Source organism: Zingiber officinale, chromosome 8A (genome assembly GCF_018446385.1).
Source record: "Zingiber officinale cultivar Zhangliang chromosome 8A, Zo_v1.1, whole genome shotgun sequence".
NCBI lineage: Eukaryota > Viridiplantae > Streptophyta > Magnoliopsida > Zingiberales > Zingiberaceae > Zingiber > Zingiber officinale.
In genome coordinates this window covers 13544191-13616279 of record NC_056000.1, presented here as the reverse complement: position 1 = coordinate 13616279, position 72089 = coordinate 13544191, and the positions used below count along the sequence as shown (strand labels likewise).

General features: G+C 39.3%; 3 protein-coding genes and 1 pseudogene across 7 annotated transcripts; 3 read left to right on the top strand and 1 right to left on the bottom strand.

The window, feature by feature from the left end:
* Positions 1-58240: 58240 nt before the first annotated feature.
* On the top strand, positions 58241-62781 carry LOC122012584 (repressor of RNA polymerase III transcription MAF1 homolog). 5 transcript variants are annotated; one of them, XM_042569173.1, is made up of 12 exons: positions 58320-58392; positions 59260-59329; positions 59443-59554; positions 59637-59707; positions 59793-59842; positions 60120-60193; positions 60275-60337; positions 60678-60768; positions 61933-61995; positions 62064-62143; positions 62215-62286; positions 62421-62781. In XM_042569173.1, exons 3-12 carry the CDS (start codon positions 59523-59525, stop codon positions 62500-62502), a joined length of 678 nt encoding a protein of 225 aa, XP_042425107.1. In that variant the 5' UTR covers positions 58320-58392; positions 59260-59329; positions 59443-59522; the 3' UTR covers positions 62503-62781. The 5 variants fall into 5 exon arrangements, with proteins under 5 accessions (XP_042425110.1, XP_042425106.1, XP_042425108.1 ...); XM_042569176.1 differs by lacking the exon at positions 59260-59329 and having other exon boundaries at positions 58241-58392; positions 60681-60768; XM_042569172.1 differs by lacking the exon at positions 59260-59329 and having other exon boundaries at positions 58241-58392.
* Positions 62782-64384: 1603 nt separating this feature from the next.
* LOC122008336 (L-ascorbate oxidase homolog) lies at positions 64385-66281 on the top strand. The gene is made up of 3 exons (XM_042564052.1): positions 64385-64626; positions 64728-65840; positions 65919-66281. The coding sequence occupies exons 1-3, from the start codon at positions 64385-64387 to the stop codon at positions 66214-66216; spliced, it is 1653 nt and encodes a 550-aa protein (XP_042419986.1). The 3' UTR covers positions 66217-66281.
* Positions 66282-66973: 692 nt separating this feature from the next.
* On the top strand, positions 66974-67567 carry LOC122010532. The gene has a single exon (XM_042567061.1). It carries the CDS (start codon positions 66974-66976, stop codon positions 67565-67567), a length of 594 nt encoding a protein of 197 aa, XP_042422995.1.
* Positions 67568-67913: 346 nt separating this feature from the next.
* On the bottom strand, positions 67914-70856 carry LOC122008337 (annotated as a pseudogene).
* Between the last annotated feature and the right edge of the window lie 1233 nt (positions 70857-72089).

Below are 72089 nucleotides of genomic sequence, written 5' to 3'. Positions count from 1 at the left end.
AAAGTCATAAGTTACATTTCTCTTCATCTGATCATGTTTCTACTTTTCCACTTGAAATAATTCATTCTGATGTTTGGGGCCCTGCACCTATTTTGTCTAATCAAGGTTTCCAATATTATGTTACATTCATTGATCATTTTCGTAAATATACTTTGGCTCTATCCTATGAGAAGGAAATCTGATTTATTTGATATATTCTGTAATTTTCAAATTCAAGTTGAACGATCTTTTAATCGTAAAATACTCTCTTTTCATTCTGATTGGGGAGGCGAATATCAAGCTCTCCATCGTTATCTTGTCTCTTGTGGAATTGTTCATCGAGTTTCTTGTCCTCACACTCCAGAACAAAATGGATTTGCTGAGAGAAAACATAGACATATAGTTGAAACTACCTTAGCTCTTCTTCATCATGCATCGATTCCGCGTAAATTTTGGGATGAAGTTGTTAGCACTGCAGTATATCTCATAAATCGACTTCCTACTCTATTGCTCAATCATAAATATCCTTTTGAAAAACTTTATAATCAAACCCCTGATTACACTTTCCTTCAAATTTTTGGTTGCGCATGTTATCCATGGTTACGCCCCTATTCTAAACATAAACTTGACTCTCGTTCACTACAATGTGTTTTTTTTTTTGCTATAGCAATTTGTACCATGGTTATCGTTGCTTGTATATACCAACAGGACGAATTTATATTTCACGACATGTTACTTTTGATGAGTCTCTATTCCCTTTTTCGGTAGCTTCTTCAATCTCTCCTCCAGATACAAGTGGCACCCTCTTAATGTCACCTAATATTATCAGAAATGATGGCATCCTAGGTCCTGCTCCGGAGCTCTCTAATAACTCTCCTATACCATCAGAATCACCTCAGGTTGCTGCTCCAATCTTAGAAGTCTCGCCGATCGAAGATAATATGCTCTCTGGTTCTGGATCCTTGGATAATGCAAGTCCGTCATCTACATCACCATGTCAGCCTACTTCCTCGTTGTCATCAACAAGTGATTCAGATGATAATGCTCCTCGTCGCATGCTTCCCATTAGTGATATTTATGAGCGTTGCCCACCAAATGCAACTCAACATCCCTTCCACGAGCTCTAGTGGTCTCTTCAAAGTCTATTGAACCAACTTGTTTTACACAAGCAAACAAGGATCCAAACTAGCGTAGTGCAATGGGTACAGAATTTGATACACTTCTTCGCAATGGAACATGGACTCTAGTTCCGCGCACTCCCTCAATGAATGTTGTGGACTCTAAATGGGTATTCCGTCTTAAGCATCGAACTGATGGTTCTCTTGAAAGATACAAAGCTCGACTTGTAGCTAAAAGATTTAGTCAACAACCAGGTAATGACTTTAATGACACTTTTAGCCCAGTCATCAAAATTACATATGTCAGACTATTATTATCAATAGCTGTTAGTTATAATTGGCTTGTACGACAATTGGACATTTCAAATGCATTTCTCCATGGTCATCTTGAGGAAACTGTATTTATGGAGCAATCACCTAGGTTCATTCATCCACAATTTTCATCTCATGTTTGCCAACGCAATAAATCCTTATATGGTCTTTGACAAGCTCCTTGTGCATGGTTTCATTGACTATCTAATTGGTTACAAGCTCAAGGATTTTCTGGATCAAAAACTGACTCGTCTCTATTGTTGGTTAGTCCTAGGAAAACGTACCAGTTCCACTGTACAAAAAAATTTTGTACACGTGTCGAACCTTTCCTTAAATAACCTATTGTATTCTTTAGAAGTTAAATAAGGAATCGCAGACGGAACTTAACATCATTGATTCCAAATTTAACTTATTTGTTCTTAATGGTTTAGATTTGAATTGCAAGCGGAACTTAACACTATTGATTCAAATCTACCTAAGTTATTAATTCCATAAATATTAATTTCCAAAATTGGCTTCCAGGACTGCATGGCGAGACACATGACCTTCTTGGATATGGGAGCAACCACCACAGCCTAGGCAAAGCATTTTAAGGAAAGCTAATATTTATTTCCTTAAATAACTCTAGGTTAACCAAAAAGAACAATCGAATCACAAATTCGAAAAAGAAGAAAACACAAAATCGAAAAATAAATTCGATAAACTAGATCTAATTGCCTCTTGTATTTAGAATTCTTACAAAGAAAATAACTAGTATGATGCGGAAGAAAATTACTAGTTATACCTTCTCTTTGTAAGCTAATAACCTCGAGATCTTCTACCGTATTCCTCGCCTCGCCTTGGACGTCGTGTGGGTGACGATCCTCCAAGATGAACACCACCCAAAAGAGTCCTTCCTCTTCCTCTAGAATTCGGCCACCACCACCACCAAGGAGAAGAGAGCAAAGGGAAAGGGAGAAGGGAGAGGGTCGCCCACCAAGGGATCTCCAAGCAAGAGAATAAGAGTTGTGTCTCATGAAGCCCCCTCACCCCTTCTTTTATATTACTTGCCCAAGACAAATAAGGAAAACCTTTTACAAAAAATAAAATCATCCAAGAGTTTTTCCTTTTCTCTTTTTATTTTTCCTTTTCTTTCCTCTTGATTGAATCAATCATCAATCAATGGTTGTGATCAATCCTATATGGTTTAAGATTAAGTTTGGCCGACCCCTTGCTTGGGCACCAAGCAAGGTGGCCGGCCACCATATTTAGGAAAGGAATAATAATTTTTTATAAAATTTTACAAGAGAAAAAACTCTTATAAAATTTTACAAGCTCTCTTTCCTAAAGTAAGAGTTAAAAAAGGAAAGTTTCTAAAAATTAAAACTATGTTTTAAATTTAAAAACTCTCTTATAAAATTTCCTTTTTTAACATGATAGAAAATTTTAATTTTAAAACTTATCTCCCTTTTTTCTTAAACCATGAGGATGGTTAAAAAAGGAAAGTTTTAAAACTTTTAAAACTCTCTATTAAAACATGTGGCCTAATTCAAATAAGGAAAGTTTTAAAAATTAAAATCTCCCTTTTAAAACTTATAATTTTCTACAAAGAGAATATTTTAAAAATTCAAAACACCCCTCCTATTTGAATTAATCTTGGTCGGCCCCTACAAGCTTGATCACCAAGCAATAGGGTCGGCCCCTATAAGAGGATGTGGTCGACCATTGCTTGGTCACCAAGCAATGATCTGGCCCCCTTCTTGGACACCAAGAAGAGCCTTACATTTGGATGAACTTGAGGCTATAATGAGGCTAGGACAAAGACCTAGAGGAGAAATTGGTTTTGGTCTTCCGATAAGCTTGAGTATCTCGTGCTCGCCCCGAACACACAACTCAAGTTCATCGATAATAACTCATTCCACTAGAGAGTTATTATCGCACTACCGCACCAATCCCAAATTACATTATGGGCTCCTTCTTATCATGAGTGTGTTAGTCTCCCTGTGTTTAAGATTATGAATGCCCACTAATTAAGTAAGTTACTGACAACTCACTTAATTAATATCTAGCTCCAAAAGTAGTACCACTCAACTTCATTGTCATGTCGGACTAGGTCCACCTGCAGGGTTTAACATGGCAATCCTTATGAGCTTCTCTTGGGGACATTCTCAACCTAGATAACTAGGACACAAATTTCTTCTATAATCAATAACACACACTATAAGTAATATCATTTCCCAACTTATTGGGCATATTGATTTATCGAGCTAAACCTCACCCTTTGATAAGTCAAAGAAATAAATATTAAATATATGTGCTTGTTATTATATTAGGATTAAGAGCACACACTTCCATAATAACTAAGGTTTAGTTCTTTTACTAAGTCAGTACAAAAAGAACATACCTAAATGATCCTACTCAATACACTTAAAGTGTATCAGTGTAATTTATTAGTCAAGATGAACTAATACTTAATTACACTACGACTATTCTGATAGTTTGTTCCTTTCTATCTTAATCGCGAGCAACTATTTATAATTTATAGAGAACCGACAACATGATCTTCTGAGTGTGACACCACACTCCATGTTATCTACTATATAAATTAATTGAACAATTACATTTAACAAATAAATACAGATATTAACCAATGTGATTCTTTTATTTCAACAAATAAATGTTTACAAAAGCTAGACTTTTAGTATACACTCTAACATCTATTTCACAAATATAATGATGGAAATATGGTATTTTTTTCTTATTTATGTGGATGACATTCTGATAACCGGTAATGATCATAAGGGTATCACAACTTTATTAAGTCTTCTCAATCAAGAATTTCCTACTCGAGATTTGGGTATTGCTCGTTTTTTTCTTGGTATTGAGCTTATTCCACATGAGGATGACTATCTTCTCTCTCAGAGCAAATACATTACTGGACTTCTTCAAAGAGCCAAAATGGATGGAGCACGTCCGGTCTCTACACCAATTGTTATAAACAACTCTACAACTTCATCCTCTCCTGCTCTATCTGATCCACAGATTTATCGAAGTATTGTTAGGGCCTTATAATATGTCACTATCACACGCCTTGATATTACTTTTGCGGTAAATCGTGCTTGTCAATTCATGCATGCTCCAACTGAACAAAATTGGGATAATGTAAAAAGAATACTTCGCTATCTCAAAGGTACTATTCTACATGGTCTTCTTTTATATCGCCAATCGTTTCGAGATTTACATGCATATGGTGATGCGGATTGGGTAAGTTCTCCTGAAAATAGTGTTGGAGTGTATACTGAAAGCCTAAGCTTTGTAAACATTTATTATGAATAAAGAATCACATTTGGTCAAATTGTCTACATTTGTTTGTATTTGTTCATTTAATTTATATTGTAGATAACATAGTATGTGGTGTCACATGCAGAAGATGATGTTATCAGTACCTTATAAATTATAAACAGTAGCTCACGACCAAAATGGAAAGGAACAAACCATTAGAAGGTCGTAGTGTAATTAGGTATTAGTTTATCTTGACTATATAATTACACTAGTACACTCAGAGTGTATTGAGTAGGACCATTTGAGGTCGTTTCTTTTATACTGACTTTATAAAGGAACAAAGACCTCGGTTATTATGGAAGTGTGTGCTCTTAATCCTAATATAATAACAAGCACATATATTTGATATTTATTTCTTTAATTTATCAATGGGTGAGATTTAGTTCGATGAATCAATAAGCCCGATAAGTTGGGAAATGGTATCACTTATAGTGTGTGTTGTTGATTATAGAAGGAAACTGTGTCCTAGAGATACTAGGTTGATAATGTCCTCAAGAGGAGCTCATAAGGATTGTCATGTTAAACCCTGCAGGTGGACTTAGTCCGACATGATGATAAGGTTGAGTGGTACTACTCTTGGATTAAGATATTAATTAAATGAGTTGTCAGTAACTCACTTAATTAGTGGACATTCGATATCTTAAACACAGGGAGACTAACACACAGGAGCCCAAAAATGTAATTTGGGATTAGTTCAATAATAGTTCTCTAGTGGAATGAATTATTATTGATAAAATTAAGTTGTGTGTTCGGGGCAAACACGGGATGCTTAATTTTATCGGGAGACCAAAACCAATTCCTCCTCTCGGTCCCTATCATAGCCTCTTATTTATAGAGTACTATACTCACCTATACCCACCTTCTATACCCACCTAAAGGGGGTCGGCCAAGCTAGCTTGGAATCAAGCTAGGGCCGGCCTAAGCATGGTTTAAGGTGGCTGGCCCTAGCTTGAACCCAAGCTAGAGGGGCCAGCCATATTAAATTAAAAAGGATTTTAATTTTAATTTTTATTATGTGGAAGATATAATTTATTAAAGATAATTAAAATTAAAATATCTCTCTTGTAAAAGATCTACAAAAGATTAAAGAAAGATATTAGATCTCTTTCCTTATTTATAGATTGGTGAGATATTTTATTTTCTCTTTAAAAATTATTCACATGTTATAAAATTAAAATTATAGAAATTTCCTTTTATCAACCATGAAGAGATTTTTGAAGAGAAATTTTATTTTTAAAAAATTTCTGGAAACAAATTAGGAAGTTTTAATTTGTTGATTAAAACTTGTCTAAATTGTTTCCCCTTGATGTGGCCGGCCAATATAGATTAAATTGGAAAGTTTTATTTTATTTTTCTCAATTAAATCATGTCAAGGAAATTAAGGAAATTTTATTGTAATTAAATTTCCTAATTTGTCTAGGCCAAGGAATATAAAAGAAGGGGTTGGGGTGACTTCTTGAGACACAACCTCTATTATTTCTCTCCCTCTTTTGTTCCTTGGTGTGGCCGGCCATCATCATCATCCTCTCCCTCTCTTCCTCTTGTGGTGGCCGAACCTCTCTCTCCCCTTGAAGCTCTTGCAGCGGCCGGATACTACTTAGAGAAGAAGAAGAAGAAGGAGAGAAAGCTTGCGTCTCTTGGAGCTTGGTTGGTGTTTTGTTCTTCATCCTTGGTAAAGCTTTTTTGTGGCCGAACCTAGCTAGGAGGAGAAGAAGGTGGTTGGTGGTTTCTCATCTCGGAAGATAGTTGCCCACACAACGTCCGAGGTTAGAAGAGGAATACGGTAGAAGATCAAGAGGTCTTTCTAGAAGGTATAACTAGTAATTTTTCCTTTCCACATCATGCTAGTTATTTATGGAAATAATACCAAATACAAGAGGCTTACGATTCTAGTATTTCGAATATGTTTTTTCGATGTTGTGTTCTTTTGTTTTATTTTTCTTTGTGATTTGATTGTTCTTTTCGGTTAACCTAAAGTTATTTTAGGAAATTAAATATTAGCTTTCTATAAAAGGTTTTGTCTAGTCGGTGGTGGTTGCTCCCATATCCAAGAAGGTCATGTGCCTCGCCACGTCAGTACTGGAAACCAATTATGGAAATTAATATTTAATAGAATTAATAACTTAAGGTGATTTGGGTCAAACGTGTTAAGTTCCGCAGGAGACCCAAATCAAAACTTAAAAGAATGAATAGATTAAGTTTTGGATCAAACGTGTTAAGTTCCGCAGGCGATCCAAAATTTAATTTAAAAGAACACATGGTAGTTAGGAAAAGGTTCAGACCTTTGTACAAAATTTTTGTACAGTGGAACCTCTAGGTTTTCTGAGTAGCAACCAACAATTGGTATCAGAGCTAGGGTTTTACCTCTGTGTATTTGGTATTAGTTTAATTATGCACATGTCATACATAATTTAGGCAGGATAATAGTAGGATGTGCTAACTTTGTGGATGCAGGATCCAACTATTATGGCTTATAGTTTTATGTGTGTGATTGGACCCTTGGACATGTCAAGGGCATTTATATGTGTGTGCATGATTGTATTAAAAATACAGCAGGAGCTGTATTTAGTTTTAATTAGGATTTTATTTTTGATCTAGATACATGTACATTCTTTTGATGGAATATAGGATCAAAAATGTAAAATTCTATTTATGTCGCGGATCAAATCTTGCAAAGCGTGGAACCTTCTAAGGACCAGAGGCGCAGCGGAACTAGGAGCAAGATGGATGCGACAGCTAGACCCGGTGGCGGTGGCCAAATATGGCAGCAGCTTGGGATGACAACACACGGAGGACAACTATAGATAAAAGTCATAATAGTTGAAAATTAGATTTTCTATTTATTGCTTTTATATTGTGCTGTGTGTGCATGTTAGTATACACGACTAGTAGACTAGCATAGTTAAAATTCCTCATTTATAAATAACTAAGTGGGAGAGGGATTTTTAAATAAATCTCATGGTCTCTATTACTGGTTTGTAAGTGATGCAAACAAGCTTGCGCGTTGGCTCTGAGTGCCTTCCTCCATAACGGATGAGCTTGTTTGTGGATCACTAGAACATACTTCCATTTTTGGATGACTATAGGAAGTTAATTAAGAGCGTGTGATCTTCCCCAACGGAAGGGGCATAATCTTATTAATGGACTTAGTGTCAAGTAATGGTATACACTTAGACACATCTAATAGTATCCTCCCCATCGAAGTCACTGCTATTATTTGTGTGACCAAAAGACACCAACTATTAATTTTATTTGTCAAAAAGTTAGGTTGACAAGATAATAAAATTAATGGGATAAAACCCTCCTTTTACAAATGTTGAATTTGTATACATCCACACTAACGTGGCATACAAAATTCACGGTGTTTTGAGGTGTTGGTTAATTTAAAATAGTATTGTTTGAGGAATCAATATTATTCTAAATTTAGAGTTCTGACCAAAAGTTATTTGTGATTCTTAGGATGACTTTCAACCCACTGTCCATCATACTTCAACAGAATAGACTTACTCTGATAGGACCGAAAAGTAGCTAGAGGGGGGGGGTGAATAGCTCTTCGCGTGCTCGTCGTCGGCGTTGCTCGTTTCTTCAAAGTGATGCGCAGCGGAATACAAAGAAACAAACTACAACAATGCTAACAATAGGATTTTACTTGGTATCTACCTCACAAGAGGTGACTAGTCCAAGGATCCACACAACGCACGCACCCTCCACTAATGAAACTCTCCTTTATGGTAACTACCAAGGGCGGAGAAGCCCTACAAGACTCAATACAAAAAGAAGAAAGGGTAGTAAAGAAATACAAGCTTACAATGAGTGCACAAACCCTAACCCTAGTTTCTTCTTCTTGCTTTGATCCGCCTCTTGACTTGGAAGAGCCTCCAAGAACCTTCAAGAACTGGCGATCTCGAGCTTGAGAAGAGTTGTGGAGGAGCTGGTGAAGATCTGAAAATGAGTCGGTGAAGAGTTGCCAAAGACAACGCTCGCCTGCGGCTCAAATACGACGCAACGGTCGGATCCCAATCGATTCGATTATTCCCAATCGATCGGGGAGGCTTTGGATCGATCCATGGATCGATCCAGAGCGCCTCTGTGCTATGGAAAAATGCCTGGATCGATCCACGGATCGATCCAGCGCTTATCGCGCGAAGCAGCAGCGTCCCAATCGATCCACTGATCGATCCAGAGGCTTTCTGTTCGCTGGGAAAGGTCTGGATCGATCCACTGATCGATCCAGAGCCTGGATCGATCCACTGATTGATCCAGAGCTTGGTTTTTGCCCAAAACCAAGTCCCAAACCTCCCAAATCAACATCCGGTCAAACTTAACCTATTGGTACGTCATGCCTAGCATCTAGTCACTCCCTTGACCTGCTAGGACTCCCTTACCAAGTGTCCGGTCAAACCCTTTGACCCACTTGGACTTTTCTCTTCGTGCCAAGTATCCGGTCACTCCCTAAGACTTACTTGGACTTTTCTTCCTCGTGCCAAGTATCCGGTCAATCCCTTTGACCTACTTGGACTCTCACCAGATGTCTGGTCAACCTTGACCCATCTGGATTTCTCTTGCCTGGCTTCACTCACCAGGACTTTCCCAATTGCCTAGCTTCACTCACTAGGTCTTTCACCTGGCTTCACTCACCAGGACTTTCCCAATTGCCTAGCTTCACTCACTAGGACTTTCACCTGGCTTCACTCACCAGGACTTTCACCTGGCTTCACTCACCAGGACTTACTACCTAGCTTCACTCACTAGGACTTCCCAATTGCCTAGCTTCACTCACTAGGTCTTTCACCTGGCTTCACTCACCAGGACTTTCTTCCTGCCTAGCTTCACTCACTAGGTCTTTCTTTCTGCCTAACATCCCAATTAGGACTTCCCAGTCAAGTATCCGGTCATCCTTGACCTACTTGACTCTTCTTCAATCAACCTTGCATTGTCAAACATCGAAACCCAAACCAAGACTCAAGCTTGGTCAACCAGTCAACCTTGACCTGAGGGATGTTGCACCAACATACTCGACCTAATTACATAGATTGGAAAAGGAACCTGGACATTGTCCTTACTGCTGAAAGCTATAAATTTGTACTGACTGAGCCTTGTCCTGAAGCACCTACTGGTGAATCTACCCAAGAGGAGATTGAATATCATAGAAAATGGGTAAAAGCAGATGAGATGGCGTGGTGTTACATTTTAGCTTCAATGTCAAATGTATTGCAACATCAGCATCAAGATTTACAAACAGCCTATGATATTATGAACAATCTCAAGGAACTCTTTGGTCATCAGGATAGGGCTTCTAGACAAGAAGCCATGAGAAAGATAATGACAGCCACCATGCAAGAGTGTACTCCTGTGAGGGATCATATCCTAAAGATGATGACTTATCTGAACGAGATACAGATCCTTGGAGGAGAAGTTGATGGGGAAACCCAGATCGATATGATTCTCCAAACACTTCCTAGAAGTTTTGAGCAATTCCGCCTGAATTACAATATGAATAAAAGGGTATATTCATTGGCGGAACTACTGACAGAACTTTAGGCAGCAGAAGGATTATTTCGTCACAATGCTCAAATTCACTATGCTGAAAATGGTTCTACTTCTAAGCTGAGAGGAAAGAAGAAGAAGAAACAAGTCGGTTCAGCAAAGAAAGTGAATAAGTCTCAGAGTACGGAATTTAAAGCTGGAGTGAAGAAGTCGAAGGGCAAGTGCTTCATCTACAAGCAGGTAGGGCATTGGAAGGCGGACTGTCCTCGTAGGAACCAAAACAAAGGTATATCTCATGCTCTAGTTGTTGAAACATGTTTAGCGGTGTTATCTACCAGCACCTGGTGTGTAGATACGGGAGCCACTGATCGTGTCTGCAATTCCTTGCAGGGGTTCCAGGAAACCCGACGACTATCTGAAGGAAAAATTACCGTCTACATGGGCAATGCTACTAAGGTGGCAGCTGTTGCAGTGGGAGACGTCTACTTATCTTTTAGTAGAAATAAAAATTTGATTTTAAGAAATTGTCTTTATGTACCCAGTTTTAGAAAGAATTTAATTTTAGTTTCTAAACTGTTTTTAGATGGATATTCAGTTTCTTTTAGTAACGATGTAGTTATTAATAGAAATAAAGTGATTATCTGTTCTGGTACATTAGTTGGCAATTTGTATACTTTAAATCTAATTTCTTCCACAAAGCAAAACATGGAAATTTATAACTCATCTTCTAACTCAAATAAAAGAAAAGAACCTTCGGGAATGAACCAAGCATATCTTTGGCATCTAAGGCTTGGTCATATTAACTTAAGTAGGATTCAGAGGCTTATAGCCGATGGACTTTTGAGTTCATTAGAGTTGGAAAATTTTCCAACTTGTGAATCCTGCTTGGAAGGTAAAATGACCAAGAGGCCGTTCAAGGCCAAGGGGTATAGAGTCAAAGAAGTGTTAGAGTTGGTTCACTCTGATTTGTGTGGTCCTATGTCCGGGCAAGAGGAGGTTTGAATATTTTATCTCTTTCTTAGGCGATTATTCAAGATATGGATACATTTACCTAATGCGTAAGTTCAAGTGCTTTGATAAGTTCAAAGAATACAAGGTGATGTGGAGAAGCGATTAAATAAAAGTATCAAGATACTACGATCGATCGTGGTGGCGAATACCTCTTAGGAGAGTTTAGGAATTACTTATCGAAGGCTTCAATCCCAATTATGCGCACTGGAACACGAATGGTGTGGCGAGCGAAGGAATAGGACTCTTATTGAGATGGTTAGAACCATGATGAGTTATTCAGAATTACCAAATTCGTTTTGGGGATATGCTCTGGAAACAGCAGTGTATGTTCTGAACTTAGTACCTTCTAAATCAGTTTCTTCTACTCCCATAGAATTGTGGAATGGGCGAAAACTCAGTCTAAGACATATTCGGATTTGGGGTAGTCCAGCACATGTGCTGAAACCAGATGTTGATAAGTTAGAATCCCGTACAGAAGTTCGCGTGTTTGTAGGATATCCCAAAGGAACGAAAGGTGGTTTATTTTATAGTCCTAAAGACCAGAAGGTCATTGTTAGCACCAATGCTCAGTTTTTAGAAGAATACTATATAATGGATCACAAGCCCAGTAGTAAAGTTGTTTTAGAAGAACTAAGAGAGGACACGTCTACTTTAGTACCAACAGTACAAGATGAAGTACCACAAGAGACTGCAACACGTGTCACACATGATACACAACCACAGACAGTGCCTCGTCGTAGTGGGAGGGTTGTGAGGCAGCCTGAGAGATTCATATTTTTGGGAGAGTCTTCGGACTTGATCCCTGGTAAACATGAACCTGATCCCCGGACATATGACGAAGCACTCCAAGATATAGATACAGCATCTTGGCAAAAGGCAATGAATTCTGAAATAGAGTCTATGTACTTTAATAAGGTCTGGGAGCTTGTAGAACCACCTGATGGTGTAAAAGCCATTAGATGTAAGTGGATCTACAAAAGGAAAAGAGGTACAGACGGGAAGGTAGAAACCTTCAAAGCTAGGCTTGTTGCGAAAGGGTACACTCAGAAAGAGGGAATCGATTATGAGGAAACCTTTTCACCGGTAGTCATGCTTAAGTCTATCCGGATACTCTTATCCATTGCTGCTCATATGGATTATGAGATTTGGCAAATGGATGTCAAGATAGCTTTCCTTAATGGAAGTCTTGAAGAGAACATCCATATGAAGCAACCAGAAGGGTTCATTGAAAAGAGAAAAGAGCATCTAGTGTGTAAGCTCAATCGGTCAATTTATGGACTGAAGCAAGCTTCAAGATCTTGGAACATCCGGTTTAATGAAGTAATCCAGTCATATGGATTTATTCAAAGTCCGGATGAGTCTTGTGTATATAAGAAGTGTAACGGAAACGTGGTGGTATTTCTTGTACTATACATAGATGATATTTTGTTAATTGGCAACAATGTCAAAGTATAATCAGACGTAAGGGTATGGTTGTCCAAACAATTTGATATGAAGGACTTAGGAGAGTGTGCATACATTCTTGGGATCAAAATAATAAGGGATCGCAAGAAAAGAATGTTGTGTATGTCCCAAGCTTCATATATAGATACAATCCTTGCTCGTTTTAGCATGCAGAATTCCAAGAAAGGTTTCTTACCTTTTAGGCATGGAATAGCTCTATCTAAAGAGATGTCTCCTAAGACATCAAAGGAGATAGAAAACATGAAAGCAGTTCCTTATGCCGCGACTGTAGGAAGCCTTATGTATGCAATGTTATGTACGAGACCTGATATTTGTTTTGCCGTGGGCATGGTCAGCAGATATCAGAGTAACCCTGGACAAGAAGATTGGACTGCAGTAAAGCATATATTAAAGTACCTGAGAAGGACTAGAGATTATATGCTAGTTTACCAAGAAGACGATTTACTCCCTGTGGGTTACACGGATTCAGATTTCCAATCAGATAGGGACAACAGTAAGTCTACATCAGGCTATGTGTTTACTTTAGAAGGTGAAGCCATTTCATGGAGGAGTGTTAAGCAGAAATGCGTTTCGTACTCAACCATGGAAGCTGAGTATGTAGCAGCCTCTGAGGCAGCTAAAGAAGTAGTATGGCTCAGGAACTTTCTAATGGACTTAGATGTTGATGTGCATAGATTATATACTCTTTTATGCATGTTTTTATGTACATTTACATACTTTGAGCATGCTTGATCTATGCACTTTTATACTTCCAGCTTTCCTTTTAGCATATTTACTCTTTTGGTTCGGAGATCTTATTTTTGTGCATTTTCTGTACACAGGAGTCGAAATTGGTGAAGATTATGCGTCCTCGGGCAAGCTTGGAAGGAATTGAAGGGAGAGAGCATCAGGCCGTGTACCACACACGGCCGTGTAGTTTTAACAGGAAGGGAAGAGGATATGGCCGTGTGAATCTCACACGGCCGTGTCTTGATTTGAAGAAATTAGAGCAGATGCCTTACATGGTCGTGTAGATCTACACGGCCGTGTGGATCTACACCACACGGTCGTGTGAAGTTTCCAGAGACCAAGAGGTGGTGGCCGTGTGCACCACACGGCCGTGCAGCTTTGGCAGAGAAGGAATTGGACATGGCCGTGTGAATCTCACACGGCCGTGTCATGGGGCCGTGTGGCGCCCGATTTCCTCCTCTATTTAAACCCTCCTTCATGAATTGAAAGGGGATCTCTCCCCCTTTGGGAGAAGGCAAGATTTGGTGGTATCCTCCCATTCTTGGGAGGATTTCTGGGCGATTCGAGGGTAGTTCTTGACAATTTCGACTCCGGAGCAAGGATTGGATCCGAAGACTAGACTTCTTCGTAGATAAGTTTTCTCTTTCCCCCTTTTCTTGGTTTCTTGGATTGGGGATTTAAGAAATGCTTGTAATCTTTATTTCTTCGGGTATTCTTCCTCGATTCATGGAGTAGATCTTGTATTCTAGGATTAAGGGAGTATTTGTATGATGGATTGATGTGATCTCTTATGGATTTGCCAATTTCTTGTTTCAATGACATTGTCTTGCTTGTATCAATTAGATCTTGAATGATTAATGGTGATTTATGCTTAATTCTCATTCTTGATTGATTGTTTGGATTTCTTGTGGACTTTGTAAAGATAAACTCTCACTCGATCATCCGAGGGATCCACGTGACAGGTGCAAGCCCGTGTAAGGACGTTTGAGAGATAATCTTGAAGAGGAAATAGGAATATTCAAGAGAGTAGGATGGATCTTGTGATTAGTTTCTTGTATCTTGATAGATTAATAAGTTGTGGGCTTCTATGTTGATATCCGAGGAAGGCATAGTAATAGGTGCGCTTCTGTGTAAGGACAACGTAGGTTCACGTCTAATTGATCATATTTAGATACATTTCTCAGTCCTTAGCCGGTTATCTATTGCAAGAGAGAACCGGCAACTTTCTACAAGTGTTTGGCAATTGAGGGATAAGAATTGGTGAACCATTTATATTCAAGAAATCTTACAAAGAAACCGAAACTCCTAGAATCTCCCTTTATCATAACCCAAAACACTAAACTCTTGTTTGTTGATCTTTAATATTAGATTTGTTTACCTTCACTTTGCATTTGAAACAATTGGATAGTTGTTTAGCTAATTCGCATTGAGACATTTCTAGTGCTTATTCCAGTCCCTGTGGATACGATAATCTTTTATATTACTTGCGACATTTCCGTACACTTGCGGAGCGTAACAAGTTTTTGGCGCTGTTGCTGGGGATTGCGCTATAACATTAGGAATTATCAATTGAGTTAGACTAAACATAACATTTGTTTTCCTTTCATATTGCATAGTTGTAACTAATCATTAGATTTCTGTTTTTACTTTCTTGTATAACTTTTACTTCTTGTTAATTATTTTTGTACAAATTCAATTCTGCATTTTTGATTCTTTTATTTTTCTCTTTTTCTGTTGAATTGTCATTTGCTATCTTTTTCTTGTGTATGCGAAGATCTAACTTTGCAGGGGAATTCTTTCCTTTTGACCCTGAGATTGACAGAACTTTCCATAAAAGAAGAATTCTGCAAAGGCAAATAGAAGAACAAGAATATCTAAACATGGTGTGCAAGTCACTAGGAGATTATGGAGCTCCGAAGTCTACAAAACAAATGGGAGCAATTGTTTACCCTAACATACAAGCAAGAAATTTTATACTCAAACCATCTTTTGTTTCCATGGTTCAGAAAACTCAGTTTGGAGGATTGGAGATTGAGAACCCTTATTCCCATTTGATGGAGTTTTATAGATATTGTTATACTTTGAAATATGAAGAAGTTTCATCTGATATTGTTCAGCTGCTTGCTTTTCCTTTTAGTCTGAAGGATGCTGCAAAAAGATGGTATAATTCTCTAAAGTCTCAAAGTATCAAAACATGGGATGAGTTAGAGCAAAAATTCCTTGACCAATATTTCCCTCCAAGGAAAACTACTTATTTGAGAAGTCAAATTTTAAATTTTAAGCAATTGGATGGAGAAAAATTATACCAAGCCTGGGAAAGATATTCTTCTCTTCTGCAGTTATGTCCACATCATGGAATTGAGAAATGGTTAATTATGCATTTGTTCTATGATGGGCTTTCTTTCTCAAATAAGAATCAACTGGATTTAGCATCTGGAGGATCATTTTTGAAAAAAAGTCTAGAAGAAACTTTTGAGATAGTTGGCAGAATTACGCAAAATTCCAATGATTGGGCATAGCAAGATAGCTCATTCTTAACAATGGATATCATTAGAGAAAATGATGATGTTGAAAAAGGGCTTATCTTGAATCAAAACGATTTCCAAACATTATTTCCTTGGTGCTGTGAATCATTATCAAAAATGTTTGGTGAAAAAGCATTTTCAACAAAAAAGGGGGTATGTCTTGGTGATCATAAGGAGGATGATCTGTCTTTAGATAATGAAGAGTTTTTAGAAGAAAGCTTGGCTAAGGAGGAGACTATGTTGATAGAACAAGAGCCAGTTTTACCAGAAATAGTACCACCTCAACTTGAACTTAAACCATTACCACCAAATCTTAAGTATGAATTTCTTGGGCCGAATTCTACTTATCCAGTTATAATTAATGCTCAGTTAAATGAGTTTGAAACAAAGAGACTGTTGGATGAGTTAAGGTTGCATAGAAAGGCCATTGGATATACAATTGATGATATAAAAGGGATTAGTCCATCTCTCTGTATGCATAGAATTTTACTTGAAGAGGGGTACAAGAACTCAATTGAGCATCAAAGGAGACTAAATCCAAATTTAAAAGAGGTAGTAAAGAAGGAAGTGATTAAACTTCTTGATGCAGGGATTATTTACCCAATTTCGGATAGTGAATGGGTGAGTCCAGTCCACGTGGTTCCAAAGAAAGGAGGAATGACTGTTATCAAGAATGAAGAAGATAAGCTAATTTCAACATGAATAGTGACGGGGTGGCGAATGTGCATTGATTATCGGAAGTTGAATAAAGAAACAAGGAAGGATCATTTCCCTTTATCATTTATTGATGAAATGCTTGAAAGATTAGCTAAACATTCCTACTTTTGTTACTTGGACGGATATTCTGGATTTTTTCAAATTCCAATTCATCCTCAAGACCAGGAGAAGACTACTTTTACTTGTCCTTATGGTACCTTTGCTTATCGTCGGATGCTATTTGAGCTTTGTAATGCTCCAACCACTTTTCAGATATGCATGATGGCAATTTTTTCAGATTTAATAGAAAAAATTATGGAGGTTTTCATGGATGACTTCTTAGTTTATGGAAATGACTTTGATTCTTGTTTGTCAAATCTTTCTACTGTTCTAAAAAGGTGTGAAGATACAAACCTAGTGTTGAACTGGGAAAAATGTCACTTTATGGTTAAGGAAGGAATAGTTTTGGGGCATAAAATTTCAGAGCATGGTATTGAGGTAGATCAAGCAAAAGTGGAAGTAATAGACAAATTACCCCCACCCATCAATGTAAAAGGAGTTAGGAGTTTTTTAGGACATGCTGGTTTCTATGGACGTTTTATTAAGGACTTTTCAAAGATTTCCAAGCCATTAACTAATCTGTTGATTAAAGATGTTGAGTTTTGTTTTGATAGCGAATATATTGAAGCCTTCAATAAAATCAAGAGTGCTCTTACAATAGCTCCAGTCATTCAAGCACCTGATTGGGATCTTCCTTTTGAAATAATGTGTGATGCTAGTGATTTTGCTGTAGGAGCAGTTTTGGGACAACAAAGAAATAAGATTTTACATGCGATCCATTATGCAAGTAAAACACTTGATGCTGTTGGTGCGGTTAGCACTAATGATTTAACCCAGGTTTTGATGAATGATAAATTAGGTTAAGTTAGTTTGTTGTTGTCTAATACTCTGATCGAGTGTGCAGGAGAAGTCCAGCTAGGTCGACGGGCTGACCGGATAGCTGGCGAGAAGTCCAAGCGGGTCGACGGGCTGACCGTACGCTTGGCACGAAGTCCAGCTAGGTCGACGGGCTGACCGGATAGCTGGCGAGAAGTCCAAGCGGGTCGACGGGCTGACCGGACGCTTGGCGAGAAGTCCAAGCGGGTCGACGGGCTGACCGGACGCTTGGCGAGAAGTCCAGACGGGTCGACGGGCTGACCGGACGTCTGGCAGGTAAGTGAGGTAAGTCACTGGAGGGGAGTGACTGCGAGAACGCGTTCCCGGGAAGGGAACATTAGGCGTCGATCCGGCTTAGATCCATTTCGGATATCTAAGTCGAGATCGTGACTAGATTCCGGTCTCGGAAAGACGGAATTTAAGTCATACTTTGCTTATCTATAAAACTGTGCTAACAATCTTTGCTGCAGGGTAAATTTGCCTCCGGACTAACGTTTGTCTTACAGGACGGATTCTGCGGAAAAACAGGGTCCGGGCGCCCGGAAGGAATCCGGGCGCCCGGGAGTCTCACCAGGGCGCCCGGAAGGTCACCAGGGCGCCCCGAGCTTTATATAAAAGAAGGGTCAGAGGGGAGCTTCAGTACAACAACGGAAAAAGAAAAGTCTTCCACTGCTCTGCGCTTCTGCGACGCCAACAAAGCTCCGACACTACGCTCCTTTCTTTTCCTTTCTTGTCGGTACTTGTTTTCATTTTTCATTAGCATTCACTGTACAGTCCTTTTGTAATTATATTCGAATTGCTAGTGATTGCCCAACGAAAGTGGTCAAGGATCACGGGCCTTCGAGTAGGAGTCGTCACAGGCTCCGAACGAAGTAAAAAACAATTGTGTTCATTTACTTTTCCGCTGCGCTTATACTTTGTATTTTCGAATCGATATTCACCCCCCCCCTCTATCGAACGATCACGGTCCTACAAGTGGTATCAGAGCAGGTACCGCTCTGATTTGGTGCAACCACCAATCAGGCAAAGGGGGGACTTTTTGAAAGAAAAATTAAATATCGTTTGTCTTTAAAATAAATCCTTACGTCTTTCGTTTTTTTTCCCTCCAAAACTATTTTTGAAAAATACATCTTCATCTCTTCACCATTGCTTAGTATTGACAAAATATTACATTTTCAAAATTTTGAAATAATATTTTTTCAAATATTTTATTAATATTTTAATAATATTTTATTATTTTTTCTGAAAATAGTGAAATATTATTTTTTTCAGCACTGCTAATCCAAGACCAAGTCTTGGGATTTTTTTTGTTTCTCTGTGTGCAAGAAAAAATGACTCTTCAAGAAGGACGGAACCCCCATGAACCACCACCATACGATCAAGATTTCAACTATTGGAAACGATTAATGGAATGCTTCTTAGGAAGCGTAGACATCGATTACATGCTAATTTTGAGGAAACCTTCTCAAAACTCGGAACTGAACAAAAAGGTAAGTAACATTATTTGTAATATTTTACCTAACAATATTTTATGCAGATTAGAAAAGTACAAGAATGCATATGAGCTGTGGACCCAATTGATCAAGCTTCACGAGACGCCGATGGAGCTAGAAGATCAAGTTAAAGTTAAATATGGACTCGAGTCAAATCCAACGGAGAAGCCTACTGAATTAGGGGTTGCGCTCAAGGTTAGTAATATTTATCAAAATACCCCTGCTAATAGTAGTTTAAATAATCAGAATGATGATAAGTATGAAACTATTCCAAGTATGATGCATGATAATCTAGATTTAAATGATTTAAATTCAAAATCACAAAATAATCTAGACTCTGATCAAGTCAATCAGGACTCTGATCAATCTGGCATCAACCTTGACTTGGTCAAACAGAACAATGACCAAATCAATTCAAATAATTTAATTAATTCAGAAAATTTAAAATTAGGTGAGCATTTAGATATAAATAAGTCAAACATTAAAATAAATTTGAATTTAAATGCTAAAAATGAGAAAATGGATAAAATCAATAAATACCTTGATAAAATATTTAATAATCAAGATAAAATCAGTCTAGAAAATATAAGGATAAAATCAAACACTTTGATAAAATCAAAACGGAATTTAACAAACTTAAAATTAAATGTTAAAGATAACATATTAAACAAAAATAATCTAGAAATTTCAAAGTTAACAATCAATAAAAAGCTAAAACATAAACCGTTAAGAAAATATAATTCAAACAGTTTAATTAATTCAAATTTAAAAATAAATAAAAACTTAAACTTTAAAAATAAGCTATTAAAGAAAGATAATTTGACCAATTTAATTAATTCAAAATTAAAAACTTAAATTTAAATTATAAATTTTAACCAAAACTTAACTATAATAAACCCATAACTAAAAATTAAATTAATGGCCAATAATTCAGGGGGAGGCTCCAGAATAGCTGGCACCTCCAAAACTAACTTACCCGACAGGGTAACCCAAACAAACTAACCCGGCATGGTGATTAGGATTAATTAAAAAGGGACCAAGTTTAACTTGAATCATGGTACTGATAAAGTTTTTGGATGATAGTACGTTAGGGAAGCTTGGGCATCGCATGTCTAGAAAGATATGGCTTCGATCTGGTGCATTTGGTCAAGTGGAACTGACCGAAGCTACCCTTAAATGGATCCTAACTAGTTAGACCAACGTTTAGTACTAAGCTCCGTGGATAGGACTATTCGGAAAACCTCGAAAGGTTGGTTACTTCTAATGACGTCCAAGTGACTCACCAAGCTTAGAAGTTTATCCGAAGAATGCCTATTTGTTGAGACCAAAGCTAAACATGAATCTAACACAAGTTAAATCAAACTCCATAATTAAATCTAATTTATCTCACAAAATTATAGGATTCCCTGATTGAAAACTTAAATCGGGTGAGATGACTAAGGATTAAAACTAAATTTCGAATTAAATTAAATTCTGAATTAAATTAATTAAACTAAATTTCGAATTAAATTAATTAAATTTTGAATTCAATTAACTAAACTAAATTTCAAATTAAGTTAATTAAATTAAATTTCGAATCAAATTAAATTTCGAATTGAATTAGTAAAATTTTGAACTAATCAAATTTCGAATTAAATAACTAAAATAAATTACGATTAATTTATTTTTAATCTTAAAATTAAATTAACTTTAAAAATTATTAAATTAACTTTAAAAGTTATTTTTATTATTTTAAAACTAAATTAATTTTTTAAAAAAAAATTATTTTAAACTTAAACTTTAAAAATTTTATTCTAAACTTAACAATTATTTTAAAAATTATTTTAAAAACTCTTTTGAAAATCATTTTAAAAAACTTTAAAAATTCTATTAAAAATTATTTTAAAACTTTTTAAAAATCATTTTAAAAAACTCTTTCGAAAATCATTTTAAAAACTTTTAAAATTCTTTTAAAAATTCATTTAAAACCTTTTTAAAATCATTTTAAAAACTCTTTTAAAAATCATTTTAAAAACTTTAAAAATTCTTTTAAAACTTATTTTAAAACTTTTTAAAAATTATTTTAAAAACTCTTTTAAAAATCATTTTAAAAACTTTAAAAATTCTATTAAAAATTATTTTAAAACTTTTTAAAAATCATTTTAAAAACTCTTTTGAAAATCATTTTAAAAACTTTAAAAATTCTTTTAAAAATTCATTTAAAACCTTTTTAAAATCATTTTAAAAACTCTTTTAAAAATCATTTTAAAAACTTTAAAAATTCTATTAAAAATTATTTTAAAACTTTTTAAAAATTATTTTAAAAATGCTTTTAAAAATCATTTTAAAAATTTTAAAAATTCTTTTAAAACATTTTAAAAAATCATTTTAAAAACTGTTTTAAAAAAAAAAATATATTTTAAAAATTATTTTAAAACATTTTAAAAATTATTTTAAAAAACTCTTTTAAAAAGTATTTTAAAAATTCTTTTAAAAATGATTTTAAACCATTTTAAAATTATTTAAAAATTACTTTTAAACTCTTTCAAAAATCAGTAAAAAAAAAAAAGTCTTTTAAAAATTAAATCTTTAATAAATCATTTTGAAAAATTCTTCTTAAGATTATTGTTCAAATTATTCTTATTGATTATTTAAACTTTAAAAATTATTATTTAGATTTTAATTTTTTCCTTAAACATTATTTTAATCTTAAATTAAAACTCATTAAAACTTAAGTTAAACTTTACTTTTCAACTTAATTTAACCTAACTGAAAATTAAAACTTAAAAATTTAACTTAAACTTAAAACTTAAACCTAAATTAATCACTGATATTAATTTAAATCTAAAATCAAAACTGAATTGAACGTATATTAATTGTCATTAAATAATTATCATTTTAAAATCCTGTTATAAATCCCTTAAAAATAATAATAACTATAATTCTTTTAAATTCATTTAAAACTTAGACACCTAACTTAAAAACTTAAATTCCGTTAACTTTAACTTTAAACTTAATTATATAATTAATAAGTAGAACTTAACTATTTAAGTTTAACTTTATTTGAGAACTAAGCTTGATTTAACCTTAGTAAAAATATTAAAATTACTCTAAGTCATTTTTTTATCAACCTTTAAAATATTAATTATTTTTATTAAAATATAATTAAAGTTTGACTTAAATTGAACCTTACTTAACCTTGTTTAATAACGAGTATAACTTCAAATTACCACCAACTTTAAACTAAGTTAATCCAACTTAAAAGGAAGTAAATGAAAAGTTAAATTATAACTAACACCTTCATCAATTAATACAAAATTTAGATTTTAGAAAAATTTAATCAATAAATTATTAATATTGATTAATTATTGAATTAATAACAACTTATCTTACTTAACATTACACTAAAGGTTAACTCACTTCAACTGAATCTAACGTTAATTACGTTTAGTCAAATTTAAATAAACAATTTTTTATACAATCGCCTAAAACACTTAGATACGAAAATATGTTACGGTTGCAAAATTTTATATTAAGGGGGAGTAATAAATAAGGAGGATTAATAAATTAAAGGAGTATCAAATTCAGGGGGAGGTTTTTAATTATCTCCTTAAGTGTTATTTTTCAATCTTCTCTTTAAAATCTCTCTAAAAAAAAAAAAAATTTCTACCTCAATTATAATTTTAGCAAATATTTTTAGCAAATATTTTCAAAATTTTATGTCGGTTCAGGGGGAGGAATTAATTAAAATTTTCCCTCTATTTAAAATATTTTAAAATTTGTGTTTGAAAATATTTTCTTAAAAATTTCTTAAACCTATTTTTGAAAACTAACTCTTATAAAACTAAATTTTTTTTAAGAATTGGGTTTTACTTTTTATTGAAAATTGATTTTGAAAATTAGATTTAACTTAGTTTTGAAAATTGAATTTAAAAATCTAGTTCTTAAAATTTGATTTTACTTAATTTTGACAATTTGATTTGAAAGTTAAATTTTACACAAATTAGTTTTAAAAATTGCTTTGTTATTGAAAATTGTGAAAATTAGATTTCTCAAAACTTAAGTTTACAAACTAAGCTTCTCAAAATCATTTTCCTTAATTTTGAAAATTGAATCTTTTACAAACTTAGTGTTGAAAAATAAATCAGTTTTGGAAAAATAAAATTTTCAAACTTAGTTTTGAAAACTTATGTTTGAAAAGCGTTTCAAAGTTGAAACTTGTTTTGAAAATTTAAAACTTGATCTTGAAATCTAGAACTTATACACTTGTGTTTGAGATTTTGTCTATTTAGACTTAGCTATTTTTCTAAAATCTAAAAGCTAACGCTTTAAACAAGTTTTTCAAAAGTTTAAATTCCCCCAGATTATCTTGACATTTCAAAAAATCTATGCTTATTTAATCAATGCTTATTTTTGATGAATGCCAAAGGGGGAGGGTTAGTGGTTAAGTTAGCTAAACCAGAGTTGAAAATATAAACTAAAAAACCCTTTTAATGCTTGTGTTTTTCTTGCATATGTTTTCACTAACTTAACCAGGTTGTCATTCCATCAAAAAGGGAGAGATTGTTGGTGCGGTTAGCACTAATGATTTAACCCAGGTTTTGATGAATGACAAATCAGGTTAAGTTAGTCTGTTGTTGTCTAACACTCTGATCGAGTGTGCAGGAGAAGTCCAGCTACGTCGACGGGCTGACCGGATAGCTGGCGAGAAGTCCAAGCGGGTCGACGGGCTAACCGGACACTTGGCATGAAGTCCAGTTAGGTCGACGGGCTGACCGGATAGCTGGCGAGAAGTCCAAGCGGGTTGACGGGCTGACTAGACGGGTCGACGGGCTGACCGGACGTCTGGCAGGTAAGTGAGGTAAGTCACTGGAGGGGAGTGACTGCGAGGACGCGTTCCCGGGAAGGGAACATTAGGCGTCGATCCGGCTTAGATCCATTTCGGATATCTAAGTCGAGATCGTGACTAGATTCCGGTCTCGGAAAGACGGAATCTAAGTCATACTTTGCTTATCTATAAAACTGTGCTAACAATCTTTGCTGCAGGGTAAATTTGCCTCCGGACTAACGTTTGTCTTGCAGGACGGATTCTGCGGGAAAACAGGGTCCGGGCGCCCGGAAGGAATCCGGGCGCCCGGAGGTCCGGGCGCCCGGGAGGGAAATTTCATCCTGATCGCGCGTCGCCACGTGGAGCTCGCTGGTTGGACTTGCCACGTTTCACCAGGGCGCCCCGAGCCTCATATAAAAGAAGGGTCGGAGGGCTTCAACAGCGGGTCTTCCTGCTCTGCGCTCCTGCGACGCCAACAAAGCTCTGACACAGTGCTCCTTCGGTTTTTAGTTCCTTTCTTTGTCGGTATTGCTTTGTTTCATTAGCATTTCCTGTATTCCTTTTGTAATTATATTCGAATTGCTAGTGATTGCCCAACGAAAGTGGTCAAGGACCACGGGCCTTCGAGTAGGAGTCGTCACAGGCTCCGAACGAAGTAAAAAACAATTGTGTTCATTTACTTTTCCGTTGCGCTTATACTTTGTATTTTCGAATCGATATTCACCCCCCCCTCTATCGAACGATCACGGTCCTACAGATGCAGCCCAAGTAAACTATTCTACTACAGAAAAAGAATTATTGGCAGTGGTATTTGCTATTGATAAATTTAGATCCTATCTAGTAGGATCAAGAGTAATAGTATATACTGATCATGCAGCTATTCGGTATCTACTTGGAAAGAAAGACGCTAAACCTAGGTTAATCAGGTGGATTTTACTTTTGCAAGAGTTCAACCTTGAGATTAGGGATAAGAAAGGAGATGAAAATGTAGTAGCGGATCATTTGTCTAGAATATCTCAAAAGTCAGAAAATGAGGTGGATTTTGATTTACCTATTGATGACATATTCCCAGATGAACACTTATTAGCTTTATCAAGTGTGAAAACTCCTTGGTACGCAGATTTTATGAATTTCCTTGTTAGTGGAGTGTTACCTCCGGATTTTTCTCATCAACAAAGGAAAAAGTTTTTTTCAGAAGTTAAGAATTATGTTTAGGATGAACCTCTCCTGTATAAGAAGTGCAATGATGTGATTTATCGAAGATGTATACCTGAAGAAGAAGTTAGAAATATCTTGTTTCATTGCCATTCTTCATCCTATGGAGGACATTTGGGTAGTTCAAAAACGATTACGAAAATTCTTCAAGCAGGATTTTATTGGCCAACCTTATTCAGGGATGCTAAGTTGTTTGTTCAGTCTTGTGATCAATGTCAAAGAACTGGGAATATAACAAAAAGAAATGAAACGATGTTAAATTACATTCTTGAGGTTGAGTTATTTGATGTTTAGGGAATTGATTTCATGGGACCTTTCCCTCTTTCATATGGGAATAGGTATATTCTTGTGACGGTAGATTATGTGTCCAAATGGGTAGAAGCTGTGGCATCTCCTACGTGCGATGCGAAAACAGTTATCAAATTATTTAGGAGTATTATCTTTCCAAGATTTGGGGTGCCAAAGGCAGTTATTAGTGATGGAGGATCACATTTTATAGAGAAATAGTTTGAAAACTTACTTAGAAGATATGGAGTGAAGCATAAAGTAGCAACACCTTATCATCCTCAGACTAATGGGCAAGCTGAGATATCTAACCGGGAAATTAAGTCCATATTGGAAAAGACTGTATCCACTTCAAGAAAGGATTGGGCATTGAAATTAGATGATGCTTTATGGGCATATCGAACTGCTTATAAAACTCCTATTGGGATGACCCCATTTCGATTAGTTTATGGTAAGTCTTGCCATCTTCCAGTTGAACTAGAACATAAGGCTTATTGGGCAATTGCAAATTTGAATATGGATTTAAAGGAAGCAGGGGAGAAAAGGAAGCTTCAGTTGAACGAACTTGATGAATTAAGGATGGATGCATATGAGCATGCTAAATCTTACAAAGAAAGGACGAAGAAATGGCATGATCAGCACATTCTTCGTAAAGACTTTAATGTAGGAGATTTGGTTTTGTTGTTCAATTCAAAATTAAAACTATTTCCTGGGAAGCTTAAGTCAAGGTGGACGGGTCCATATGAGGTAAAGAAGGTTTATCCTTTTGGAGCTGTAGATATTTGGAACAAAGATTTTGCGATAATTAAGGTAAATGGTCAACGTTTGAAAAAATATATTCATGGTACGAAAATAGAAGAGGTACAAAAGTTGTATTTTTCTGAACCTCGCCCTCCAGATTGAATTCTTTTAGCTAGTATAAATTCATTTTGTTGGTTTTTACTTGTTTTTAATTTTGTTTTCAGGTTAAGCCATGACATTCAAGGGAGGTGTTTGGGCCGTGTCATCTAGACACGGCCGTGTAAGATATCCCGAGGAGAAAAAGGTCTAGGTCGTGTCCCAGACACGGCCGTGCGAAGAAACCCGTGAAAGAAGAGGTTTAGGCCGTGTCCCAGACACGGCCCGTGTCTGGAATCCAGAGAAGAAAGAGAAGGGGGCCGTGTCACAGACACGGCCGTGCGATGAGAAATGAATATGGCCGTGTGATATCACACGGCCTGATCCACATCTTTTTAGGGAATTAGGGCACGGGGTGTGGGCGGCACACGGCCGTGTACCGCCGCTCGTTCCTCTTTCCTATTTTCCCATTTCTAAAGGTTTAAACTACTTCTTCTAATTTTTCTTTCTCATTCTTCTTAAGGAGATTTGATTTTCTTCCATGGAAAACGTGATTGAGGAGATTTCGGCCATAAGAAAAGGGAAGGAGAAGGTGGTTGCAAGAAAGGAGAGGAATGTTTGCTTTAAAGGTATTTCTAATGACTTTGGTATTGTTTTCTCTAGTGATGAGCAACGGTATAGATATTCTTCTTTATGTAAACGACCTCTTTTAGGCACTAGGTTTCTTGATGTTGAAACTTTAGAAACTTTGGGGTTTAAGGATGATTTAGTTTGGTTATTTGAAAGGATAAGATGGAGTGGTTTAGTGAACATAAAATATCCTACTTATCCTAGAATTGTTTTTGAATTTTTAAGCTTAATAGAGGTTGATAATGTTCAAGGTGGGGGGACGGTTAAATTTCGTTTGTTTAATGAAAGTTATGAATGGACGTTGGGAGATTTTAATACTTGTTATGAATTGCCAAAGAATGATGTGTGTGTGATTTTGCCCCAATTTGAGAATTCACATTTTTGGCGACAAATTTCTGAACAACCGCTATTTGATCCTCATAATTCTAGAGTTTTCCAAATTATCAATCCTATTTTTAAATATGCTTACTTATTCATGAAAAACACTATATTTGGAAGGGAGGACAAAGAGGGATCAGTAAGACTTATAGATTTGTATTGTTTGTGGGCAATGGTCGAAAATGTTCAAATTAATTCTGGTTATTTCTTTCTTAAACATTTGGCAAAATTAGGGAAATCGAATTCTACCACACCTATTATTTTGGGGGGATTACTTACTCAATTGGCCTTAGTAGTAGGATGTGATTTGAGTGAATTAGAGGTGGTGGAGAGTTCTTGTACATTGGATTTGAATTCATGTTTAGCAATGAAAATGATTAAGCATGAAGAGCATGGATTTAGTTTATTCATTAAAAATGGTTTCCCTTTAAAATTGCCCAATCATGATTTCACTACAATTCATAATAAAGAGAATTGGTGTTTAAAGTTAGCTAGGCAATAATCTAGAGCTTTGTCATCTTTTACTCTAAGAAATGTTTCTAAGGGTAACCAAGAGATTCATAGTTTTATGTTTCAAGAACTTAATTCTGCTTTAAAGAATATTCATAGTGATTTAGATTCAACTAATGAATTTCTTGAGAATAAGAAGCTTATGGAGGAGGAACTATTTAAAAAGCTACAAGATTGTTTTAAGAGTGAAAGAGAATTGTGTGATAAGATATCTAAAATGATGAATGCTTATAAGGCTAAAATGGAATTTCATGAAGATCTTAGAGGTTTTATGAGATTTGTGCAGGATGATATTGATAAATTGTTTGAGTATCATAATTTTTTCAGAAACGAAGTTAAATGGTTTGTTAAAGATTTTGCATTTTTCTTCCCTGATTTTCCTGATTTTCCACCTCCTCCACCATATTGATTTCATCGGGACGATGAAAAGTTTAAGTCTGGGGGGGTGTCATGTAGTTTTTAGTTTTTGTTAGTTTTTCATGTTGGTTCTTTTTTTCATTGCTTGTTGCTTTATTTTGCTTGTTTTTGAAATAATCATGGCAAAAAAAAAAAAAAAATTGAGAACATCAAATCTTCACTTATATGCTTTCTTGGATTCAAGTAAAATGTTAGCACGATTATTGTCTTGATTCATGATGTTCGAATGATGCTAGTAGTAAACTTTGTGTAGTTCTTTTTTCTATCTTGGGAAGCATTAATAAGCTAAAAATCTTATGGTGATGAGTTTTAGTTTTGGTTCAACCTTAAGGATTTTATCTTCACTACACTTGTGCTTGATGCTTGAATAGTTGATGTCATTGAAATAGTCATGATTCATCTTGTTTGCTTAGTACTTGGTTTCCATGGTGATTTCTCAACTTTTATTTTGGTTACTGGATGAGGCTCAAATCATTAAAGCTCATTTAGAAAAATCAAAATATCCCAACATGTGTGCTAAAAGTACATTTGTGAATAAGTTTTGCACAATGCAAACACTTATAAAAAAAATAAGGGATATAAAAAATAGTTGTCATGAGTGGAATCTATCAAGTCACCCCTTTGAGACCGAGTTAGGTTACTGGGGAAATGACTGCTTAGCTTCCCTTGAGATTGAGCACACCTTTGAGACCTTGGGTTAGTTGAGAAATATGAACCAAGTGAATGGTGAGTAAGTGCCTATCACTGGTTACTTGTCTTTCACTGGAAACACTAGGAATTCAAATTTGATGACGACTTGACTAGGACATGGATTGAAACTTGAAGGGTGTTGAGTTACTTTTACACTGTGCACAAGATTCTTATGCTTGAACTATACTTTACTTGTTTCCATGATCACGCTTGTTAATGAAACTTTTTGATAGAGTTAGGAAAGTGCACTAGGTTTTATGAATGTGTTGTAGAACATATGAATTTAGACTGCAGCATTTTGCTTGAGGACAAGCAAAGGTTTAAGTCTGGGGGTGTGATGTGCGTAGATTATATACTCTTTTATGCATGTTTTTATGTACATTTACATACTTTGAGCATGCTTGATCTATGCACTTTTATACTTCCAGCTTTCCTTTTAGCATATTTACTCTTTTGGTTGGAAGATCTGCTTTTTGTGCATTTTCTGTACACAGGAGTCGAAATTGGTGAAGATTATGCGTCCTCGGGCAAGCTTGGAAGGAATTGAAGGGAGAGAGCATCAGGCCGTGTACCACACACGGCCGTGTAGTTTTAACAGGAAGGGAAGAGGACATGGCCGTGTGAATCTCACACGGCCGTGTCTTGATTTGAAGAAATTAGAGCAGATGCCTTACATGGCCGTGTAGATCTACACGGCCGTGTGAGGTTTCCAGAGGCCAAGCAGGTGGTGGCCGTGTGCACCACACGGCCGTGTAGCATTTCCAGAGAACAGAAGGGTCCTGGCCGTGTGAGTCACACGGCAGAGGAACTGGACATGGCCGTGTGAATCTCACACGGCCGTGTCATGGGGCCGTGTGGCGCCCGATTTCCTCCTCTATTTAAACCCTCCTTCATGAATTGAAAGGGGATCTCTCCCCCTTTGGGAGAAGGCAAGATTTGGTGGTATCCTCCCATTCTTGGGAGGATTTCTGGGCGATTCGAGGGGAGTTCTTGATGATTTCAACTCCGGAGCGAGGATTGGATCCGAAGACGAGGCTTCTTCGTAGATAAGTTTTCTCTTTCCCGCTTTTCTTGGTTTCTTGGATTGGGGATTTAAGAAATTCTTGTAATCTCTATTTCTTCGGGTATTCTTCCTCGATTCATGGAGTAGATCTTGTATTCTAGGATTAAGAGAGTATTTGTATGATGGATTGATGTAATCTCTTATGGATTTGCCAATTTCTTGTTTCAATGACATTGTCTTGCTTGTATCAATTAGATCTTGAATGATTAATGGTGATTTGTGCTTAATTCTCATTCTTGATTGATTGTTTGGATTTCTTGTGGACTTTGTAAAGATAAACTCTCACTCGATCATCCGAGGGATCCACGTGACAGGTGCAAGCCCGTGTAAGGACGTTTGAGAGATAATCTTGAAGAGGAAATAGGAATATTCAAGAGAGTAGGATGGATCTTGTGATTAGTTTCTTGTATCTTGATAGATTAATAAGTTGTGGGCTTCTATGTTGATATCCGAGGAAGGCATAGTAATAGGTGCGCTTCTGTGTAAGGACAACGTAGGTTCACGTCTAATTGATCATATTTAGATACATTTCTCAGTCCTTAGCTGGTTATCTATTGCAAGAGAGAACCGGCAACTTTTTACAAGTGTTTGGCAATTGAGGGATAAGAATTGGTGAACCATTTACATTCAAGAAATCTTACAAAGAAACCGAAACTCCTAGAATCTCCCTTTATCATAACCCAAAACACTAAACTCTTGTTTGTTGATCTTTAATATTACATTTGTTTACCTTCACTTTGCATTTGAAACAATTGGATAGTTGTTTAGCTAATTCGCATTGAGACATTTCTAGTGCTTATTACAGTCCCTGTGGATACGATAATCTTTTATATTACTTGCGACATTTCCGTACACTTGCGGAGCGTAACAGATGTGATTCCTGGTTTGCCCAAAATCATCACAATTTATTGTGATAATAGCGGTGCAGTTGCAAACTCGAAGGAACCACGAGCTCATAAGGCAAGTAAACATATAGAGCGCAAGTACCACCTGATACGAGATATCGTGAAGCGAGGAGAAGTTGTCATCGCCAAGATTGCATCAGCAGATAACCTGGCAGATCCTTTCACTAAGGCCCTTCCGGCGAAAGCTTTCGATCGGCATGTGGAGGGAATGGGAATCAGATGTATGGTAGAAGATATGACAGCTTAGTCATTAGTATAAGTGGGAGATTGTTGGAGTGTATACTGAAAGCCTAAACTTTGTAAACATTTATTATGAATAAAGAATCACATTTGGTCAAATTGTCTACATTTGTTTGTAGTTGTTCATTTAATTTATATTGTAGATAACATAGTATGTGGTGTCACATGCAGAAGATGATGTTATCAGTACCTTATAAATTATAAACAGTAGCTCACGACCAAAATGGAAAGGAACAAACCATTAGAAGGTCGTAGTGTAATTAGGTATTAGTTTATCTTGACTATATAATTACACTAGTACACTCAGAGTGTATTGAGTAGGACCATTTGAGGTCGTTTCTTTTATACTGACTTTATAAAGGAACAAAGACTTCGGTTATTATGGAAGCGTGTGCTCTTAATCCTAATATAATAACAAGCACATATATTTGATATTTATTTCTTTAATTTATCAATGGGTGAGATTTAGTTCGATGAATCAATAAGCCCGATAAGTTGGGAAATGGTATCACTTATAGTGTGTGTTGTTGATTATAGAAGGAAACTGTGTCCTAGAGATACTAGGTTGATAATGTCCTCAAGAGGAGCTCATAAGGATTGTCATGTTAAACCCTGCAAGTAGACCTAGTCCGACATGACAATAAGGTTGAGTGGTACTACTCTTGGACTTAGATATTAATTAAATGAGTTGTCAGTAACTCACTTAATTAGTGGACATTCGATATCTTAAACACAGGGAGACTAACACACTCATAATAAGAAGGAGGCCAAAAATATAATTTGGGATTGGTGCGGTAGTTCAATAATAGTTCTCTAGTGGAATGAATTATTATTGATAAAATTAAGTTGTGTGTTCGGGCGAACACGGGATGCTTAATTTTATCGGGAGACCAAAACCAATTCCTCCTCTCGGTCCCTATCGTAGCCTCTTATTTATAGAGTACTATACCCACTATACCCACCTTCTATACCCACCAATAGGGGGCCGGCCAAGCTAGCTTGGGAATCAAGCTAGGGCCAGCCTAAGCATAAGTTGGGGTGGCCGGCCCTAGCTTGAACCCAAGCTAGAGGGGCCGTCCATATTAAATTAAAAAAGGATTTTAATTTTAATTTTTATTATGTGGAAGATATAATTTATTAAAGAGAATTAAAATTAAAATATCTCTCTTGTAAAAGATCTACAAAAGATTAAAGAAAGATATCTCTTTCCTTATTTGTAGATTGGTGAGATATTTTATTTTCTCTTTAAAAATTATTCACATGTTATAAAATTAAAATTATAGAAATTTCCTTTTATCAACCATGAAGAGATTTTTGAAGAGAAATTTTATTTTTAAAAAATTTCCGGAAACAAATTAGGAAGTTTTAATTTGTTGATTAAAACTTGTCTAAATTGTTTCCCCTTGATGTGGCCGGCCAATATAGATTAAATTGGGAAGTTTTATTTTATTTTTCTCAATTAAATCATGTCAAGGAAATTAAGGAAATTTTATTGTAATTAAATTTCCTAATTTGTCTAGGCCAAGGAATATAAAAGAAGGGGTTGGGGTGCCTTCATGAGACACAACCTCTATTATTTCTCTCCCTCTTTTGTTCCTTAGTGTGGCCGGCCATCATCATCATCCTCTCCCTCTCTTCCTCTTGTGGTGGCCGAACCTCTCTCTCCCCTTGGAGCTCTTGCGGCAGCCGGATACTACTTGGAGAAGAAGAAGAAGAAGGAGAGAAAGCTTGCGTCTCTTGGAGCTTGGTTGGTATTTTGTTCTTCATCCTTGGTAAAGCTTTTTTGTGGCCGAACCTAGCTAGGAGGAGAAGAAGGTGGTTGGTGGTTTCTCATCTCGGAAGATCGTTGCCCACACAATGTCCGAGGTTAGAAGAGGAATACGGTAGAAGATCAAGAGGTCTTTCTAGAAGGTATAACTAGTAATTTTTCCTTTCCGCATCATGCTAGTTATTTATGGAAATAATACCAAATACAAGAGGCTTACGATTCTAGTATTTCGAATATGTTTTTTCGATGTTGTGTTCTTTTGTTTTATTTTTCCTTGTGATTTGATTGTTTTTTTCGGTTAACCTAAAGTTATTTTAGGAAATTAAATATTAGCTTTCTATAAAAGGTTTTGTCTAGTCGGTGGTGGTTGCTCCCATATCCAAGAAGGTCATGTGCCTCGCCACGTCAGTACTGGGAACCAATTATGGAAATTAATATTTAATGGAATTAATAACTTAAGGTGATTTGGGTCGAACGTGTTAAGTTCCGCAGGAGACCCAAATCAAAACTTAAAAGAACGAATAGATTAAGTTTTGGATCAAACGTGTTAAGTTCCGCAGGCGATCCAAAATTTAATTTAAAAGAACACATGGTAGCTAGGAAAAGGTTCAGACCTTTGTACAAAATTTTTGTACAGTGGAACCTCTAGGTTTTCCGAGTAGCAACCAACAAATAGATGTTCTACTAGTGGATATGCAATATTTATTGGACGAAATCTTATCTCATGAAATTCGAAAAAGCAACCTACGTATCTCGTTCAAGCACTGAGGCAGAATATAAAGCTATAGCAAATACAACGTCAGAAATTATTTGGCTTCAATCACTTCTCTCTAAACTTCATGTTGCATCAAATATTGCACCAAAAATTTGGTGCGACAATATTGGAGCAACATATCTTACAACAAATACAATCTTTCATGCTCGTACAAAACATGTGGAAATTGATTTTCATTTTGTTCGTGAACGTGTGGCAACTCAGCAGTTATCCGTCTTTTATATTTCTGCTGAAGATCAAATTGTTGACATCTTTACTAAGCCATTATCCAGACAACATTTCAACAAGTTAGCAAGCAAACTCAACGTCAGAGATCTCCCGTTGAGTTTGTCAGGGGGTAAAAGAGATAAAACAGAATTATCAAAATTGACCGGATCAAATTACCAAATCAAATCATATTAGTATTTGGATTATTCTAATAATTTTGTTATAATTATTATCAGAATTATTCTTAGAACAATTCTGTTATTTATTAATTAGTTAATTGATCAAGTACTTTTTGAGCATTATATATTATATTGTCCTTAGGACAAATATCAATGAACAATATATTTTATTACTCTCATATTATTTCTTGCTCTCTCCCTATTCTTCTTCTAACATCTTGCCTTCCCTGGCCACTTCAAACGATCTCATTGCGGATTTGAAATATGTATTCCAATCCGTCGATCGACGCTTGATATTCCAGTCTATGGCCGGTGATCCGGTGGTAAGGACCGGGGACCCTCACTGGCGGAAGGTCAACGACACGTGGGGGGCAAAGGTTAAGAGATTCAACCCCAAGATCCGACCGACCGGACTAAGAGGGCCTACCGGACTGAGAAGGCCGACCGGCTACCCAACCGACCGGACTGAGATGTCCGACCGGCCAGGAATCCCCCGAGCCGAATGAAAGACAATCCGGCTAGGGGTCGGGTTTCCGATGCTCAAGGTAAAAAGGTTTCAGGGCCGAGCGGGATGTCCGTTCAGCCGGTGCACAAGGCAACAAAGACAGGCAGGAGCAGTCTCATCCGAGCATACGACCGAGGCAAAAGTGATATGCCCGCCAAGCGGCCGAACCGCTCGGCCCTGGAACAGATAGAAAGCGCAAGAGGACAAAGGAGACAGGGGATAACATCATCCTCGAGACGTCGGCCGCTGATAGGCAGCAGGGTTGGCGGCCGAGTCGTACACAGGATCATACGGTGGAAGCTTCCACCGTCACATCCGGGATATGCTCGGACGATTGCAGAATGGCGCCAGAGGTACTTTTCTGATAGGGGCTCGTTAAGATATGTTTGGGGGAAGCGTGCACGTATAGAGAAGTGTGCCCGCGCCTCCCCAGGGTCCTATATAAGGACCCCTAGACGTTGACGAAGGTATGCGCAAATCTTTATTGTAGCCACAGTTACGCTGCCTCTCTCGTTGCCTGACTTGAGCGTCGGAGGGCCGTCGCCGGGAAACCCCTCCCGGCTCGGCTTTTTTGCAAGTTCACCGGAGATCTACACCAACAGTCGGAGACAGCGGAGCGTGCCACGTCCCCAGCGTCCGTCAACTCAGCGCTCGGACAGGATCAAATTGGCGTCGTCTGTGGGAACACACCTGAATCCGAGCCAAGAAGATGGAAGAAGCTGGACGTCAACTTCTGGTTACGCTGCCTCTCTCGTTGCCTAACTTGAGCGTCGGAGGGTCATCGCCGGGAAACCCCTCCCGGCTCAGCTTTTTTGCAGGCTCACCGAAGATCTACATCAACAGTCGGAGACAGCGGAGCATTCCACTTCCCCAGCGTCCGTCGACTCAGCGCTTGGACAGGATCAAATTGACGCTGTCTGTGGGAACACACCTGAATCTGAGCCAAGAAGATGGAAGAAGCTGGACGTCAACTTCTGGTAACGCTCTCTCCTGAGAAGCTCGAAGCACTCATCCAGGTGCGAGCAGCAAAAATCGTGGAGCAACAGCAGAAAGCTCAGGCCGAGCGGGCAGTGTAGCAGGCGACATCAGCCTCGGGGGGCCGAGCGCCACCCGAAGATAGGCAGGAGCAGCTCTCAATATGGGGGCAGAATAAGGGACTGGCCGACACCCAGATGGGGGCGCCGCCCGCCCCGATACCTTTTCATCGGGCTCTGTTCCAGACGCCCTCGGAGGTAGCGCAAGCTAATCAAGACAAGGGATCTTCATCGGACGAAGCACCCGTTCAGGACATCAGAAAAGGAAAAGCGCCCCGAACGGACGCGTCACCCGAGCGGATCAACCGGCAGTTTTCAGATGTCATTCTTCGTGATCCACTGCCAAAGCATTATGTGCCCCCGACGATCAGGGAATATAACGGGACAACCAACCCAGACGACCATCTGGGTAAGTTCGACAGCACTGCCACTCTGCATCAATACACAAATGGTGTGAAATGCCGAGTGTTCCTCACCGCGCTTTCGGGATCGGCGCATCGGTGGTTTCAGAGACTGCCGGACGGATCTATCACAAGTTTCAAGGAATTTCGAACGGCGTTCCTCCATCATTTTGCAAGCAGCAGGTGCCACCAGAAGACAAGCGTCAATCTGTTTGCCATCAAGCAAGGCGCGAGGGAGCCACTCCGAGCGTACATTCAATGCTTCAACCAGGTGGCCATGGACATTCCAACGGTCACCTCGAGAACAATGATGAACGCGTTCACGCAAGAGCTCGTGGACGGTGACTTCTTCCGCTCGCTCATCCGGAAGCCGCCTCGGGACTACGACCACATGTTGCATAAGGCCAACGAATACATCAATGTGGAGGAAGCCCAGGCGGCGAGAAGAAAGGAAGCCCTGAATGACCAACCAGCTTCCGCCGAGCGAAAGCAGCCTGTCAGCCACCAACCCTCCAGAGGACCGAGACCCGAAGCCGCCCGTCCTTATCAGCATACTCGGCCGCACGCCGTCCAACAAGTCGCGGCTGATCAGCCCAAGCCCAGGGGGAAGGTATGGACCCCGATGTTTTGTTCACTTCATCAGTCGGCTACTCACAACACCCGCGACTGTCGGAGCCTCCCCCCCCCCCCATCGCTCATCCCTCGCCAAGGAGCTACCACCGCCGGTCACCTTCACCAGACCGGCAACATCGACAACGAAGCCCCGTTCAAAGGACAGAAAGGAGATCCCCCGAGCGGCAGCATCGTCAGCAACCCGGAGCCCACCATCGGGCGTCGCATGAACGACCTCGACCTTCCGCTCGGGAGGAGGAAAATAGGGGCAACGCATCTCGGGGCGAGATCAACATCATCGCCGAAGGCCCGACCGGCGGAGACTCCAATAGAGCCAGAAAGGCACACCCAAGGCAGCTGAGGATCCATGCGGTTGGCTGTAGCCAGGAAAGGGCGAGCGGACCCGAGATCAGTTTCGGACCCAGGGACCTCGAAGGAGTTAAAGTCCCACACGATGACACCCTGATCATTCGAGCGGTAATAGTCAACTATACTATTCACCGCATTTTTATTGACACAAACAGCTCGGTCAACATAATATTCAAGAAGGCCTTCGACCAACTGCAAATTGACCGAGCTGAGCTACTGCCAATGACGACCCCCCTCTACGGGTTCACTGGGAACGAAGTCCTGCCGGTCGGCCAGGTCCGGCTAGCTATCTCGTTGGGCGAGGAGCCGCTTAGAAGGACAAGGACCACCACCTTCATCGTGGTTGATGCTCCTTCTGCGTACAACGTTATCTTGGGACGACCGACGATCAACGAGTTCCGGGCGGTCGTCTCTACCTTCTACCAGAAGATCACTGGGAACGAAGTCCTGCCGGTCGGCTAGGTCCGGCTAGCTATCTCGTTGGGCGAGGAGCCACTTAGAAGACAAGGACCACCACCTTCATCGTGGTTGATGCTCCTTCTGCGTACAACGTTATCTTGGGACGACCGGCGATCAACGAGTTCCGGGCGGTCGTCTCTACCTTCTGTCAGAAGATCAAGTTCCCGGTGGAAGATCAAGTAGGGGAGGTGCGGGGAGACCAGCTGGCAGCTCGAAGATGCTATGTGGAGATGGTTTGGGCCCCGGGAAAGCCTATTTAGGCTACCCATTTATGCGAGGAAATGTTGATTTTCTTTTTATTCTTATTTCTTTTTCCTTTTCTTTATTTTTCGTCGTTTCCTCTTTGCCCGCGAGCCCTAACCTCCTTCCCCGAGCGGTTTCCTCCCCCTCTCGTGACAAAACCCCTCAGCTTCCTCTTCTCATTTCTGCCCTAGCCACATCGCGCACAGCATTTTCCTCTCTTCTTCTCCCTGTCGCCGACCCATCTCCTTTCTTCTTCTTCTTCTCCACAGCCCTAGCGCCGCCGCCGCACGGGACAGCGCCGGCCTTCTCCATGCCGAGCCTTAGTTTCCCGACGTTGACCTCTTCCTCTTAGCCTCTCGCCGTGGAGATCTCAGATCGCCGCCCCTTTTTGTCAGCAAGTTTTGGCCGGAAGGAGGAGTATCGAGCCCTCTCCTAATCTACCCTAATTCTCCACTGTCGAGCCACCTATTTGGTCGTGATTCCACTGTCTGGTCTTTCTCGGCCCCTTCTTCAGACACTCTCAGTGAAGTCTCGGGCAGAGGAAGCAACTGGCAGTCGTGATTCCACTTCAGGTAAGGCATTGTGTTATGTAGTTAGGTATTTTTGATTGGTGATGTTCACGTCTTATTAATCCGACAGAGGGGAAAAGATTTCCAGTAGGGTTTGCATTACTGTGGATTGTTCTTGGTCCGGCAGCAACCTCCTCTAGCAGTGGGTAAGTACATATTTAGATGTGTTTTTGTGTTGAATCTGTGATGGATTATGTTATAGTAAGTCCTAATTAGAGGGTGGAACGGTTAGGGTTAATTTCATTAACCCTAATTGATCAATGGATTAGGATTTAGTTTAGTTAATGGATGCATGATAGAATTAGCTAAACTAAAATATTGGTGATACAGGACTTTGATTTGAGACGGTGTCTCGACGAGGGATCTATTGCGGATACGATCCTTTCTATTGGAGGCGGGTACTTTGACTTTATGTCATTTGATATGTATAGTAATGTTTATAACATATAGCAATGATTGTGTTTTGTTATCTGCTTCGGTTGGTCACTACCTAATCTGTTACATGCTTGGTTGTTTACTTATTATGCACTTCATGTTAGTACCTACCTGATTATACATGCTTATAGGGGTAGTGACACAACCATGTTTCTATTATGTTCAAGACCTAGGGTTTTTGATTCCTTATCTGACCTGTGTACCTAGACCATTGATTAGATCAATTTATTCTAGGGTACACATTTTATATATATGGATTGGTACAGGATATTGTCATGTTTAGTGTCATGCACCATTCGCATGATTGCATGCTATGCGATTGTCGGCTCCATTATTGTTGAGCACATCGTCAGTTACATGTATCTGCATACATGACCACTCATGGGTTAGTGGTATATTCAGGCAGGGTGTGTTGCAGCAGGTGCTCTGTCAAGGGCTCCGTTGGTCCACTCATGGGTTAGTGTGACGCAGCGTTGTAGTAGGACAGGGATCCCTTCCCGTCATCGTATACCGGGAGATGAGAGCATTGAGCTCCCCCATTTATGATTTGGGGTAAGGAGGATAGGTGTACTCCGACAACATCCCGTCCACTCGGTCACTCATCAGGAGTAGTGATGGCAGAGTGCATGGTTATCATAGCCCTACCCACTCGGTCTCACCATCGGGTGTGAGACGGCTGACTGGAGAGTAGGGGTGACCAGGACATGTCATTGGCATCATATGCATGATGCATTTATTGGTTGTGTTTGTGTTTGCTGCATTTATTTGCTGCATTTGGATGGATGCATATGTTTGACATGCATACAGGATTTATGACACTTTCGGTCTGATGACCTTGATATCCTTATACCCTGATCCTGATTAGTACAGTTTTCTCCTGCTTGTTTCAGTTGCATTTATCCTTCTTGTGTCAGGAGACTGTATGCATGATTAGTGCTGCCTGTTATTTTCTTTATTATGCATATCAGTTGATACCCGCTGAGTGTTGGACTCACACCCTCCTCCGTTGTTATTTTCAGGTTGATGCTGTCCAGAGAGTTCCAGTCGCTAGTCCTCTGCAGTCCACGAGGACGTGTGATGATCTTGTGGTTTTCTTGTTTTAGACTATGTTTGGACTTGTTTGTGTTGATACAATTGGATCTAGTATGGATTCTTATTGCCTATGAGTTTTATTGGATTTGTTTTACTACACGCCTGCCTAGACGGCAGAAGAGGTAAGTTGATTTTATCGTCGGATTTGAGCTTTATGAGTGTAGTGGAGTAGAACATCGGTTTTATGCTTTATGGGTGTAGTTGAGTAGGGTTGTTTTTGAGTCATATTATCACTGTTACAGTTTGTTAAATTTATTAACTACGTGGGTGATTGTTTATATTATTGTTATTGTTCCGGCCGTGTTGGCCGAGGTATATGTGGCCCAGAGGGCGATGTAGAAAGTTTCAGATTGTCCGCCGTACAGGGGAGATACTGTAGAAATTTCTTCGGACAGGGATTCCTCCGGGGCATGACAATTTATTTAGTATCAGTGCCAATTTGGCGATACTTGTTTGATTTCCGTGTGTTGGAGTTTCGAGATTTATCTGATACCAATTTATTGGTATCAGAGCGGGTTATGATACCTGCTTTTGGTGTTCTGGATATTTGGATATCTATTTTGGTTTGTACGGATTTCCATTATGGTTATGTTTCGGACTTCCGTTTCGGATTTGTATGGATTTTCGGCGATTTTCTTGTACGAAATTCCAAGGTCAATTTGGGGACTGGACAGCGACGAAACATCTCCAGACGGCAAATAGGTATGATGTTATTTTATGATTGTTATACTGATAGTGATATCTGTGATATAACTTAACAGATATGAGGAGGTCTACACGTATTGCTGCGAGACGTGGTGCTAGATGGCCACGTACGAGGACTTTAGGATCTCTGGATTTGCTAGAGATGTCTACTGGAGCTGAGCCTGTCAGTCAGGGACGGAGGATGCATACGCTGTTGTTATTATACTTATGCTATTGTTGCTTACTTATGTTGTTGTTGCATATTTATTCTGTTGTGGTTTATTTATACTGTTGTTGCTTACTTATGCTATGGCATTAGTATATCCATTTGTTAGATATGTTTACTTATGTTGAGTTATATACCTGTGGTATGTCTTTAGGCACTGACTTACTTATTGTTAATAAGTATATATCTCACATGTTACCCATGTAGTTATGTGCAGTATTGTAACAGGTCTTTGCTACACCTGACCTCCTATTACTAGCCTAGGATATGGTTCCAGGTATGGACATTTTCTATGATATCACTTTAGTATCTGCTATATTCCCTACAAGAATGTATACCTTCGTATCTCTAGTTCTTTACTATACTCATGCACTATATGTCTATTACCCGCTGAGTCTTTATACTCACCACCCCGTAAACTGGTTATTTCACCAGGTAACAGGTAAAGGATTTTATGGAGTCGCCTGGAGATCCTGTCCGCCAGTCCTGTGTCACACCAAGCTACTCCTACCGTTAGTATTTTTCGTTCGCATATTTGGTTTTGCACTTGTTCTTGTATTTGTATATTTTATATAGAGTTCGTCTTGTATTTGATGTGTTGATTATGTGTCAAGTCGGGCCGGCTTGCGGTTAGTTGATCTGGTGTTTTATGTTCCTTATGTTGTGATTTCCGCTGTGTTATGTTTCAGCCGTGTGGGATGCATATTAAATTTGTGTGGTTATGTTATTTATCAAGCCGTGTGGGTTGTTATATACTGCTGATGAGTATGTATGTGGTTATATGTACTTATGCTCATATTGTCACCGGCACAGGGGAGATGTTGCCGAAATTTTATCGGTAGAGACTCCTCTAGGGGCGTGACAATTTATTGGCCATTTGTAACGCCCCAGCCCGGGCGGGCCCCACCCGGACCAAACCGAGAACACCACCAGAATTACCCATCGGGTTGACGACTAGCTCCACAGACCACCGGAGGTCCTTTCAGTGTGCTTTGTCCTGACTCGCACACACCCTGGAAAATTTCCCAGGATGTCACTCATCCTCAGATTTCTCCAAGCCAAGCACACTTAACTTTGGAGTTCTTAAGTTTGGGCTTCCAAAAAAGAAGATGCACCTTGATGATATGGATAGTACCATCTAACCTTTTAAGCCATACTTAACCAGAATCTCAGAACCGGGGTATTACAAACAATGTTCTTCAATTGTTTCTTTATCATTTTGTATTGAGCATGACCACCTAATTTTGCTGAAAGTTTCTTCATGATATGCCAAAGACATAGACGATGATGCAAATTCGAAAATACCTCATCAATTGCAATTGCCATGGCACGACATTGGTCTGTAATTATAGCCTTTGGAACATATCCAAGCATACATGTCAACCAAGATTTGAATAACCATATGAAAGTTGTTGAGTCTTCGCTTGATAATAATCCATATCCCAACAAAATTGATTGACCATGATGATTCACCCCGACAAATGGAACAAATGACATGTCATAACTATTAGTCAAATAGGTTGTATCAAAAGTCACGACATCAGAAAAGCAATCATACGCAACTCTACATCTTGCATCTGCCAAAAAAATATTTTTTATTCGAGATTCACCATCTAAATCAAGCACATAAAAAAAGTTTGAGTTCCTACTTTGCATGCGAAAAAAATAATTACTCAAAGTTTCGGCATCTCCCTTCCCTAACCTCAACCTTCTAGCTCTGAAACATAATTTCTACACTTTCTCTCATCAAATGTCAAATTCTCATAGCCTCCAGCCTCAACTACAAAAGATTGAAAACTTTTGATTAAGGTTCTTCCAGCTTGATCATTTAATACTAATTTTCTCTTTGTAGCTGAATCCAATACTTTATTACATCTAAAATATCGTGACTTTCTAGGGATTAAGATATGATTATGATCAAGGCATACACTAGTTATCACAAAGTTCTGATCATTTCGAATAGCAACATTAATCTTAGCTTTGCAATTCGTCTTAGTAGAAGGTTGAGAGTATAAAATATTTTTTGCTTGAGATACTTTCCTACCATTTTTTGCCACACCCAATAGAGAAATATTTTTACTTTCTATCATCTCCAATTCTACCACCTAATTTGCAAATACCGAAACCAACATTCTGAGCATAGTAATTATAAAAGATACGAACTTCTTCTTCAGATGAAAATGTCATTCAAATTTCAGGAAGCTTGACTTCATTTATACTATATGTAGATGGGTCTTAATCCATATGGTCATTCTTATCCTTTATCTCATTTGAATTAATTTTTCCTTCTTCCATTACACTTTCTTCACCTACATTTATTAAAAATCGACCAAAAGAACAAGTGAATTTTCCATGCCTATACGAACAAATAGGGGAATGGCATGAGATTAAGCATGACATAAGCTATGATTTTAGAATATCATGCTAGATGCTGAGCCAAGCTCTATGAAAAAACATGAACTGGAAGCAAAAATCATAGCTCAATATATATATTAGTCTACTAGTGTATAGGAGGTTTGCAAATATTTGTATTTTCTTAGTATTTTCTATAAAAAAAAAAGACTTAAAATGTAGTAGAAAATAGCAGGAGAGGTAAAGGGGCATTTAATTGATAATAGATTGATTGGTTAGATACTAAAATGGAAGTTTAGTACTAACCACATCCCTTAATTTGAGTTCAAATCTAACTACTATGAAAGTCTGCAACCATTAAGCTTCCAAACAACTTGGAAAACAATAGTATACAGATTGATTGGTTAGATAGACATAAGATTGAATACAAAAGACAAGTTCTTCAAGAAATATTTTAATCCCGCCTAAAACTTGAACATTAAAGAAGAAGAAGAAGAAATTGATTACCTTAAAGAGTACTTAAACTCAAAGTCACTGCTCCTTGCTGCTATAACTTGATGTGCTTCTTCGATTCCTTGGAAGGGAGAGGGGAGAAGAAGAAGGAGGCAGTTAGGGCTGGGTTAGCGCGAATGAACCAAAAACGTGAATGAAGCAAAAAAAAAACTCACTGTGAATGGGCGGCTTCGCTCCTCTGTTCAAGAATGAGAGGGGGGAGAACGGCTTGCTGCTTCGCTCCTTGTTCGAGAACGCGAGGGGAGGGGGGGAACGACTTGCTGCTTCGCTCATCTCTTCGAGATCGCGCGAGGGGGGGGGGGGGGGGGGTGACTTGTAGGGAAGACGGTGTGCCGCAGAAGTTAGGGCTTCGTGCCTCTCTTCGAGGATGCAATGGTGGAGAATGGAAGGGAGAACGTGAGGCTAGAGACTCTGCGGCCGAAGGAGGGAGTTAGGGCACGAAGGGGATGCGGCCAAAAATTTTGACGCGAGGAGAGAGAAGGCTGAAGTGGAGGACGCCACGAAGGCTGCCAATGGGGTCACGATGCTTTGTCGCGGTAAAATGTCGCTACCCATATCATTTCTCTAAAAATAAATAGGTTGAATTATATATTATTATAACACCCACCATCTCACGTATATATTATATTATTATTATTATTATTATTATTTCATATTTATTTTAATATTATGGGTCTACATACCATATATATATTAATATATTCACTATATTAATATATTCATTCTCTCACGTAAATATATGAAACTGTTAGTAACACATATTGAATTTTTAGGGGCTGAGATAAGCCAAGGACCAATCACATTACAACCTCATATCTTAGCTAAACTTCTTGCCTTTCCAAACAAAATGAAAGATACTAAGACTCTAAGAGCGTTTCTAGGCCTTCTAAATTATGCACGACCATACCTTAAAGACATAGGAAAAATTAGCAGGCATTTATACAATAAGACATCTTTGACTGGACAAAAACATTTTAACCAGCAAGATATAACCTTAGTTTAGCAAATTAAGCAATTAGTCAAAATTATTCCTAAATTAACCTTACCTCTTGACTCAGATTATTTAGTTATTGAAACAAATGGTTGTGAAATACATGGGGAGGTATTTTATAACGCAAAACATCTAAATATGAGCCTAAATCAACTGAAACATTATGCAGATATGCCTTAGGAAAATACCACGAAAAAGGACATTTGGCATCATTAGATTATGAGATCTTAGCAGTGATTACTGCTTAAAGGTTTTTAGATTATTTATTTGCAATAAATCAAAAATCCTTATTAGAGCAAACTGTGAAGCCATAGTCAACTACGGTCAACAAACTAAAACAGTTAGGAAAGACCTCGGTATAAAATGTTGGCTAAAATTTACAGATACTATAATCAACAAGGGCCTCAAGATACAATCGAAGCATATTAAAGGAGTTAATAATTCCTTAGCCGATACATTATCAAGACTACTGCAACTTTTGCTATTTATTTTGTTGAGATATTGTTACAGGATGGATAGACCAAGGAAAGTTCGTACTTTTTTAACCAAAATCATGCGTTTTGGTACCCAGGATTTACAATTATTCACACAACCCGAAGATCATTTTTGTTTTGCAGGCAGAGACAGACTTGATCATATCCAAAATTATCTTATTGACAATTTTGGCATATCCTTACCCTTCCAGGGAGCTCAGAACACGAGATAGTTGTGATTAATACTCTTTCCAACTACTTTATTACTATCATACAAAAACCAGCAGGAAATTTTTTTTCTTATTACGTGGTCTTCTCAGGTCCTCAGGCAGGAGTATACGCTACCTGGGAAGAAACCAACGTAGCTATACAAAACTTGGAACATCCATACTTTAAGGGCTATTATTCTCTTGAAGAGGCTTTTACAGCAGCTAGAGCCTATTTTGGGCCACATTTCTTTATTAGTACATCCATCCAAAATACACCAATACAAGCTACGAGCCCTGACACACAAGCTCTTACTTACGCTCAAATAGTAGAACAGACTCCTGAAAACAGCTTGGCCAACACTATAGATCAGTTTACTAAATCTCCTACCAGACCTGAGTACTTAACTCTAGCCCAACTCAAAGAATAAAATAAGACTACAACTTTATAACGGGATCTGAGACACGTCAAGCCGGCTTGCCAAACACTATTCCCGAAGACATTAATACTTATGTTCACAACCTAATTGAAAAATCTACTTTACAAACTTTTCTTGAATTATGCGAAGCCTTAAAAGCTTTTCATAAAAACCCTTCAGAAGGAATGACCATTGTATATGAAGCTGAATTCAACCCAAAACTTAAATGTCAGAAGAAATGATCACCTTGTCAAGAATCAGACAAATATGGCTGTCAATGCCAACTTATTTATGCCTTCAAAAAAGCTAACATGGATTATGAATCATACATAACTACAACCTACAAAGGGCTACAAATTACTCCTTTTACTTTACTTGATTATGGCCTCCTACACAAATTATGGGTTAATGACTCAGATTCAGTGAAAGATTTCCCAAAGAAACTGGGTACCGTTATTTCTACAACTTTAAAAGAAGAAGAAACTTTTGTGGTTTGCACATTTGATAGTATTCCTCCTAAATGGCTGGACCTAAAAATCGAATAAGCCCGACATTTAGTGAAAATCGACATTAATGAAGTCGGAGGTTACCAAGACGAGCTAGAAGACTATCCGACAGACCCATATTGTGATTAGGAAGCTCCTCCCTCATTTTCTGATCAACTTAAACACTAACGAGCCTCAGTCCAAGGGACACATTGGGGTTGGGATCGAATTGAAGATCCAGATGCTTATCTGCTAGTTGGTGGATCTTTTATAGAAAAAAATTTACTAGCCAAAGGATATGGGCACCAAGTTTTTTCCTTTTCACTTTACTACTCAACATACTACTCTTTTTCAACATTATCAGAAAAAAATCGAATGCATTAGTAACAAAAGATTAGCAAGCTCATCTCTTTCAGTCAGAGTCTACAGAGTTGCCCTTTCCAGATACAAAGCACCGATTCAAACATCCAGCTCACAAGCATAATCGCTAGGCTCCACAGGAGAAGAAAATATTGATAATATAATGGACAACTAAGCCTCCACTACAACAATACTACTACTACGATAGTACCACCACTACTACTAAAACTTTCCACTTGTCTCTCCTTTTTTTTTATATGCTTTCTTTCGCCTACAAGCAAGTTCTCTTCCTCCTGAAGCTAGCTCTCTCCTTCTGCCTATAAAAGGCATCCTCTTCTGCCTCTAAGGCATGGACGAAACCCTCTCTCGTTGCTTCCTCTCTCTCCAAAAACTCTCCTTCTAATCGCTCCCCTCAAGCTCCTCTCTCACACTATAAGTATTTTCTTGTACAGCAAGTACTATGTAAGACTTTCTCAGTTCTGTTCTCGTTGATTCCATGTATTATAGTTTGTATAGTATGCCATGTATTAGGGGTGATCGCGGATCGGGTTGGTTCGGTTATTGGGATAAAAAACTATCCGGCCCTACTAGATCGGATAATGTAATATCATGACCCTACATCCGGCCCTATATCCGGCGGTTATTATGTATTAAATATCCGACGGGTTGTCAGTTATTTGGATATCCGACCCTATATCCAATGAAATATAAAATATAAATATAAAATAATAAAAAATAAAATATTTTAAAATGATAATAGACTCATTACACGTTGTAGTAGCTAATCGTCAATAGCTGCTACAACGTGTAACAACTTATCGGCAGTAGCTACTACTGTAACGACCCAACTCCTGGGTACTAAACTGTGAGCCGGATCGCTACATTAACTACTGAAACTATACTGTGCGGAAAGCTGGGCCAATTAAAAATTTGGCTAATTATCAGATTAATGTTAACTCTGACACTAACATTTGCTAAGTTGTTACTTTTCTTGATTCTATACATGCTAAAGGGTGTAACTCGGAGTCGTACACATGCTAGGGGAGGGATTTACAACTGGTAACACCCTCCGGATCGATCCACAGACCGATCGGCTGATACATCACTACTGTCCCCAGCTGGATCGGTCGGCAGACCGATCCAGGTATGGCTGGATCGGTCGACAGACCGATCCAGGTGGGTCTGGATCGGTCGTCAGACCGATCCAGGCACCCGAAATCTCCTGGGACGCTACTGTCTCGTGCTGGATCAGTTGGCTGACCGATCCAGGAGGATACAGTAGCGTACTGTATCCGTCTGGATCGGTCGGCTGACCGATCCGGTGGCACTGCCCAGGCTCTGATCGGTCTGGAGACCGATCAGAGTTCTGATTTCGGCCGGGAACTCTGATTTCAGCACTCTGGTGTGCCAAAATACAATCTAACAACTACCTACTGCATAATAAACTATTCTAATAACATGTAGTAACAATTCTAAACAGGTTCATGGCGTTTCACTCACTAAAACGCATTTTAACAACTTAACGTGCATGAAAATGACAGTATCAAACTAATAAACTGAAAGTGCTGAAAGTAAATGCTAAAGAGTTCTAATGCATAAATAAAGTTCGTTAGATCCCTAAGATCTTTTCATTCCAGTTCCACACACACCCATCCTCATCTGCATTGACCTCCAGCCTCCACTGCTAGTCCACTTTTCCTTTACCTTTGTCTGCAGTATAAGAAAAGTAGTATCTGTAAGCTTAAAGCTTAGTAAGAAACCAGCTACCTCACAAAATCATGCATTCGATGCAGTATGCTTTTAAATCATGCTATTTGAAAATATGCACTGAACAGGCTAGCATGACATGGCATACAATCATATAAACATGGCATACTGGACTAATCATGGCATAGCATACAACTAATTATAAAGCTAACATAGAGAACTGAACTGAAGTATAATGCTGAGCTAAACTAAACTAAGCTGAAGCTGAAATCAACTCAACTAACATAACTGATTTTGAGTTTTGAAAACTAGTACATAATAAGTGAAAATACTAAACATGCTGCTGTAGGGCCCCTGGCAACTGTACTTGCTGTGCGCGCATCCCTACTAGACCCGGGGTTGCAAGTTCCGAATTTAGCAGGGTTTACTAGGTTATCTGAACCTAGGGACGACTGTGGGAGTCCAACCCAATGGATATCTAATCCAGTACAGTGCCGCTGCTGAAAGTAAAATACTGATATGCTAGTTAGCTGAATCTAGGTTATCTGAACCTAGAACTAGGTTGTCTGAACCTAGAGGCGACTGTGGGAGCCCACCCATTTGGACATCTAGTCCCGTATAAGTTAGAATAAACTGATTTACTGATCTAAATGCTTCTAATGCATTTATCTACGCTGTTTAAAATGCCTAAGTTGCATTTTAGCTGGTCTAGTCATTTTATCGAACACTTGGTGTGCCTAAACCCTCCTTTCCCTTAGGGAAATCACCTCTAGGCACCCAACAGCGTCTATGACCTCCAACTGAAGGAGAATAAACGTGTTCGGCCCATCTAAAGGTGCTAACTAAATCCCTAAATCTGAGAGGAGGGTTAAAACACCCTACATGTCAACAAAAATTTGCATATTACTAATCTAATGCATAGAAAGTCCAAACGGAGCTATTATACTGCAGGTGAGGGGTTTCTTACCTCTTGATCGTAATTTCTTACGATCTATTCGCTAGAGTTCCGGTGGAGATGATCCTCTCGACGATCCGATCACGTCTTCGCGTTCCTCTCGCGGAGAAGAACCTCTTTCGTGTTGGAGTCGTCGCCGGAAGGTGAACCGATGGACCTTGGGCTTGGTGTGCCGTGCGTGAGGAAGAGGAGAAGAAGGGGGGCGCCGGCGTGAGGGTTTGAGAGGAGAAGGTGCCGAACCAAAATAAAAATAACCCAACTCCAACTTAAGTTTATTATTTATATTAAGTGGTTTAATGAACCCAACTCTAATATAAATATATTTGGTTCTCCTTTCTTTCAGCACGGCCCTGCTGGGTTCACCGGTTACTAAACTTACCCGTAAACCCTAGGTCTCGGGTTCGATTCCCGCCTAAGCTATTTTACGGTTCTAATTATTTTTGCTACTTCCGCTACTCGAAAAATTTCCGGAAAAATATCTAAAAATTCCAGAAAAATCATATTATATTTCTAAAACAGTTTTGAGAATTTTCGGGCTTTACAATCCCCCATACCTTATAAAAAGTTCGTCCCCGAACTTAAAACAATTCTGGGTACTTCTGTCTCATGCTGGCCTCTGTCTCCCAAGTCGCCTCTGCTGCTGTGTGATTTTGCCAGCTGACTTTGACTAATGGTACTTCCTTGTTCTGTAATTTCTTTACTGCTCGGTCTATTATCTGAATAGGCCGACTGTCATAGCTGAGATCATCACGGACCTGTACCAACTGGGGCTCAATCACTTGGGTGGCGTCTGGAATATGCTTCTTCAGCATGGAGACATGAAATACGTTGTGGACAGCTAACATCTCCTGAGGTAGCTCTAGCTCATATGCTACCTTGCCCACTCTCTTCGTAATAAGGTATGGTCCCACATATCTGGGAGCTAGCTTGCCCTTCTTCCCAAAACGCATGACTCCCTTCATGGGAGCTACTCTGAGGAAAACTGTATCCCCAACTGAAAACTCTAGGGGTCTGCGTCGTGTATCGGCATAGCTCTTCTGACGGCTCTGTGCTGTCTCTATCCTCTGGCGAATCTGCTGTATGGCTGCTGTGGTATCTGCTACTAGATCTGTCTGAAGCTCTAGTTCCTTCTGTTCCCCACTCTCATACCAGCAGATTGGTGATCTGCACCTCCGCCCATAGAGTGCCTCATAGGGTGCCATGCCGATAGTGGCCTGATAACTGTTGTTGTATGCAAATTCCGCTAGACTCAGATATTTGCACCAACTTCCCTTGAAATCTAGGGCACAAGCTCGGAGCATATCTTCGAGTACCTGATTTACTCGCTCCGTCTGACCATCTGTCTGAGGATGGAAGGCTGTGCTGAATTTTAACTGGGTGCCCATAGCTGACTGTACACACTTCCAGAAGTGTGATGTAAACCTGCTGTCTCTGTCTGATATAATGGTTCGTGGGACTCCATGCAATCTGACAATCTCCTGGAGATACAACTGAGCTAGCTTCTCCATAGAGTAGGATATCTTGATAGCTAAAAAGTGGGCTGATTTAGTCAACCTGTCGACTATTACCCAGATGGCGTCAAAACCATTCGTGGTTCTGGGTAATCCCACTATGAAGTCCATGGAGATATCTTCCCACTTCCATTCTGGAATCTGTATAGGCTGCAGAACTCCCCCTGGTCGCTGGTGTTCTGCCTTGACCCTCTGACAGGTGAGGCAGATGCTAACATGTCTGGCGATGTCTCGCTTCATCCCGGGCCACCAAAAACGTTTCTTCAGGTCTTGATACATTTTGGTGGAGCCTGGATGCATCGCATAGGGAGTCCTGTGAGCCTCATCTAAAATCTGTCTCCGTAGCTCTTCCTGATCTGGAACACAGAGTCTGTCGCCAAAATACAACACCTCGCTATCGGATACTCTGAATTCTCTACTTTCTGATTCTGCTAGCCCTTGCTTGATTTTCTGAATTTCAGGGTCCTGATCCTGAGCTGACTGAATATCACCAAGCAAGGTAGACTCTAAGGTCATAGTAGAGAGCTGTCCCACGATGAGCTCGAGACCGAACTCCACGATCTCCTTCTGTAGGGGCGGTGACATGGCTGTAAGAGATAATAAGGTAGCACTGGATTTCCTGCTAAGTGCATCTGCTACCTTATTGGCTTTCCCTGGGTGGTAGAGGATGTCTATGTCGTAATCTTTGACCAACTCAAGCCATCTGCGCTGTCGCATATTCAGATCCTTCTGAGTGAAGAAGTACTTCAAACTCTGATGATCTGTATACACTCTGCACAGAGCTCCATATAAGTAGTGTCTCCAAATTTTGAGAGAGAAGACGACTGCTGCAAGCTCAAGGTCATGAGTAGGGTAGTTCTTCTCATAATCCTTGAGTTGTCTGGAGGCATAGGCGATCACCTTGCCATTTTGCATCAGTACGGCTCCTAGTCCCAACTTAGAGGCATCACTATAAATGTCAAAGCTGCTGGTGTCGTCTGGTAGTGCCAAAACGGGAGCACTGGTTAGTCTCCTTTTTAGCTCGCCGAAGCTGTTCTCACAGTCCCCTGTCCACTGAAACTTCCTGTTCTTTCTGGTAAGAGCTGTCAGTGGGGAGGCTATCCTGGAGAAGTCCTCTACAAACTTTCTGTAATATCCTGCTAATCCCAGAAAGCTCCTGATTTCGCTGGCGTTCTTAGGTCTCTTCCAGTTACTTACTGCTTCTATCTTGCTGGGATCCACCATAATACCATCCTTTGAGATGATGTGACCCAGGAAGGACACCTGATCTAGCCAAAATTCACATTTCGTGAACTTGGCGTATAGCTGGTTCTGCTGAAGTGTCTGCAATACTAGTTTCAGGTGCTCTGCATGTTCTTCCTGAGTTCCTGAGTAGATAAGAATGTCATCGATAAACACAATAACAAACTTATCTAAATACTCCCTGAAGACCCTGTTCATGAGATCCGTAGCTGGAGCATTAGTCACGCCGAAGGGCATGACCACGAACTCGTAGTGTCCGTATCTGAATCTTGTCTTGGGTATATCTCCTTCTTTGACCTTTACCTGATGATATGATCTGAGATCTACCTTAGAGAACACTGCTGCTTCCTGATCGAATAGGTCATCTATTCCGGGAAGAGGATACTGTCCTGGTTCAAGGCACGGTAGTCTATGCATAGGCGATGCTTCCATCCTTCTTCTTCACGAACAACACAGCGCTCCCATGGTGAGTGACTCGGGCGTATGAAACCCTTGTCAAGAAGCTCATGTAATTGCTCCTGAAGTTTTCTGCTGGAGCCATGCGGTATGGTGCCTTGGAGATAGGATTGGTGCCGGGATGAGCTCTATCTCAAATTCAATCTCCTGGTCTGGTGCTATCTTCAGAGAAGACTGCTGGTAGTCACAAACGACTCGGACCTCTGCTGCTGGTCCCGGCTGGCGTCGACTACGTGTGCTAAGAATCCGTACATCCCGAATCCAATAACCGTGCTTCATAGCCGAGAGAAACCTCTTGGCCTTTCTCTTTGGTTCCCGACGACCAATTCGTGCTTCCGCTTTGGTTGAACGTGACTTCTGTTCTGACTCGATAGAGGCACCGACTTGATCAAAAGTCCATTCAAGATAAGGTCATAGTCGGTCATTTCAGCACTATCGGATCACAAAAGAGCTCTCTGCCTGCTATGATGACCCCTGAGCCAGTGCGTGGACGCCATGATTTCTCCCGAAGGTAGTGTCGTCAAAAACGAGTATCTCTGAGGGTACCTCTAATTTTCGGAGAACATCCGGCTATATATGAATGGGTTGCCCGATCAAATGAACAAGAGCACTATCTTGAAAAATGCTAATCGACCTGTGACCACTGCCGAGGCATTGGCTCGTCCTCTCGGTGAGTGCGTAGATCTCGCGATTCGCTAAAGCCGGAGGGCTTCTAATCTGCCTGGCGGATAAGTGGACCTTCTAGAGCTGCCTGCATCTGATGGAGCTTGCATACTGAATCTGCTGTGGCTGAGGAAGACCGGTCTTGTTCGGGCACTGCTTGGCCATGTGCCATTCTTGTCCACATTCAAAGCATCCTCGTGTGCCCTTGCGACAAACCCCTGGGTGGAATTTCCCACAAGTAGCACACTTTGGATAACTGGGTCGCTTGCTAGATGGCCCTCCTTTTGGGTCACTCCCTGATTTGCGCTTGCTGTTGGAGTTTCCTTTCCAGTTAGAGCTGTGGCCTTGCTGTTTCTGAGTGTGAGAGCTTCCTTGGCCTTTGGACTCTGAGGAGACTTGCTTCTGTTGCTTCATGCTGTTCTGGTAATGCTCTGTGGTCAAGGCACTGCTCACTAGCTCCTCTGTGGTTTGTGGCCTATGAATGCCACCAGCCACGTTCATTGCAATCTCTGGCCTCAGCATCTTGAGCATCAACCGGACTCGTTCCTTCTCTGTGCTAACTAACTCTGGACATAGACGAGCCAACCTGTTGAATTTCTTCACGGCTTCCTCTACTGAAAGGTTGCCCTGACGAAACTCCGTGAACTCGTCGTAGTGGCGATTGGTAACCCGCATATGAAAGAACTCCTCGAAGAATTCTTTCTCGAAGTCCCCCCATGACATCTGATTCACTGGGCGCTTCGTTCTGATTCTTTCCCACCACATGCGTGCATCTCCTGTCAGGCAGAAGGAGGCACACTTCACCTTCTCGTGTTCTGGCCAGTCCAGAAGCTCCATCGTGCTCTCCAGTGTTTTGAACCATGCTTGCGCATCCCATGGTTCACTAGTGCCTGAGAAGTTCTCTGGCTTGACTCGCTGCCACTGGATCAGATAGGCTTCCTTCCTTGGCTCAGCTGCTGGGACTGCAGGCTGAGCTGGTGGAACCTCTAAGACTACTGGAGTCGTCGATTTGGTTCCGGGGTGACTGTGGGGGTATTCTGCTGATTAGCCTTTAAGGTGGCTATTTCCTGCTGCTGTAACTGAGCCACTAATGCGGTAAGATCTGGAGGAGGCACTGAACTGCCTGCCTCTTGTTGGGGCTCAGTAGCTAGTGCCCTTCTAGCTGGGCGTCCTCGTGCCATTTCTAAAGACATAGAGAACATGTGTATAACTAATACTATCACAGTTATATAATTTCTGATATCATGTTTAAACTATCATGTACTAACAAGCAATAAGCATATAAACATGAACTGTAACTATAAGCAAGAACAATAAAGAGAGTAGAGGTATTCTTACTTGGAAGCTGCAGGTGCAATGCTGATGTGTGTGTAGGAAGTATGGAACACTGCTCTGATACCACTCTGTAACGACCCAACTCCTGGGTACTAAACTGTGAGCCGGATCGCTACATTAACTACTGAAACTATACTGTGCGGAAAGCTGGGCCAATTTAAAATTTGGCTAATTATCAGATTAATGTTAACTCTGACACTAACATTTGCTAAGTTGTTACTTTTCTTGATTCTATACATGCTAAAGGGTGTAACTCGGAGTCGTACACATGCTAGGGGAGGGATTTACAACTGGTAACACCCTCCGGATTGATCCACAGACCGATCGGCTGATACATCGCTACTGTCCCCAGCTGGATCGGTCGGCAGACCGATCCAGGTGTGGCTGGATCGGTCGACAGACCGATCCAGGTGGGTCTGGATCAGTCGTCAGACCGATCCAGGCACCCGAAATCTCCTGGGACGCTACTGTCTCGTGCTGGATCGGTTGGCTGACCGATCCAGGAGGATACAGTAGCGTACTGTATCCGTCTGGATCGGTCGGCTGACCGATCCGGTGGCACTGCCCAGGCTCTGATCGGTCTGGAGACCGATCAGAGTTCTGATTTCGGCCGGGAACTCTGATTTCAGCACTCTGGTGTGCCAAAATACAATCTAACAACTACCTACTGCATAATAAACTATTCTAATAACATGTAGTAACAATTCTAAACAGGTTCATGGCGTTTCACTCACTAAAACGCATTTTAACAACTTAACGTGCATGAAAATGACAGTATCAAACTAATAAACTGAAAGTGCTGAAAGTAAATGCTAAAGAGTTCTAATGCATAAATAAAGTTCGTTAGATCCCTAAGATCTTTTCATTCCAGTTCCACACACACCCATCCTCATCTGCATTGACCTCCAGCCTCCACTGCTAGTCCACTTTTCCTTTACCTTTGTCTGCAGTATAAGAAAAGTAGTATCTGTAAGCTTAAAGCTTAGTAAGAAACCAGCTACCTCACAAAATCATGCATTCGATGCAGTATGCTTTTAAATCATGCTATTTGAAAATATGCACTGAACAGGCTAGCATGACATGGCATACAATCATATAAACATGGCATACTGGACTAATCATGGCATAGCATACAACTAATTATAAAGCTAACATAGAGAACTGAACTGAAGTATAATGCTGAGCTAAACTAAACTAAGCTGAAGCTGAAATCAACTCAACTAACATAACTGATTTTGAGTTTTGAAAACTAGTACATAATAAGTGAAAATACTAAACATGCTGCTGTAGGGCCCCTGGCAACTGTACTTGCTGTGCGCGCATCCCTACTAGACCCGGGGTTGCAAGTTCCGAATTTAGCAGGGTTTACTAGGTTATCTGAACCTAGGGACGACTATGGGAAAGTAAAATACTGATATGCTAGTTAGCTGAATCTAGGTTATCTGAACCTAGAACTAGGTTGTCTGAACCTAGAGGCGACTGTGGGAGCCCACCCATTTGGACATCTAGTCCCGTATAAGTTAGAATAAACTGATTTACTGATCTAAATGCTTCTAATGCATTTATCTACGCTGTTTAAAATGCCTAAGTTGCATTTTAGCTGGTCTAGTCATTTTATCGAACACTTGGTGTGCCTAAACCCTCCTTTCCCTTAGGGAAATCACCTCTAGGCACCCAACAGCGTCTATGACCTCCAACTGAAGGAGAATAAACGTGTTCGGCCCATCTAAAGGTGCTAACTAAATCCCTAAATCTGAGAGGAGGGTTAAAACACCCTACATGTCAACAAAAATTTGCATATTACTAATCTAATGCATAGAAAGTCCAAACGGAGCTATTATACTGCAGGTGAGGGGTTTCTTACCTCTTGATCGTAATTTCTTACGATCTATTCGCTAGAGTTCCGGTGGAGATGATCCTCTCGACGATCCGATCACGTCTTCGCGTTCCTCTCGCGGAGAAGAACCTCTTTCGTGTTGGAGTCGTCGCCGGAAGGTGAACCGATGGACCTTGGGCTTGGTGTGCCGTGCATGAGGAAGAGGAGAAGAAGGGGGGCGCCGGCGTGAGGGTTTGAGAGGAGAAGGTGCCGAACCAAAATAAAAATAACCCAACTCCAACTTAAGTTTATTATTTATATTAAGTGGTTTAATGAACCCAACTCTAATATAAATATATTTGGTTCTCCTTTCTTTCAGCACGGCCCTGCTGGGTTCACCGGTTACTAAACTTACCCGTAAACCCTAGGTCTCGGGTTCGATTCCCGCCTAAGCTATTTTACGGTTCTAATTATATTTGCTACTTCCGCTACTCGAAAAATTTCCGGAAAAATATCTAAAAATTCCAGAAAAATCATATTATATTTCTAAAACAGTTTTGAGAATTTTCGGGCTTTACAACTACAACGTGTAGCAGCTTATCCACAGTAGCTACTATAACGTGTAACAACTTATTGGCAGTAGTTGCTACAAATAGGGGTGATCGCGGATCGGGTTGGTTCGGTTATTGGGATAAAAAACTATCCGGCCCTATTAGATCGGATAATGTAATATCATGACCCTACATCCGGCCCTATATCCGGCGGATTTTGTTTTTTCGGTTCGGTTCGTGTCGATATAAGCGGGTTGGTCGGTTTGGCGGGTTGACTGCTCACCCCTACTATGTATTCTTCAAGTCTTAAGTTTGAACTATGTAACAATCATGTAAAAATATCATGCTTAGAAGATAATAAAAGTTGACTTGCATTACTATTTCTTCTATATCTTCTTCGACCCTTATCTTAGTAATCCAACGGTGAAAAGTAATTATAAAAAAGTAGTAGACCAAAATAAGACTTGTGTTGGCTTCAATAAGAAGGTCAAGTGATAGCCATCATCCTACGTAGCCGGAGCATTTGGTTTTCTTGAAGACTTTTTACAGGTGAAGCTCACTAGGAGATCATAGAAGAAATTAAAAAATATCTATATTATACCCATTTATACATAATTTTTAATCTCTTTTAAAAATACGGTCTTATCATTTCACATAACAAAATGAAACTGCAGTAACACATATTGAATTTTTAGGGACCGAGATAGGCCAAGGACAAATCAGATTATAACTTCATATCTCAGCTAAACTTCTTACTTTTTCAGATAAAATGGAAGATACTAAGACTCTAAGAGCGTTTCTAGACGTTCTAAATTATGCACGATCATACCTTAAAGACATAGGAAAAATTCGCGGACTTTTATACAATACGACATCTTTAACTAAAAAAAAATATTTTAACCTCAGGAAATCATTGTAACCCAGAATTTGGAGAAAGACTATTTAACAAACTTCCTGAGGAATTAGAAAAAGAAATACATAAGATATAGACAGATATGAAAGTAGTATTATAGTATGATAATATTAAAATACACATACAACACATTATCTCTGTATTAAAAGAAATATATATTTGTATCCATATTAAAAATAATTTAAAAATTAATAATATATGTTCTGTAATTAAATCTATACCCCTCAACAATGATATTAAAAAAAATAAAAATATTATGAAAATATTAAAATAACTATTCAACCTGTTAAAATAAAAAATGTGTTAAGACAAGAGAAGTCGACGGCTTTTCTGTGAATATCGTGGGTCGTTGTGTTAGCCGGCGTTACTGGAAGATTGGTATCAGCTGTTTTGCTTAAAATACAGTAGTACAAGAAGTTACGTTTTAAAAAATTAAACTCCTCCCTGTTTGCATTGTCATTGGTTATGAAACCACGCGGATGTCTGGACTTGCACGGCTGATATGTTTTGTTCTTTCCTCCATTCCACGCGAACTCCGTCCACCTCTGACGCTGTTTGAAAGCAAAGTTTCTACGTCGTCTAAAACAGGAAACAGGACAATCATTTTCTTGATTGGCCAGCGCATGATCAAATATAGACGAATGCGGTGCGGTTGGATAAATCATACGTTAGTTGTGCTGTTGCCTCCTTGTGAACGCACGTACGATCCTTAATTTCCTTACCAACCCGTTTTCGTCGATTCTTATCTACACGAAGGAACGGAACGCGGTTCGAATTCCACATTTTCATCTTCTCACGTCGGCAGCAATCTCCTCTCGATCTCTTCTGCTCTCTCCAGGTTCGTATTTCTTGATTATTCTCTCTCTTCTCGGGATCTTTTTGTTCTAAATTTGATATATGTTGATTGTTTCGGTATCTGTAGGAACATACCTCGAGCTAGGGTTGCAAACTTGCTGTTTTTTGGTTTTTGTTTTTATTTTTGTTGGAGGTGTGCTGAATAGTGGGATCTTCTTGGATCCCTCTTCTAAATGGGCTTGTTTTTCGTTTTCCTGCCTATTGCTTGTAAAAAAAGGTTTTTCTAAATATTGATGATGCTTTTTTTAATCATGTCTCGTTACTTTTAAAAGAGAGCATGTATTAGGAATTTGGACGAGGTGAATATGACAAGAAGTGGTATGAAAAAAAATAATCAGATAAATAACTCGTTTGGACTGCAACTTCCTATTCAAATGAATACCTTTGCAATTAACTGAAAAAAGGTTCTAGTGTGAACGTCTTAATTTGTTTAGAGGTTGTACAAATTACAGATCGGTGACTTGTAAACTTAGATATTGCATATTTGAACACTTGTGGAGGGAGGGATGCAATTTCCATAGCGCATATGATTGAAGATAGTTTTCGTCACATAACTTAATTTTACATTTGTGTTTCGTGGTTGTGAAGTATGGCCCCAGCCATGAGGTAGACAAAATTATAATGCCATTTCGATAACTTGGAATTAGGATACTTTGCTGATTAATTTCCATTTCTTTGAAGGAATATTACGCAGAGGTTGTTTGTTGTATGTCTGTGTTTTTCTTGATATTTCATGTGATGTAGGGTACTTGTTCCCGTTAAATTTGAGAAATTTTTCCGTGTAATTTATTTGCCACTAGTCTTCATTAGTCTCCTTCTTGTGTCTGACCTTGATTTTTTTTGGCAACAGCTACATGGCAATTATTCTTGGTTTTCAATTAAGTCTTACATCATCCTGTTTGGATCCATTGGCCCATGAGGTGCATTGGATCATATCAATAGTAGTCGTCCTTTCTTATTATTTTCTGTGCTGCTCTTGTATGAAATTGGAACCTTTATAACACTAATTTTCTTTCCGCTCACTTCATTGCAGAAAGGATTTTCATTGAATTTTTTCTCCTTTTCCTCGTTTCTGTGACCAAGCCATTTGACCTGTTTGTAAGGTTCAGGAAGATGAAGTTTCTGGAATACACTCCATTGGACAGGTGATTCTAAAATGCTGCATGTGTTTGGGATTATAAGTATCTGCACTAACAGATGACACATTAAACTCTGATGCATTGCCAGCATAAATCTTTTCTTAAATCATCTAAACCTGGGAGAGAGTACCATCAAAGGGCACCTTGAAGCCTTCTCATGTAAGATTTAGTGCGATTTGTGTGATTTTTGGTATGATATAGTTAAAATTTAATTGCACATCTTTTTTTCTTTTTGGTTATTCAGGTAAACAAACTGGGACAGATAGAAAGCTTTCTTTTAGCTTAGAGCAAGAGGTACAAGTATACAATGATTTTTCTTTGCCAAAGATATTCTGAATCAATTTATATATCATGCTCAGTAATAATTTGCACATGTCATTCATATTTATGTGATTTAAAGAAATAATCGTTATTTAACTTGGGATATTTTTGGTGTTTCCTTTGTGCTGATTTCAGTTTGTTAAATTATATTGTTTTAGTCTTGCATAGGGTTAATAGCTATTGTGCGTTATTGATGTTTATAGGTCTCCTATATGGGAGTTTAATTCTTCTCTATGTTTTTCTGGGTCAGATTCTTGATTATCTTGAGCAATCTTCTGATAATGATTCACCTTCATCTGTGGAATATTTGACTAGTAGATCAAGGTATTAATATATTTGTTAGAAATTTTGCCCAGCAAGCTTATGAAGTTTTCCAATCTTATTTTATTTTTCTGGAAAATGCAGTCGGAAAACACTTATATATCTAGTTCTAACACTCAGCCACATCTATCCTGATTATGACTTCAGGTACTTCTATTTCTATACCATACTTCATTGACTTCATAACTGGAAGAAAGGATCTTGGGTAATGTCACTGTCAGCTTGCCCCATGTGGAAGCAACATGGCAACCCGCTGAGAATCTTTTCTTTCCAGAATTGGGAGTGTTGTCAAGTGGTTTGACAGACGGTTTAATCCGTTGCTCTGTGAGCTGAGAGTTCAAGTCTCTCCATTTCCCTAGACTTGTGGTTGCATATATTTATTTATTTATTTTTCATTTGGAGTCTTATGGTCCTAATTTTGGCGATGCATTTTGGGTTCATGGGAGTGTATCAAATTTAACATTTCTGTGAAAATTTGTCAACCTAGCAGTGCAGTGCGAGCTCATCTGTATTTCAGAGAGGAAGACTGGGATAGTTTCAGGCAAATATTTGACAACTATCTCTTTGAAGCGGTTAGAGTATGTTCCTCTACTTGTCAGCGCTTGTCAATTTATGAGAATTATGTTTCTATTTTTGTTTCTAAAGGTTTTTATATGACACCCAACAATTCTACATTCATGTATATCTTAATACCAGAATAACTGGGTATCTTAGTATCATGCCTTGTCTGAATGGTATTTTACAGGCCATGGTAGCATGAGGGTATCTTTTTAGAGCATGATATGTTTTCCCTGCAGAATTATCATTAACCTAAATCATTAATATGAGCTTATAGCAATTAACAACCCAGAAATTGAATCCAAGTAGCTTGTTCATGATCCATTCTGCATTCTGCATTCTGTATGTTTTTATTATCTGGCTGAAATTTTCAAATTTGTTCTTTTGGTACAATTTTGTGATGTAGTGGTTGTATGTTCCTAAATTGTTGTGGTCGTGGCGAAAGTGAGTGTTTCTTACTGAACTTGTGCATATAGTTCTTTTGGAAGAATAATGGATGAGATTTTTTTTTTTTTGAAAATTTCTTTTTTGCATATCATTATCATTTGTTATATTCTCAATCATTTGCCCATGATTAATATGCTTTTCAATTTATAGGGGTTGTTTTCTCCTCTGAGACATCCCATAAAATTTTATGGGAGTTGTTATGTAGTGTTTTAATTTATGACGTTGTGTTCGTAATGGTAATTGTGGTTGTTTAGTCGATGATACTAAAGTGATGGTGATTGCAGTGTTATTGAATATTGTGGCAGCTGAATTCTTGATGTACTTGAACAATACTGGTGGTGATAATGGTGGAGGTTGTGAAGGCAATAAAGTAGTTTATGGTGGGTTTGTGATGCTAGCACCAGCAGTTGGGTAATCACAATCGGACGTAGGATATTTGTTGATGGGTGGGCTGGTGGCTAGAACAGCAGTGGAGATGAATGGAGTGGTAGTGTCTGGTTGTGGCAGTGATGGCTATGGTGACCGTTGAAAATTGTGATCTGAGCTTTTGATTTTAGTTGTGACTTTGAGGGCAGTAAAGGTGCCAGCGTTGTGTCACCAGTGCATCTAAATTTGCAAAAATCTTGTGATTCACTTTTTATGATCTACATTTGTTTGTAAAATATAGAATATTGATTGCATTTCTTTAGTTGTAATGCTTATTCTGATTATATTTTCACTTGATTTTGAGGACATAGGAATGGGCTACTGAAAATGCAGGTTCTTCTCTTTTTGATAGCATGACCAATGTCATTGATGAGGTGACAAATGGTTCATTTGTTGTAATTCGCTTCATATCCCGGCCATGGCTAACATTTTCTCATTGCAGGTGGTGAAATTAAATGAGTGTGAAATCTACAGCTACAACCCTGACTTCGACGGCAACCCGTTTTTGGAGAAAGGATCCATGTAAATTTCCTTATGATTCCTTGAATTAATTGTGAAATTTAGCATAACTAACTTGCTATTGACAAATGCAGATGGTCCTTCAACTTATTTTTCTACAACAGGAAGCTAAAATGCATTGTCAGCTTCCGATGTTGTTGTGTCAGGTGGGCAGTCTACTCCTTTTCACAAACAAACTTTACGTGGTTTTCTTGCCAATTATCCTTTGCTATCAGATTGTTAACAGAAGTTAATACAATGCAATTTGCTGCTGTTTTGAACTTTTGCATCTCATGTGTAGCAACCTCATAGCAGAAGACTTTGGGGTCAATGAAATGATCGAAGACGAGGAAGAGGATTTCTTGATCGGCATGGACATGTAACTTGTGGAGAAATGATGTAGATAACGTGAAATTGCTGGTGCTACAGTTCGACTATATCTATATTTGCACAGTATGTTTGGTACATTTAAGTAGTGGACTAATGCCGCTTGACCATCATGATGATGTTGATGTTGGCTTCGGATATATAAACTAGCCGCTTGACTTGGGTACTTAACTAAAGCATCAGAATTCTGTGTCTTGTGTAATATTTTCGGAAATTGGAAAGGTCCTGTGATGTATGTATCGTTTGTTTGCATCGAGGATCCTGGATTTTCGCAATTATGTTGATTTGTATTTTTAGTTCCTTTATGGAGAATGTTTTAGAAATTGTTTCTATAATTTTTCAATAAACTTATATCACACAATATAAATTTCATGATATTTATTAAATCTATCTTTCTTATAAATCATAAAAAATTAGAAGCATAAATATTAGTTTATGGAATAATCTCTTTTAAATTTTTGTTTTTCAGAATTTAAAAACAAATGTTTTTTTTTTTTTTTTTTTTTTTTTTGACTCTTGATCCTATTCGAAAGTCGATGAAACGAATGATGGGGATATGGTGTTTTCGTTGACCTCCTGAGGATTTCGCTTCGGTCCTACAATATAAGTAACGTTAGTGCGGAATCAGGAAAGGGGTCTCTGGCAATGGTCCTTTGATGTTCAAATCAGATTTCGACGAAAAAGCAAGTAGCGGAGCAGGAAGAAAATTGTAGCGCAATAGTAGAAATCACATGTAACGTATATCTTTATCGATGCTTGGACCATAGAACTCTTGTAACATATGTGCACGCTTTTCCATATGGGCACACATTTCAAAGCTTTTTCTGAAAGTATCTCTACATAGTATCTTAACGGGTCGAGCATATCTCTGAAGTGACAGTGGAAGCTTCTGTCGTACGATCCTCTATTTGACCATGCTGTCTGTCAGCGGCATCAGCTCTCAAAAGGATGTCCAAAGATATCCTGCTGTGTCTGTTGCTTGGCCAAGCGAGATAGCTGCTCGACCGGAAGTCCACTGCCCGTGTACTGTCTGTTGTTAGGCCGAGCGAGATAGCCGCTCGGCCGGAAACCCTCTATCGTGATCTGTCACTAGGCCGAGTGGGATGGTCACTCGACCGGAAGCTCACTATCCGCATGCTCGGTAGATGTCGAGTCTGCTGCTCGGCCGAGCGAGGTAACCGCTCGATCGAGTAGGGTAACCATTCGGCTTGGCTTTTGCACGTCGTTCTCCCTTGAGCGTTGGAGGTTTGAATGCTCCCCGTGTCGAGGGTGACGGTGGATCGGATCCTTCTCCCCGGGGCATGCATCGCATGATCAACTGATGCCCTATATACATTGATCACCTTGACTTTGACCTCCTTTGATCTCCACCGTGATAACATAGTAGGACCCCTCATCATTACCGCATCAAGGCCTAAAGATGAATGATATATTTATTTTATTTTTCTTTTCAGCTTTTTAAATCTATTTCTTGAAAAATAAAAACCGAATACAGAAAATTTTCTAAATAAATGGTGTATATTATGTTTTTAAAATAAACAATGCATTGGTTAATTAATCTCTCTCTCTGTTCCCGCTGAAATTGCCCGCTTCTTCTTCCTCTTCCGGTGGACCAAATTAAGATATTGCAGCGACCACGACAAGTCCGGCGAACAAGCGAAGCAGAGCGTGCTTTGCTCCGCTGTTCGCGTTCTACATTTCACCCTTCGCCCTTTATAATCTCAACTCAACCCTTCTTTCCAAGAGACACGAATTTAACACTTGTCATCAAGACCTGAACCTATCTCCCCCTTTGATGATAGCAAAAACGCTCGAATTTTCGTAACTAGCGATCGATCGATCGATCGAAGAGGAGGAGGAGGAGTTGCAGAATAAGAAATGACGCGCATCTCGCTGTTGCCGGTCATTTTGTCTCTAGTCGTCGGCTGTGTGCTCGCCGAGGACCCTTACATCTACTTCACCTGGAAAGTCACCTACGGCACCCTCGCCCCCCTCGGGGTTCCTCAACAAGTCATTCTCGTCAACGGCGAGTTTCCCGGGCCCAACATCAACTCCACCACCAACAACAATGTCATCGTCAACGTTTTCAACCAGCTTGATGAGCCCTTCCTCTTCACATGGTCGATTCCTCTGTTTTCTTTTTTCTTTTTTGCAATTTCCGACTAGTCATCCATTATTCTTCTTCTTCTTAGTTCCTTTGCTTTCATTCTTTCCTTTTCAGGAATGGGATTCAGCATCGGAAGTGGTCGTGGCAGGACGGAGTCGCCGGCACCAATTGCCCAATCCAACCAGGCCAAAATTTCACCTACCATTTCCAGGTGAAGGACCAAATTGGTAGCTTCATGTATTTCCCGTCGCTCGGAATGCAAAAGGCCAGCGGTGCCTTCGGCGGCCTACGCGTCAACAGTCGCCTCCTCATCCCCGTCCCCTTCGACGATCCTGCTGACGATTACACCGTCCTCATCGGCGACTGGTACACCAAGAGCCACAAAGTGTTGGAGAAGACCTTGGACTCCGGCGTCAGCATCGGCCGCCCTGCAGGCGTCCTCATAAACGGACACACCGGCAAGGACATTTCCGGAAACGACGAGCCGCCGCTCTTCTTCATGGAAGCCGGCAAGACGTACCGGTACCGCATCTGCAACGTGGGCATGAAGGTGACTCTCAACTTCCGGTTCCAATCACACTCGATGCTGCTGGTGGAGATGGACGGCTCTCACACGATGCAGAACGACTACCATTCCCTCGACGTTCACGTCGGCCAGTGCCTCTCCGTACTCGTCACCGCTGACCAAGCCCCCGGCGACTACTACATCGCGGCTACCTCGCGGTTCACCAAGTACACCATCTCCGCCACCGGACTCATCCGCTATAACGGCTCCAATACCCCGGCATCCAAAGACGTGCCGCCGGCGCCCATCGGGTGGGCCTGGTCGTTCAACCAGTGGCGCTCCTTCCGGTGGAATCTCACGGCCAGCGCTGCTCGCCCCAACCCTCAGGGCTCCTACCACTACGGCAGCATCGACATCACCCGCACCGTCAAGCTCGTCAGCTCCACCGGGAAGGTCAACGGAAAACGGCGGTACGCCCTCAACGTGGTCTCGCACCAAGACACCGCCACGCCGCTGAAGCTGGCAGAGTACTTCGGCATCGCCGACAAGGTGTTCAAATACGACATCATCAGCGACGAACCGCCGCCGACGAAGACTCCGATCCAGATCGCGCCCAACGTGCTAAACATGACCTTCCGCACCTTCGTCGAGGTGGTGTTCGAGAACCCGGAGAGGACGACGCAGGCCTACCACATCGACGGCTACGCCTTCTTCCCCGTCGGGTACTCTGTTCTTAACCAATACTCTATTCCTTGAACTCCGCCATTAATATATGTTCATTTTTTTTTTTTTTTGAAAAGGATTGGGCACGGGAAGTGGACGCCGGAGAGCAGGAAGCTGTACAACAACCTAGACGCGGTGAGCCGGCACACAATCCAAGTGTACCAGAGATCGTGGTCGGCGGTGTTGATGACTTTCGACAACGCCGGGATGTGGAACCTGAGGTCGGAGCTGTGGGAGCGGCGCTACTTGGGGCAGCAGCTCTACTTCACAGTGCAGTCTCCGGCGAGATCGCTGAGGGACGAGTCCAACATCCCCGACAACGCACTGCTCTGCGGCGAGGTCGTCGGCCTGCCCAAACCGCCGCCCTACGTTTAATCGATAGTAGTAATGGTTAATTATCCGTCTTAATTTGGTCAAATTAAGCAAATTAAGATGGGGATTAAAAGAGATGAGAGTGCCTGTTAATTTGAGGTGAGAATCGATCTTTGTTAATTAATTAGCGCACAAAATAACGCTCTAGAGGTAGCAAATTGAGCCTGTTAAATAAGAAGGAAATTAAAAGCTATATGGAGAGGGCCGACTGCTGTTTCTGCGACATTTTTTGAGACTGATCTTTAACTTAATCTTTCTATTCAAATTATTGTTCATCAATTGCACAACAATTTTGTTTTTATTTCTATTCAAATTATATTTCAGAGTAGAGTATCCGGAATTTATTTCTTGAAAAATAAATTTTGAAGTAATCCTTTATTAAATATGGACGAAATCTTGCTGGGCCGAATGAATTTGAATTTCGGCCCGGTTATTGTAACCTTTCCATCTTTATATGCGTTCAACCTTCACCTGTCAGTAACCGGACAGCTCACCCAATCCCAACAGAAACACCTACCACATATATATCTGACCGCTTTTTCTCGCCAACATACCAAATCCAACCCGCGTTTAAAAAATGAAACGCCAAAGGATAAATCCTCGGACCCCACGGGTCCCGCTCCGTATTCGCTAATCAGAAAGCCGTTGGGTAAAACAATTTGTATCTTATTGGGAACGATCACTCGTCTTCGACGGTTGCGTCAACTTTTATACGGTCCGTCCCTTCTCGTCGCCCCCTCACTCTGCTTCATTCAAAGTAATGGAATCGAAGCAGGAACGGCACGACCAGTGGCGGCCTCGCCGCTGCCTGGCCTTCACCGTCGCTGCGATCATCGGTGTCGCCATCCTCCTCCTCGTCCTTGGCCTCACCGTCTTCCGTCCCCGACACGCCGTCACTAGCATAAACTCCGTGCATCTCAGCCGACTAACCGTCGGTCTTGACGTACCCAACCTTGCCGTCGACTTCAACGTCACCCTCACCCTTGACATCGCCTCCACCAACCCCAACCACGCCAGCTTCCGCTACGACGCCGGCGACGCTGTGCTCTACTACCGGGGGCAAACCGTCGGTGAGGCGGCCGTTCCACCAGGGAAGGTCGCGGCCGAGGGGTCGGTGAGGACCAACGTCTCTCTGTCCGTGATGGCCGGGAAGCTCATCGGGGACTCGGCGCTGTACGCAGACGTGATATTGGGGTCGGTGCCCTTCTCCACCACGACGAGGATTCCGGGGACGGTGGCGATTCTTGGCATCTTCAAGCATCATATGGTAGCGTACACCATGTGCGATCTCGTCGTCGGTGTTCGTAATCGGTCAGTGGAGAACTCCAATTGTAGGTACAGGACAAAATTCTGAGCTTTTTGTGAAAATTTTCTCTCCAAACGAAAACGGTTCTTTTGTCGATACGAAGTCCCCTAATTTGTTCACGAACTGAATCGGCTCTTTGACTGCGATTGAATGGGAAAACGCAAAAGCAAAAGCAAATCTTTTGGGAACAAGATGAATGTTCGATTGGATTTCGATTAAGCTGCAGGTTGTTGTGGATGGAATAATTTTTCTGCTAATGATCTAGTTATGATTCTAGAACTCCCACGTACATAACACAGTTTTTGAACAAAATAAAGTTTTCAACGCAGAGTTGATGCGTTTCTCATGTATCTTATCAAAATGTTGTCCTTTGCAAAATTTCATACCACGAAACCCATAGAAGTTTTGGATGAGGACTCAAAGAAACATGATCATTGTGTTACTTCAGCTGCAACATGACCTTTGTTCTCCTTTCTCTAATTGGAAGCAATACTTGAGTTGGCAAACTTGGTAAGGAACAATTCTGCTAGGTTTGTGCTTGCAGTCAAGAATCAGAAAAGGTATAACATATGGGTGGGTGTATTCAACTTCATTTGTTATGATTGTATCTTCTGAGTTCTCATCCAATGACTGCAGAAAACTACCATAAAATCATCTGCTTGTTACCAACCATGTGATTTTTTTCTGGTAGAAGTAGTTGGATTGATGTTGAAATTATGAAGAAAAAGTAAATATGTAAAGAACAATGCCTTTCTTCAAAAGTGAAAAAGTACTGAATAATGTTTTAAGCTGTGAAGGGGAAAAAGAAACTTGTGAGAGTTGCAAGAATGCATGCTCAAGATCAAGCATTCATTGGCAGTCTCACTTCTGTTGTATGAATAGTTCGTAGCGTGATCTATTATTATCTACAGGATCAAAATTTTTGTTATCTACATAACTTCTCTACGAATTAATCAGAAATGCAACAGGCAGGACATGGTATGGCATGAAGATTCAAGCATAATTAGATCTCAACTGCTGTTTTTTGACAGAAAAAGGCGTCCCTGGAATTTTTTGAAGGACCTTTGTGTCAAGCAGTGCATATTGTTTGTTAATTTCAATCATTGCCTTTTCAGCTGCAGCGTCAACATGGTCTTCATATTTCTCATATAGAACAGGCGCAGTGTACACAAATATAACAGCTGCAAAGAAAGCTAGTTGCGTTAATCGGCCTGAATAAATGCATGTGAGAGATGCCAAAATACGAACGTAATTGGGAGACGATTCAATGCTCAGAAGAAAAAAAGGTAATTGAAGAAACTAAATTGACTCCAAGATAACTTTTCTTTTGACAGTAAAAAAAGCCTCCACTATTAATTGTTGAATATGAGCATACTTTAAGTGAAAACTTTGGTTATGAAGAACTTAAAGAGCAATAATGTCTGAACATTTTATCCACGTAAAGCACAATATAGGCAACAGCTTTACAGCATCACTATTCTGGTTATTTCATATCATGAAGCCATTAAAACTCACAGATAAAAGATTCACCAATAAATTAACATTTTAATTATATTTTTTAGCATAAAAACAGAATAAACCGACCCATATATAGAAGTGTCAAGAGACTGAACCAACTACCCACTATTGAAACGATCCACAAACCTCCAATCACCTACAAAACACATTTGGTTGTGAAAATTTTGAAGTTAATCATGTAAAATAAGTTAAAATAAAGAAATCATACCTGCAAAAAGTTCCTCAAATCCTTTCCAGAGGCAAGGTAATGAAAAGTTGCAAAGCTTCATCTATTTCATGTCGTACCACATGAGCTATGCTTAAGAATATTTCTTCAGGTAAAATAGCTTCAGGAAATTTTGTTGGAGACCTGAAACACATGAATTGAAAAAGATCACGAGGCAGTTCCTGAAAAATGCATCAGCAATTGTAAATCCATATCCAACATTTCTAAAGTTACTCGCGATATTTTGTCTTAGTTAAAATATCCTCACTCCACTAGGGAAAGGAAGAGAGGGGCTCTTACCTATTGAAAAAAGATGCTGCATTAGACCAGAGAAAACACACAGCCAGTAATAGTCTAAGAAAGTGGGAAATAAAAGTCAATAGATGATAGCCAATACATTCAAAAAGTAGACATATGATGGTAACTCCAGCGAGCATGCTGCCAGACAACAGCTGAATGCAAAATAAATTTATCCATCAGGATGTATTAATTAATCTACATAGAATTGGTTGATGTTGGTTAAGCAGAAGGGAATACATTCTGACAAAAAGAAGCCAGACTGAAAAAACCTCAATACTAACTTTGACCTGAGTTTGCAAAGAAGACAAATTGTCAATATAGTCCGGATAGCCAAAAGTTTCTACAAAAAACGTATATAATAGATCAACATGCTTACATTCAATAATTAAAATGATTTCACATTTTACAGGACATTATTTGACGAACTCGTTTGTGCCATAAACGACGGTGTGAATGTGTGATATTGTGAAATGACTACTCCGACAGCTTTACTAGTACCAGATACTGAAGATCACTAATGAGATCAGACACATGGGACTTGACAGCATTGACCGAGTACTTGTTTTGACATTTGCGTGATTTGAATACTAGACCAAGTACTCTTTTTTTACTTGAAAGTTGAAAGGTAAAATCTAAAAATCATCAAATAAGTGTATCAATCGATTCTCACTGGAAAAACATCAATTGTGCAAAGAAATCTCAAATAACAACAGAAATTTCCACAAGATGGAACAACCCTCTGATTATGCATAACAAAGAAATTTTCCACTTGAAATGAAATTTAGAAACTGAGTGAAAAAAATAAAAATTCAAGCTCCTAAAATTAGTTATTTAGCCTGAATTTACATTTCCATTCATGGTAACAGTTACCGACTATCTTCAAAGTTTATTCTTAACCTTGAATCTTCAACTTCAATTGAGGATTATTCACACATACTACTACTACTACTACTGAATTCTGCAGTTTCATCCAAGAAGAAAAGTATACATCCACACCATCTACATACAATATCCATGATTCCATTACTTAGATCTTTACCACCTAACTTCAACACGCACATGAAATGACAAGGAAGACTCCATTCAAACATCTGACTGATAGAAAATGAAAATAAATTTAGTATTGTTGAGTGAAACATACATTTTCCTCCTCCAAGGACGGCATGCACTAGTTTTTTCCTCCCAAATAAATGTTTCTACCTAGGATCATGAAAAAAAGTATCCTCCTTGTACCTGAAGACGATGAACCCTTGAACTCATGAACCGTATCTCATTCATCCGATCAGCCATGTGTTCACCCGTTTTAGACGTCATCATCTAAAACTCTTCTTGGAAAATGAAAATAAATCCAAAGCAATAATTTTCTTTAGAACTAATAGAAAAAATATCCAATCATCTAAAGACAACGTAACTATGAGAAGATAAGTGTTTCACGATACCAAGGTTCGTAGTTCATTGAACTTTGGTTTTCAGTTTGTCATCACTCTTTGAAATCGGAAAATTCAAAGACATTCCAAAACTTTGTAATGCAATCAAATTCAATAAGAAAAAAAATACACACTAAATGCTGAGAAATCGATCGCACCAATTGAAATATGAAGAAGGATTAAAAACAGGCTTCCAATCTTGTGCTAGGGACTGTCCAGCTCCCTTCTCGCACAAACTGAAAGTGAAATCGACAAATCACATTTACAAGCGAGGAGTTTCATGGATTATCCCATGGAGGTGCTTGGGTCGCTTTCGTGACATTAGCATATATGTGTACCTAAGTAATGAAATAAATAAAATGTAATTTATAGCATCCATATTTCAAAACTTCAATTTATCAAAAATCATATTTCTTTCATACAATACTTCAGTTTGAAGTCCCAACTTAGAGGGTGTTTGGTTAAGCTTATAAGCTCTCTAAAATATCTTATAAGTTGTTTTGTAGCTTATAAGCTCTTCAAATTTGTTTGGTAAATTTTTTTTCAAACAGTTTATAAGCTGTCAAAATAAGTTGTTTTGAAACTTATAAGCTGTTTTTAAAAAAGTATGAAAGACTCTACTTTTTTTAAAAAGATCTTATTTTAATAATTTTTTTCTCTAAAATATCCTTATATAATTTCATAAATCTTCATCTTATCCTCCATAAATTTTTATAAGTCTAATATCTTTTTATCTCCGCCGACTTTTCTTCCAACGCTGTGTCATCTTCTCGGCCAAAGCCTTTTTCCAATTTTCTCTCCCCCGGTGCAAAAATTCGCCCAAAACCCTCTATTAATAAAAATCTCAAAATCCTCTATTAATAGTATTATACCCTTTTTGATAATTTTATTAATAAAAAGATCTTATAATACCAAACACATCAATACCTTTAAGTTGATTGTATCGATACTGTATCAAAATTTCAGTATACTAAAATATCCATATACTAATTTTCGATATAGCATAAATCCTATACTGAATCCTATACCATTTATATTGAAATTTTATATCGGTATGATATACTAAATACCGAACTTTTAAATTGAATATCGATATCATACAAAAACTTTTTGCTATGAT

Coding starts and splice junctions, on each gene's coding strand:
- LOC122012584 (XM_042569172.1), top strand. CDS start 59,523: ATGAAGTTTCTGGAATACACTCCATTGGACAG. Junction 60,338..60,677: donor TATCCTGATTATGACTTCAG/GTACTTCTATTT, acceptor TTGTCAACCTAG/CAGTGCAGTGCGAGCTCATC. Junction 62,144..62,214: donor TTTTTGGAGAAAGGATCCAT/GTAAATTTCCTT, acceptor TGACAAATGCAG/ATGGTCCTTCAACTTATTTT.
- LOC122008336 (XM_042564052.1), top strand. CDS start 64,385: ATGACGCGCATCTCGCTGTTGCCGGTCATTTTGTCTCTAGTCGTCGGC. Junction 64,627..64,727: donor GAGCCCTTCCTCTTCACATG/GTCGATTCCTCT, acceptor TTTCCTTTTCAG/GAATGGGATTCAGCATCGGA. Junction 65,841..65,918: donor TACGCCTTCTTCCCCGTCGG/GTACTCTGTTCT, acceptor TTTTTTGAAAAG/GATTGGGCACGGGAAGTGGA.
- LOC122010532 (XM_042567061.1), top strand. CDS start 66,974: ATGGAATCGAAGCAGGAACGGCACGACCAGTGGCGGCCTCGCCGCTGC.